This window comes from Miscanthus floridulus, chromosome 6 (genome assembly GCF_019320115.1).
Source record: "Miscanthus floridulus cultivar M001 chromosome 6, ASM1932011v1, whole genome shotgun sequence".
In the NCBI taxonomy this organism is placed as follows: Eukaryota; Viridiplantae; Streptophyta; class Magnoliopsida; order Poales; family Poaceae; genus Miscanthus; species Miscanthus floridulus.
The window spans coordinates 36,574,253-36,646,341 of NC_089585.1; the positions used below are offsets into that span (position 1 = coordinate 36,574,253).

Genomic DNA, 72,089 nt, shown 5'->3' on the forward strand with positions numbered 1-72,089 from the left:
GCTATCGATTTCAGACAAGGGCATTTGTGGTACAGTGATGGCCACATAAAACCACAAGGAGTCGCCATCTCCATCCTCCAGCCACCACTGTCTCTCCTCCCGCTCCAAATCCTAGCCCCATGGCCTTCCTCTCCACTCTCCAGCCGCCCCCTATACCACCCCTCTCTGGACCCAAGGCGCCATCAACATAGTACTTCAACTTATCAATCTCCACTCTCTAGCCGTAGCCTCTCTCATAGCTTTCCAAACCCTAGCCGGAGCTAGATCCCCATTGATTCATCGATAGCAGGTTAGCTGACGGCGAGAGGACCACCTCGATGATGGTATAGCCTAGATCTAGATCCCCTACTTCAGCACCTATCATGACTAGCTAGATCTAAACCCTAGCTAGAACTAGATCTGGTACCCCTTCATCAACACCGGTCGCACCAGTTCTATGACCACGATGATAAGACGGTTGTGCCGATGATGAAGTGTAGCTAGGGTACGTGGAGGAAGAGGTACCCAAATTCCTTTTATGATGTTTGATGTATTATAGTGGTTCAACTTGGGATATGTAGATAGCGATGGGGTTGCATATTTCCTATAGTTGAGTGTAGCTAACATGTGCTTTATTGGATTAATGACTTTCGTATAAGCTATAGTTACTAGTTAGGCGCTTATTTGCATACTCTTGCTCTCTGTTATGTTGACATTTGCTAGAAGCTTTAGTTAATAATACCTTTATAATCTAGATGAATAGCCACTAACTGCTTTTGAACGAGAGCAGGAGGCACAAGTCACAAAGAATCATAGGAAGATGGAAGAACTAGGGGTAGTTGTTGAGGGATTTGATGATACTGATGAAACATACTCAGATTTACAAGATGAGCCAATGGCCCTTGTAGTTGAGGTGCTTGTTCTACCTTGTATTGAGTTTGGGTGGGAGGGACCAGGGGGTGGGGAGCAGATAGCAATGCAATGCTTTGCTGTCTGGATAGCAATGCAATTTATACATACTTCCTACTTAAATTTGTTTCTCCAATTTCAGCGTCCATTTCGAAGAAGCCATAGAGGAGGCTCAGCCAGTAGGACAAAAGGCAGTGCTGATATTAGTCCTAGAGGAAGGCAGTCCAAGAGAGTGAAGTCAACATGACCTGGAGAGTTGACTCATGGATCTGAGAAGAACAAGCAAAACTATGCAAAAGTGAAGTACCACTAGGCTATAGGATCTCGCTCCTATGCTGTACAGCTATAATCATTTGTAAGTGATTGTTGTGTTTTATTGTTACTCTAGCCTTTGTATAAACAGAAACTCATATGCACTGTTAATAGAAGCAATAGTGGCAGGAGCCTAATGCCCCCTTTGGAACGCAGGATCGAAAAAATGTAGGAACAGGAAAAATACAGGAATATGATTGGAATGCATGTGAAAAACAGAGGAATTTGGTTAGAAGGGGTGTTTGATTTTGTACAGGAAAAACATAGGAAACCAATACAATGAGGTTTCACTGGATGTTTTTTCCTTTGTTTTTCCTATGAAAGTTGAAGGATAGAAAACTTTCCTATGGTTTTCCTTCCCCTATTTCTTCCTGTGAACCCAATGCCTCTATGGTGCTGATTCTATATGATTAATGATTCCTATATTTTTTTCTTTAGAAATCCTATGAACCAAAGGGGGCCTAAATTTGGCATCATCATTTAATTTTGAAGTTGTAATACCTATGCATTGTGTTTATGTAATCCATATTTGTAACCTCTTGTTTACTGCTTGAATTTTGTAGTATGTAATCCATATTAGTACCAGTGTGTTGTGCTTATGTAATCCATATCAATATGAAACTTGTGTTACTTGTTATGAACTAATCTCTTGGGTTTTCAATTAAAGTCCTCTTCCACTATCTGTAACATAATGTTTATTGCTTGTATTTCATAGGAAGCTATGGAAATTATGCGAGTAGAACCTGTTACTGATGGGCACGAACCAATGACAAGTGTTGATGTTATTCCCATGGTCCTTTGCCTCTCCCATGGCTAGGTCCACTCCTAGGTCAGCGGTAACACCCTTTTTTTGAAGAATGTGGTATCCCGACAAGCTCCACCAAAATAGAGACATCAGCGGAGAGAATGCTTTAGGAATAGCTTGTTGCTGAATAGGAAAGTTCCACTAACCTCATCGAACAAGTGGATGAACTGAAGAGAAAGACAGAAAAGACTAAAAGGGAGTTTGAGGAGTTCAAGATACAGTAACAGGAGGAGTACAGTAAGCTACATGAGGATATCATGCGCTTCAGCCCTTCTTCTGGTAACTCTCAGTGGTCAACTCTGTTGGATTGATGCAGTCAACATTTGTGGTTTGATATGTGTACTCGTGTGCTGGTTTGATGTTGTGAAAGTGAAACTATCAGCAGGTTGCTGCTCATGTGTAAACAATAATTTATTGTATTTAATTATTATGCAGAATAATTATGTAAACATCGTTGAATAATTATGTAGTCAATCTATATAGCAGTGATGATCTTGAATTACTTTTATGATGAATTGATTGTTGGGCACATGGTAGAACCTAGGTAGGCCACGTGATCAAATAAAAATGTGACATGTCGACGAACCAGTGCATGACACATGAAATAGCCATAGCACAACACGTGGGCTAATAAAAATCCAACATGTGGAAGGAAGTCATCAATCCATGTGGCTGAATCAAAAAAGAAATATGGACGGATAGCACAGTGACACGTGGTCGAATAAGAAATGGCCACGTGGACCAATAAATATACAACACATGGTCCAATGAAGAAATAACACGTGACCCAACTGTAACACGACACGTGTGCCAATAGAAAACTAACATGTAGAACAACAGGGGCCTGACACATGGTCTATTAAGAACCTAAAACATGCAAGAACCAGGGATGGCCATGTTGTCCAATAACAAGGTGACATGTACCCGAACCATCTCCAATGCAACCGGCTATAGCAGGTACATGTGGAAAGCATCTCTAATAGAAAGCAATCGCCAACGTGGATGCCCCCTTTCCACGTATGCCAAAGTAGTTCTATGACGGATAGTTTTTGTCATAGATCTATCCACATCAATGACAAATTTCTAGAATCATCATAGAAGATAAGGAATGACGCGACTTCTATGATGAACTATTTTCTGCCATAAACTCATCATAAAACTAAAATTATGACAAATTTGGCTCCTTCAGTGATGAAAGCTATTCGTCATAGAAGTGGATATTTCTAGTAGTGTTTGGTAAAGTGACATCTGAAATCTTGAAGGGTTTGTCTCATCTAAAGTAGTTGAGCACAACATACACCGGTTGCAACATACTCAGACTCGGTAATGGAAAGGGCCACAATTTTGCTTCTTAGAACTCCAAGACACTAGGGACCATCCAAGGAATTGATGTCCCCAAAGTGCTTTTTTGATCTACTTTGCGATTGGTGTAATCAGAATTCGAATACCCAAGTAGATCAAAATTAGAGCCCATAGGATACCACAAGTCAAGGTTACGAGTGTGTACTAAATATCTCAAGATTCTCTTAACGGACACCAAGTGGCACTCTTTCGGGTTAGCTTGAAATCTAGCACACCTACACACACTAAGCATAATATCGGGCCTAGATGCGCACAAATAAAGTAGAGAGCCAATTATGGAGCAATATACCTTGGTGTCCACGGCTTTCCCTTCATCATTGAGATCAAGATGTCCATTGGTTGGCATGGGAGTTTTAATAGGCTTGGCATTCACCATGTCAAACTTCTTGAGCATATCATGGGTGTACTTTGTTTGGTTAATAAAAGTTCCATCCTTCACTTGCTTGATTTAAAATTTGAGGAAGAACTTCAATTCATCCATCATGGACATCTCAAATCTCTTGGTCATGATCCTACTAAATTCCTCACAAAAAGTATGATTAGTACTACCAAATATTATGTCATCGACATATATTTGGCACACAAAGATATATTTACCAACTTTGTGAGTGAAAAGGATAGGATCAACTTTGCCTATTTCAAAGCCTTGTTTAAGAAAGAATTCCTTAAGGCATTCATACCATGCTCTTGGTGCTTGCTTAAGCCCATAGAGTGCCTTTTGGAGTTTGTAGACATGGTTGGGGAACTTGGGATCTTCAAAGTCCGGTGGTTGCTCAACATAGACAAGTTCTTGAATGGGACCATTGAGGAATGCACTCTTCAAGTCCATTTGATATAGATTGAAGTTATGATGAGCGGCATAGGCTAGAAGCATTCGGATTGCTTCAAGCCTTGCCACCGATGCATATATTTCTTCAAAGTCAAAGCCTCTACTTGAGTGAAGCCTTGAGCAACCAATCCTGCCTTGTTCCTTGTCACCATGCTATTTTCATCTTGCTTGTTGCGGAAGACCCACTTGGTGCCAATCATGTTCGTCTTGGGTCTTTTCACCAATGTCCAAACTTGATTCATCTCGAAGTTGTATAGCTCTTCTTGCATAGCCATCACCCAATCTTCATCTTCAAGTGTTTTTTCTACCTTGAGAGGCTCCAAAGAGGAAACAAACAAGTAATATTGACAAAAATTTGCTAAATGTGAACGACTCAATACTCCCTTTCGAACACTCCCAAGAATGTTGTCAACAAGATGATCCCATTGTATTGTTTGCCTTAGTCTTGGGTGATCAATGGCTTCTTGTTCATCTTCTGGATCTCCATCTTCTTCTTGCTCAAAGATCGGTTGTAGGTTTTGTCCATGAACTAGAGTTGAATTAGCTACTATTGATTGTGTAGGCACGGCACTGCTGCTCTGAGGCGTGGCACTACCGCGTGGTGAAGTTGCAGTAGGGATCTGCTGTTGAACTGCATTAGGTATGTCAGTGGAAATTGGTGCAGCAGCAACTTGAGAAACATCCACTTCTATAGCTTGATTTTCTTGTGGTCTAATATCACCAATAGCTAATTGCTTGATTGCTTCACATGGTGGATCCTCCTTTCCTACAACACTTGAATCAACTTGCTCTACTTGAGAGCCATTAGATTCATCAAATGTCACATCTACCGCAATTTCAAATCTCCAGCAGGTTTTGTTGAAAACATGGTAAGCATGCTCATTTGATCCATAACCAAGAAGAAAACCTTCATCAACTTTAGGTGCAAAGTTAGAGGTTTTGGGTTTCTTATTAAGTATGAAACACTAGCATCTAAACACTCTAAAGTAAGACACCTTTGGTTTGTTACCGGTTAGAAGCTCATATGAAGTTTTCTTCAATTTCTTATGTAGGTAGAGACGGTTGATGGCATGACAAGCGGTGTTGACAGCGTCACACTAAAAGATGCCTGACGTCTCGTACTCATCTAGCATTGTCCTTACCATGTCAATGAGTGTACGGTTCTTCCTCTCTACTACACCATTTTGTTGAGGGGTGTATGGAGTAGAAAACTCATGCTTGATGCCCTCTTCATCAAGGAACTCCTCAACAAGGGTGTTCTTGAATTCGGTCCCATTGTTGCTTCTCACTTTCTTCATTATGAGACTAAACTCCTTTTGTGCCCTTCTAATAAATATCTTCACCTTTTCTTGAACTTGGCACTTGTCATACAAAAAGAATACCCAAGTGAAATAGGAATAACCATCAACAATAATAAGACCATATTTGTTACCCCTGATGCTTAGGTAGGCGACCGGTCCAAAGAGATCCATGTGAATTAGCTCCAATGGTTGCTTGGTGGTGATGATGCTCTTTGGTGGCTGAGGTACACCTACTTGCTTTTTGGCTTGACAAGCGCAACAAATCATATCTTTCTCAAAGTGAACATTTGTTAGTCCAAGGATGTGTTAGTCTTTTAGAAGTTTGGCCAAGTTCCTCATCCCAATATGGGCTAGTCAGCGATGCCAAAGCCAACCCGTGCTAGATTTTGCCACTAAACAAGTCTCAAGCTTAGCTTTACTTTTGTTGAAATCAACTAAGTAGAGCTTATTCTTTAATTGACCCATAAAGACAATAGAGGAATCATCCCTTCTAAAGACTTCCACACCCTTATTAGTAAAGAGACAATTGTAGCCCATCTCACACAATTGAGAAATGGACAATAAATTATAACTCAACGAATCAACACGTAATACATTGGTAATTGAATCCTCAAGGGTTATAGCAACTTTACCGAGATTTGATTGGTAATGTGTCTTAATTGGCGGTCTAATTTGATTAGTTAGGACCGCCAACAAACTCCCCCACACTTACCCCTTTGCTCGTCCTTGAGCAAAGCTTAGATATAAAAGTAATCATCAGCATAACATCCTAAGATATATGGCTTACATAAAAGTTATTCCAATACATTCTTTACACATGTCGGATATGTGGCATTAGCTAACATGTTTCCTTGGGTTGTTGAAAAGTTCTCAAAACAAAGTCATCTTCCCAATTTCACATCTCAGTAACTCAGAGTTTTGAAAGTTTTTCTCAAGAAAAAGCATAGTTCACTTTATACTCCTCAAATGGCACTCTCAAATCACTCAATGGTGTATACTTCCTCACTGAGGCATAGCAATGTTTTGCCTTCTTTTGTTTTCTCCTACTTCTAAAGGTTTATGTGGAGCTTTAGGTAGGGATAAATAAAATAGCATACTTGTATTGCATATGTTGTAAAGTCAAATCAAGGATCCATGGAGAGAAGTGACGTACTCTTAGATCAAGATGTGCATGTGTGGGGAAAAGGTAAACTTAAAGCTATACTCCTTTTGTAGATATGATCTCTCTCTATAACTTATTATTTTGAAACATGGCTATCTTTCTTCCTTCTCTGAGCCTTCATGTGCTCATCATTTTTTTTCTTTTGTACTTGGACCTTCATGTGTCCATTTCTTCTTTACTTTTTTGCATAGCCCTTGTCTCTTCAACTAAACCACATATTTAGAGAGAGATCATTACCTTCTTACAACATGGAGTATTTGCCTAACAAAGATTTTTTTTGTGTGTACTCCTAGTGTAGGAGCAGCATTTTGTGTGGATGAAAGCATGTTTTTATGTACTCCTAATGTAGGAGCAGCATGTATATGTGGGTGTACATGATCTTGATCTTGGGAGCATGATAAATCTCTCAACAAGGGTCAACAAGACTTGACCAAATTCAACACAATAACAAGCAGCTTATGTGAAGGCTTGAAACTTGCTAGATGTTATATTTGGCTTTGGTAGGAATTGCTCACCAAATGAGGAGTATGTGATACTATGGTTTTATAACATTTTTATCAAAACAAATTCTCCAAGTACTTTGAATGGAAATGGTAGGATTTCTAAGTCAAAACTATGTCACACCTCACAACAACATAGTCAACATGATTGTCCTATTAGAATATTTTCCCACAAGCATAAGTATGTATATGGAACAAATTTTATGCAAGCTTTTATCTTAAACATGTTATGAACATGTTTCTTTTCAAAATTTTAAATGAAGTGTGGTTTGTTGAATTGCATAGGGGCATTGTTCATCAGAAGGAGATAGCAGGGGTAAATTGAGTTTAATTTTAGTGATCAAGATTTGCATTTGTTCAAACTCAAAATTGGAGGGAGTTGAGAGTTGTGTTGCACAAACCATTGTTGAAGAAGGAGCTAAGTTAGAGGTGATTTGACTAAACCAAAGGTTCATCCAACCTTCTCTAGAGCCATCTGTATCAGTCTTTCTAGCAATTTGGATCATTCGATGTTGTGCAGTGTGTTAGTGGGAGATCTCGAATGTGTGTTAGTTATGTCTGAGAGACCTCCCCCACACTTATTCTCATACCTGCTTTTTATTTAACAAAGAAAGGAAAAAAAGAAACAGACAAGGGCTCTACCAGTTGAAATACTTGGGGAGCCTTAATTTTATTAATTATCATTATTATATTTTAATTTATTATTTTTGTTACTATTTTTTTAGTGTTCACCCAAAATAATTTTTTTGAAATAACTCCAACAAGGCTAAAGGTGAAATTACAAGATATTCCTGGTCTTGATTCATCTCTATTTTGGATTACTTCCATCGTTTATGAAGATAATGACTCAAAGTTCATTAACCAATATTAAACATCATGTCTAATTTTGATTAAAGGAGACCATTTTAACCTAAGCACCATGCTTAATTAAAAAGGACCAACTGGATGTAACCATATGAATACGTCCAAACAAGAGCACATGACATAAATAACGGAAGCATGAACTTCTATAAGCAAAATCATATGGAGACAAACATGAGTAAAGAAATTGGTGAACACTTTTTTAATAATGATTTTTTTTATATAAGGTAGAGCTAACATCATCATTTCCCTTTTTTTAAAGCAAGATGATCATTGGTGGACTTAGGACTCTCACCATCCTCCCCCACACTTAGACTTTTGTGTGAAAGTCAAGTGTGTAGGATCGGGGTCTCCTTTTTTAGCGTGTTTCATCACCAAAGATCATCAAGACATGTAGTCGATGCTAGCTCCCATGTTTTCAAGCGTCGTATGTCCCTGTTCTTCTTGATCTTAACCTAAAAGGGTTAACACACAAGAATATCTAAAGGTGCATACTAACTTGATAACATGTTCTTAAAAGTTAGTTTTTCACTTTAAATTATTCTTTTATGATAATCCAGGGGTATCTCCCGACAGTGCTTTCTTTATGGTCATAAGCTTTATCTTGGGCACTTCATCTTGCAACTAACAAATGTGGTTTAGTTCCCAACTTCACCACCAAGCATTTAACATTGTCGTCCAAGCTGCAAGGTTAGTACCACAATGCATCTACGAGATTTGCAATATTTAAGATAAACGAAGGCATCAACAACCATCCTCTTAAAAAGATTGGAGACAAGGATCAAGAGGTGGTTATGATCCTTGTGGAAGCATGTGGCACTAAGCAAAATGTCCATGGCACATAAGTTTTCGTTCTCAAGAGATATATCATGTGGAAACAACGTTGAGCCTCGATCATCATCGAGAACAACTGTTTCATGGCTAAGAGGGACATGGCTTACATCCGAGCGAGGTTGGCGATGGATGTTTAGTTTCACTAGAAAGCCTAGGTGAAATGAATGAGGAAATGAACTTCACCTCCTCGGACAGGTTATGGTTGGGATAATGCTCTGCCATGGGGTTTTCTAGGTGAGTGGCAGAAGCAGTTTTCCCACATTCTTCACTAAGGCTTCCATGAGTATGTTTTTCTTGGAAAAGCTTTTCAAAGGGGTAGCCTATAAGAAGTTCAAAGTCGAGGATAGCAAAGATGTGGAAATCTAGGTGAACCTCAATTTCAGTTAATTTCAATTAGCACGTTCCTAACAATCCCACAGCACTCGAAAATGAGTCCTGAGGGACTTTTGAAAAGTTTATTTGTCGAGACTAGTGGCATGTTACCCAAGAGGTTTTTTGCTAGGAATTTTGACATGATACTAGTCCTACTGTGGGGTTGTGTAGGGCTTCTATGTTTGTTTCCCCTCAATGAACAAGGCATGGTCGTGAAAGGTGAAAGAATCTGAATTGCTTTGGAAGAACAGTTTTACTTCCAACAACCATTCCTTTGATGGCTCTATTTTAGGGGAAACTTCCTTAGAAGGACGTGTAAGCTTTTCATGCCCAAAATATTTCAAGGTATTACCGAAATCCCTAAATTCAATAGGGAACTCCGAAGGATGAATTAATCTTTCCTTTGGTGTTCGTGATTCGAATGAGGGTTCATGAGTCGAATCTAAGGATGTTACTGTGTTTGGATTCGACTAATGAGGACTCCTCAAAACTCGGCATAACTTTTGCCTAGAGGGGTTTGGTTCTTATGATGGAAGAAGAGTGTTTGTCTATGAAATGCTTAAGGAATTCTACTTGCTCTAGTCATAGTCTTGTGTGTAAAATGACCTCCGACAGTCATGTCTAAGCATAGGTCAGCATGTGTGTTGATACCCAAACAAAAGAGTCACAGCAGTATGCTATTGGGTAAAGACAAGTCTAGGCCGATGTGTAGTAACACTGAAAACCTAGCCCAGGCTGCACCTATAGACTCCTTCTCGTATTGCTCAAAGTCGAAGATTGCTAATGGTAGAGAGCCGATACAGGACATGGGGAAACATGCAAGACAAAACTTGTCTTTAAGTTCTTCCCAATCCCCATTCAGTACTTCCTACAGCATGTGTGTACCATTGCTTCACCTCCTCCATGAGAGAAAAAGGAAAACAATTTCCACCTTAAGGTTTCTTGTGTCATGCCTGAGATGCTCAGGCACTGAACACATTTCCTCGAACTCTAGCAGGTGATTGCAAGGGTTTTCATTTTCAAGCCTAGAGAAGTGTTGTGCCCGAACCATGGCTATAAAACTAGGGTGGAGTCCACTATTCAGATGAGTAGTTTGGTTTTGGTTGTGGCTCAGCGAACTCACCCTTTGAAGCAGGACCGGTATTGGATACGAGTGGTTTTCATGGTGAAAATATTTTTGTGTTTTTTCTTTAAGAAAAAAAGATACAAATACAAGGATGAACTAGGTTTGAAGAAAATACGGCAACCGTTCCCTAGCAACGGCGCTAGAAATGCTTGTTGGTATTTCTTAACGCATACAGAAATAATCCAGTAAGCACACGGAATTACCGTTGTAGCATTTCTCCTGGAAGTATTTAGGGTATCGTATTTTCCATAGGGAAAGGAGGTATTCTTCTAGCTAGTTCGTCCAAGGACAACACAAGGGTAGAGTTGGTAAAGGTTGAGATGGATTCCTATGGTTATAGGGTCTATGAATAGATAAACTCTACTCTTACTCACTTACTTTGGGCACTAGAGAACACCTGATCTACCAAGCGTTGCCTAGCCTATAGCTCTACGTCATACCCGGATGTGGGGGATTACGAGGGATGGGCAGGGCTGTCACCACCTACCACCTACCCCTCAACCGTGGAGTACTGAGACAAAAAAGGTAACCTCTATCCTAGACACCACGTCTACTGCTATTGACTACTACTATAGTGTGTATACAAGGGTTATCCGTCTCTATCAAGGCCCTTCTACTAGAGCATCCACCATAGGGACGGACGATGATCCCACAAACAAGTAAGAATAAAGGTTAACTAATCAAAAGGCTTTATACCATAGAATACACGAACACTCACTTAGTGGGGAAAACCCATTGAAGTAAAGATTCTCGTTGAGGTACAAGTTAGGGAGACACCGACAAGTCTGGCTCTTCCCCGAGCTATCCCTCACATCTCTCCCTTACAACTCTAGCTAGCTACTAGGGCCTAAGCCCTTTGGAGTGTTGCTATAACTCAAGTGGAATGCTCTTTGCCTTGTGTGTTGTGTGTTGTAGAGGGGGATACCCCTCTATTTATATAGGGCTCAAGGCGGTGCTTGGAGCTATTTTTGGCACGAAGCACAAGCTACACCACCTCTACATGGAAGCATGCCACCACCAGTAGCAAGGGGTGGCTGAGGAGTGCCGATAGAGGGTCGGGCGCCCCTAGGGGTCGGCTGCTCCTTGATCGTGCCACCTCGCCACCACCTTCGTGTGGCAGGCTCTAGTGTTGAGCCTGGATCATCCCCCGCTGGTGCTTTGCCCCGGTTGAGTTGAGTTGGTGGGTGCATCTCCCTTGTTCCTTTGCGCAAATTAGTGTTGGAAAAGCGCCTTTCAGTGAATTTCTCCATGTAGTTGTGTTTGTGACCTACAAAATAATGTTCTCCAAATATATGTGGAACTTGGTTAAAAGTAAATGCATATGTGTTTTAAGATTGTTAATTTTTCCTCTTTTTGTATCTTAATTGGACGGTCGGATTTGATTGGTAAGGACTGCCAACAAGCTACATCCTTGATCTTCATGCCATCTAACTTTGCTTGCAACTCACCAAGCTTCTTTCTTTCATTTGCTTCTTCTCTTTGCATGTCAAAGGTCAAGATCCTTCCAAGTACATCATTTGGTATGAAGTACTCAAACTTCTTTTGGTCTCTAATTAGAGTCACAACGATCTCATTTCTTGGTGAATAAGCTTCTAGCATAATTTTGACTACCTTGTGATCATCTAGCTCATCACCACCATAGCCTCTATTCTTGCCGACAATCACCATCAACCTATCAAACATCTCTTGTGGCCCTTCTCCATCCAATATCACAAACCGGTTGAGCTTGGCCATCAACACCTCAATTCTTGACTTTGTCACTTTGTTAACCCCTTCATGTGCAAGGTGTAAAGTGTCCTATATTTGCTTGGCAACATCAACACCCATCACTCTATTGTACTCATCACCATCCAAAGAATTAAATAACACACTTGTGGATTGACCATTGAGATGAATAATGCCTAATTTGGTTGGTGTTGGATTCTTGGGATCAACCGGTGGCTCAAATCCATTGTAAACAACCTCCCTAAATGTTGGGGTGAAGACCTATAAGATAGGCTCTCATCAAGTGCTTTCACTTGGCAAAGTTGGTCCCATCGAAATGAGGCAACTTGTCCACTGGGCACATTGATGAAAGACCTCCGATCATGGTTAGGCATAGACATAGAAGAATAGTTAAAGGATACGGCTGTATATTTGTTGTTGGAGTTGACTTCCATCCTTTCCTTTCTTCTCCTTCTTGCCCCCCTTGGTCACTTGGTAGGACTCATCATCATCTCCATCTTTGGAGCTACTTGATATCTCACTTGATGACGCATTGGCTACTTTTGCTTCTTCTTCCTTCTTCTTCCTAGCTTCTCTTCTTTTTCTTCTTGCTTCTCTTTTGAGCTTTCTTTCTTCTTTTCTTTGCTTCTTGTCTTCTACCATTGCTGCTCCTTCTTTCACTTTTCTTTTGCTTATCTTTTCGCTTTTCTTGCTTCCTTTCTTTTTTTTCTTTCTTCTTCATATTGAGCCTTCTCACCGTCGGTCATCTCGAGTGGTGGTAGAGTGGTGTTACTCACTGTAGATGCACTGAGCTCACTGTTGTTGGTCTCGTGCAAGCCCACGTCCTCTAGATCCATGTCCACGGGCTTCACAACACCGGATCCTCCTCCTAGCTCCATACCTCACGCGATGAAGCATATACGAGGTAATCTACTCTGATACCACTTGTAGGGTCTCTGGTTAGTCTAGAAGGGGGTGAATAGGCATGTTAAAATAAAAACTTGAACAAATGTCAATTTTGACCTGTAGCACTGTCGCTCTAACCTCACGGCACTACCACACCTGCAAACAACTTTAAATCACAGTTCAAAATCTATGAATCAAAAATCAGATCGGAGAAATTACTGAGCTTCCTGCATGTGTATAAACCACAGATCGATAGCTAAAGGTTGTAGGAGAAGCACATACAAGTAGATCAGCCACAAACCCTAGAAATCACCTCAACAACAATATGAAATGCAAGTGAAGTAAATTAAGCACACGGTCACACAATGATTTATCCCGTAGTTTAGCTCACCACTAAAGCTTGCCTAACTCCACGTTGTTTAGGTTAGTCACTAAAGTTTAGGGCTTTGCATCCCTTCCTCATTCTCAAGTCAAGAGACTCAACTCTTGAGATGAGGAGTGAGTTTACTAGCTTCAAGAGATGGTTACAAATCTCTCAGGGCTGCCACATAAGTTGACAAGCTCCAAGGGCGATGCTCTAGCCAGTTAGGAGCCAAGCTCCAAGAGTAACAAACACAATCGTCAGCCAAAATGTGAACGAAGTGCTCTTTAGAGTTGGAAAAATAGTGGATCTGCTCTCTAATTGAGTTTGGAACATTTTCTCTCAAGGAATGATGGGAGAAGTCAAAGGGAAAGCTTGAGAGCTTGAGGGCACCAATAGAGGAGAGAGAGAGTGAGCACTGAGCAGCTTTTCGTCGGTCTGAGAGGCTAGGCGAGGAAGAAGACCATTGTGAGGGAGAGGGAGAGGTATAAATACCTTCCCAGGCCCCAACAATTAGATAAGTCATGGCAGTGCCGTGGCCTATCTGCGGCAGTGCCGTTCTGCATAGCTGCGCTTTAGGTGTGGCACTGCCGCACCAAGCCAGACAACAAAGGGTGAGAGTATTGAGCTGGCTGTCTTAGCCGATCTTTGAGGATGCTTTAGTGTAAGATTAAGCACTTGTTTGTACATGTTAGCATAAGCATTGTGTCCCCCTTTATAGTACTGATTTTTTCTATACTCAAATTCGAAATATAAAAAATAAATAAACCTCCTTCGAACTTGAAGCTGTCATCTTTTGTAATTGGGGGATCCTTCATTATGTATAACATCCTCATTAGTGAATCTTCTGTTTGTCATCTCGATAAATCTCATTAGTCCTCTAATTGCGTGGTCATTTTTACCAAAACCCATAATTAGGGCTTGATTGCACTTACAGTTGGCCACTGCCAGGTCGCACCACCATCCTCGGCCGCTGGCTGGCTGGAACTGGCCATTCCTCGCTCTGCTCTGCGTCATCCGAAAGAAGAAGGGTGAAAAACGCATGTTGCAAGTGTATATTTTAAGTGTTTCAGATGTTTTATAGGTATGTTGCAAGTGTTTCATACGGATATCGCAAAGTAGATCGGGATGTTCCATATGTTGCAATGGTTGTACACATATGTTGCAAGCTTCTATTTTTAATGTTTCATCCGTTTTTTTAAACATATATTGCAAGTGTGGTTATTTGGATGTTGCATATGATTTCACACATATGTTGCAAGTGTTCTATCTGGATGTTGCGTATGTTTGTAATGGTTTCATGTGTTTTGGCAAGTGTTTTAGGCGCAAGTTCCAAGTGTTTCATCTCCCTTCAAATATATGTTTCAAACGCTGCATCTGGATGTTTCAAAAATAGATCGGGTGTTGCACATGTTGCGCCAGGATCCACCTTCCGCAACCACCAGCTGCAGCTGTTAGGGCGCCGCCGAGCGGGCACAGACAGCAGAGGGGACATGAGTAGTCCCCGCACGTGGTCTAGCGGCGTGGGCGACGTCCGGGCGGCATGGGCCCCACGTGGGCGCTTTAAACGCAGGCGCGGCGGGGTGTGCTGTCACGGACGGGCCGTGCTGACACAGGTCAGAGTGTAGACGTGTGTGGAAAATGAAGTGCAGCCGTAGACGTTCGGACGCACATGTCTTTCCGAATGTCCGGACGCTAGCGCTACCATTTCACATTCCTGTGCCGCCACACGGGGCACGGGGATGTTGCATCCAGCAAACCTTATTTTTGGTTGATCATCGTTTCGATATGGAAGCGCAAGCACGCAGGCCCTGGGCCTGACCAAGCCCGCCTACCGCTACAACTGGACCGAGTACCTGATGAACAAAGATCAGAGGATGCCCACGCGCCGCGGACCCCGTCCACCCCCAAGTCCACGTCAGTACGCCACGGCTCCACGCCACCGCCCGCGCAAACAAACGACGCCCGCGACCAAGTCCGTCCACCTCTGCTCTGCGCGGCCGCCTGTGTCGTCTCTCCCTTCCACTCCATGGCTACATCATCCTCCCCGGCTTTTCCCCACCAAAAGCCAAAAACCACGGCACCTTCTGCCACCTAGTCCACACTTCCCAGAAGGAAACCCCGCGTCCCGGCCCGCCCCCCAAGCACAGCGGCACACCGGGGGGACACGGGACACCGACACACCGCAGCGCACACGCGCGACGCGGCAGCACAGAACCATGGCGGCCCTGCCGCCCTTCTCGCCGCGGCGGCCCTTCTCGTCGCCGTGCTTCATCCTCTGCTTCCTCCTCGGCTTCGTCGCCGGCCTCGTCCCGTTCGCGCACCGCCACCTCCACCTCGACCTCCACCACCTCTCGCTCCCGATCCCGGACCCTCCTCCTGCTGCGCCGACCCAGGCCCTAGTCCGGCCGCCACCGACGACGACCCTGATCGTCGTGACGCCGACCCGCGCGCGCCCGCTGCAGGCGTACTACCTGCACCGCCTCGCGCACACCCTCCGCCTCGTCCCGCAGCCGCTGCTCTGGCTCGTCGTCGACCGCGGCGCCGCCACGCGCGAGACCGCCGCGCTGCTCCGCGGCAGCGGCCTCATGTACCGCCACCTCCCCTCCTCCCACCGCGACGCGCCCGATGATGCTCGCCGGAGGGCGCTCGAGCACCCGGCGGAGCGCGGCCTGCGGCGCCAGAGGAACGCAGCGCTCGACCACATCGAGCACCACCGCATCCACGGCCTCGTCTACTTCGCCGACGAGGACAACGTGTATTCCCTTGACCTCTTCCATCAGCTTCGCGGCATAAGGTAAAGCACATCGCACTTCTCTTAGTTTCCCCCTCGCTCTTACGTACACGCATTCGCGACCCGATTAGAAATTGGAGTCAATTGAGTTGCTGTACAGCAATTCTGTATTGGAATTTGAAACCCATTGTGATCTACTACGCTACGTAGGAGTTTCGGCACCTGGCCAGTCGCAATGCTGGGCGTGGGGAAGAGCAAGACACTTCTGGAAGGGCCAGTTTGTGACAACAGCCAGGTGATAGGGTGGCACACGAACGAGAGGGACAAGAGGCAACGAAGGTTTCACGTGAATACTTCGGGCTTTGCTTTCAATAGCAGTATGCTCTGGGATGCCGACAAGAGGGCTCATCAGGCGTGGAATTACATCCGGCTGCTGGACACGGTCAGAGATGGGTTTCAGGTAAGGCTCCTCCTGCTCATGTCCTTGTCGAAAAGTTCCATTTCTGAGAGTATACGCATACGCGTAGCTCATAAAATTGCCTGGTCAATTCTTTGGTGACAAGTGCAGTAGATTGGGATCGGCATTTTGTTTTTGCCTGCTTTGAATACGTGTTCTGGTACAATGCAAGGCCCTGATTGAATTGCTCCTATTTTTGCATTCTCTGATATTTTCAGTTTACTAACTCAGAAAGTCAGAATTGCCCGGCCTTCCTTGGTTGTGCGTGATTGTATAAGATTTACTGTGCTCAAAGTCATATCCCTCCTAAATTTGTGTGAATCATACTAAATTTGCTCTAAGTGCCATTTAATTAAAAAAACTCAAACCTGCAAGGGGTAAGACAGCCCTCGGGCATTTTGCTAAGAAGAAGCCCTTAATTTGAATAGTGTCTTGCTTCTCAATAGTTTCAGTGTTTAATCTCATTTGTACAGACTTGTTTTGACCACTTATGCGTCTCCACCTTATACCTGGCAAATTTTTAGTGTGAATCCACATGGCGCATTGTCTGCATTGCGTTATTGTATTCTGTTACAGGGAGATGGAACTGAAAGATATTTATACCTTTTCAATCAACGCAAAAAGTAATTATCCTGGGAAACTATGCAAAGCATTTTTATTACTTCAGAATGTAGTCCCTCTCTGCTGTATATTGTGGAAAAATTTACCCTGCACAAAGCAATTATGGATGTTTTTCATGCACATAAGCTACTGAGATTAATACAGTAAAAAACATTCTTCCTATGTCATCCCCGTATAATTTATTATGAAAATTAAATTTTATTTATACCTAGCATCCACATTAGTAATTACATGTGCTCTATCTGATTGAAATAAACCATGATACATACAGGCAACAACATTTATAGAACAGCTTGTAGAAGATGAAACTCATATGGAGGGCATACCAACTGGTTGTTCAAAAATTATGAATGTTAATCTTCGTCTAGAAGATAAACATCTTGTACATCCAAAGGGGTGGCAAATGACAGAAAACCTGGATGTATTAATTCCTCTCTGAGCCAGAACAGAGGCATACCGGCCTGCAGGTAAAGACTTGATCATTTTGCAATTGTTTCTCTATAATGATGTGAAAATAGCATCATTTTTATGTAATTTATGTTACATACATTAATGTTGTGAAACTTAGATATTTTTCTTATATCTTTCGGGGGGAAGGCTTGCCTCGGTTTTTCCCTTCCCCAGACCCCACTCATGTGGGAGCCTCCGGCACTGGGTCTGCCCTTTATCTTGGTCATGGTTTATCATGTCTTTTGTTTTGCCAAATATTCAGAAACCTTAGGATTGGTTGACAGATGTCATTGTTCTTCAGCATTTGTTTTTTGTTAGGGTTATTTTGATTCTTAATGTGTGGCGTGTCTGTCTGTTCCTCCAGCTTCAGCAATCAAGCACATGGAAACCGCCGAGCATGACGTATTTGGCATGTGTCAAGCTGAAGAAAGTTCAGGGCCACTGGAGGTTTAGGTTAGGTGTACATTAACCAAAGGAAATATGCACTTAACTTGTCACAGATTTGTTTGTAGCAAAGAGCTAAAACTTCCGATTAGGTACATGAACACATCATGCAAGAGGATCTTAGATTCTTAGGTTCCGAGTAGGGCCTTAGTCTTTGTGAACATTTAAGGTAAATACATCTAACTTATTGGTTTATTGAAGTGAATGTGGTGACTACTTTTTCCACTAGAGACTAGAGATAACATGGTTAAGTAGTTTGAATTATATACGATACATGCATTGCTATGTATCATGACTTATTTGCTGGGGAGATAAGCAAGTAGTTGAAGGAATCATAGCTGTACAAATATTTCGACGAAGATGTACAAACGTAAAGTCAACTTATGAGCTTGTCAAAGCCGAGCTTCGCCATTAATTTTTCCATTCTGGAGTCAATTTGCCTGTGCAAAGTGAGAAAAGGACTTTACCCCTTCTGTATTGAATGACCTGGTAATAGAACCCTACCTCCGTATATTTCCTCATGTGTCGGATGCTTCTGTTGATCAATTTGATTGAATTTTGAACCAAGCTAATGAGTAGTGACCAGGTACAATGTGAAAACCTTGTCGTGCCCAGATTTGACTGCGTGTGTAGGCTGCAGCAGGTGAAGTCAACGCCGCTCTTTTGCTGGTATATATACTCGATATACAAGGACGGAGCCTCGGTCCGTTGTTCAGTCGGTAGAGCACATGAAACTTAATTTCCCTGGGCCACTGCGATGAATGACCTCCGGCGGCCTTGTTTAGATGCACATGTATCTATCTCAATTCACATGTGTTGAAATATATTGGAGTGCAACTAAACTAAGTTATATTCCAATCTATTCCAACACATGTGGATTTCCTTACAATGGATACATATACATCCAAACAAGATCTGAGCCCATAAAACTAGGCCTCAGCCCATTTTCTTGTTTGGGTTGGCATGGTGCAACAAGAAAGGAGGACCAAAAACTATGGCCTGCCCTATCTTCCCATTTTTATCGCACTCTATCGTGCGGCCAGTCATGCTCCGCGCCGAGCGCGCGACGCAGGCCAGCCCACCCTACCGACCTCCACCCCACCTACCATCGGCCCAGCATTAGGGTTCTGACGTTAAGGATCTATTCACCAATGGCCTTAGGAGGAGCTTTTAGGGGACGGCGTCCATGACACGGCGGTGGAGGCGGGCGAGACGGCGGCAGGGGTGTCGCTCGGAGCTTGTAAGCAAGCTGCCCTGTGATTAGGGGAGGGTGGGAGGTGGGTAGCGCAAGCCGCTAGTGGTGGAATCCAGTGGCGAGGGCGAGGGCGAGGACGAGGCCGACAGGGGTGTCGCGATGGAGCTCGCCGACGGCTTCCCTATGTTTAGGGGGGGCGGTGTTGATGGGCGGGGGGAGGCGGGTGTCGCGGTGAGGTAGCAGGAGCCGTCGGCCGTGGGCGGTGGAAGCCAAGGCGGGAGTAGGGGCAAGGACGTGGCTGGCAACGAGGAAGCCGACGGGTTGATCGTTTCCCAAACGCGCAACCCGTCGCTCGTTAACGTGGTCCGCCCACAGTAGCAAAGACCAGAAAAAATGTTTGCCTCAAAAACAAAAATAGAGAGTACAGAGTTGCATTGACGATGGCACTGATGAAGAAACAAAGTCCCAAGCGAGAAATGAAAACAGCATATTATGTTTTTAACAAATGGGCTTAGAGCATCTCCAAAGGTGTTTCTTAAACATACTCTTTAAATCATCATTTGAAGAGTTATTTTTGAATTAAAATCGTTCTCTATATCTTTCCACCCTCCAGTAGCTTCCATCTCATTCTTCATCTTTGGCCAGTGAGAAATCTAGAATAGAAGAAATCCATAATAGAATATGATAATATTTAGAGATTTCATTAAAGAAGTTGTACCAAAATTTGGAAAGTAATCGTCTAGCTTAGCTTAAAAAGACAACATTCACATGGTAGCTATTATTAATTTCTATTACTAATCCAAATATGGTAATCAGGAAGGGTTTTTTTTCATGCGTCATTTGGTTTACCTTATTTCTAGAACTTCTACGATACCTTGTATTCTAAGACAAAGGAGTTTACATACACAATGCAAGTGTTAAGGCTGGTCAGAATGCACGTCGAATTCACTTACTAACATGTTCGAGAGCTGGCTTTCCGAAAGTGCGGCTTGTTGCCATGCAATCTAGCCGGATGGAAAGTTTTGTTCAAGGATGAAATTGGCCTGATTTGTATCAAGGCCAAAGCCAACACTGCAGGTTGCCTAAAACTGTGGTTAGAGAATATACATTAATGTTTCCAACTTTTCTTTCTGAGCTTTGCAAGCTCTTTTTATGCACCGCTTGTGCATCTGTAATCTTTTACCATCAATATTAATACAAAAAATAGGTGGTGGAATACCCCCACTGATTCCTCAAAAAAAAAAGTGCGGCTTGTTTACTATCCGGAAAGACCAAATTCAAAGTTGATAAGGATCGAATTTATTAGACAAGCAAAAGATTGTTCTTTTTTCCATAAACATGGAACGCGTACATCTTTAGTACTGTACATATTTATGGAAAGAGCAAGCTTTGTCTAAGAATAGTACTAATAAATTCGATCGTAAGCTGACGTGCACGTGCATGGACAGGAGACAACTTTGTTCTTTCCTTAATTAAACAATGCTTTGTCCTTTATAAACGGACCTAAGCCCTTCGTCCTCAAGTGGCGTACGCGAATGCCATTGCATCTCGAGGAAGCAACGCCACACTTGTATATCTCAGCGACGACGATCTTGCCTTTTATACAGATGCAAGCAAGAAGCAACGATGTCGATTACAGGTTCCTGTCCCTGCTTCTGCTACGAAGATGATTTGCATTACAGCTTCTTCTTGTCCTCTGCCCGCTCCAAGATGTATCCAACATGATTTGGATGTACAGTAGGTTCTTGTCCTTGTAGAATGTAGATTATATAGGTTCTGCCCGCTCCGTCCTACCAGATCGCGCGATATAATATAATTACAGATTCTTCCCCTTCTAGGGAGCTTGCCTGTCCTACAGATCCCTTCTACGATTCTAAGTACCATAATAGGTTCTTCTTTGCTCATATGGCCTCATACGGAGCAAGGGCGATGATGATTTTGATTATGACTACAATTCGCAGAAGGGTTTGATTCGGGTATCATAGGTTCTTAGCTTTTGTGGCAAACACGCTGCCGTACCCAGTTCGCAGCAACGTGTAGGAAGCAAACAGGGTCAACTCGTATAGTAAAGTTAACCACCAGAGGTGCGGCCTGGTACAGCTCGCGGCTTCATCCCGTACCTACGCTCAGGCTACTGCAGACCATCAGACCAGCAAGTCCCAAATACTAGAACAGAAAGACGAATGAAAGCCTTTCATCCCAATGTCCTCTGTCTGCAAATCTGCCTATCTAAAGCTGGGCCACTGCTGAAACATATCACACTTGCATGCAATAAGGCAGAAATCATCCACAACGACAGACAAGCACGACAGCACAACTCATACATCGAACCACCAACGCTTAGAGGTTTACAGCTCAATTCGAAGTAACGTGATTTAGACATTACTAAATACAAGCAGGACAGACAAGCACGACAGCAAACTCATAGATCGAACCACCAAACCACCAACGCTTAGAGGTTTACAGCTCAATTCGAAGTAACGTGATTTAGACATTACTAAATACAAGCAGGAGCTTACAGCCCAAAATACAAGCAGGAGCTTACAGCCCAATTAGCAGCAACGTGCAAGAGGCAAACAGGGTCAACTAGCATAAATACTAACCGACGTGGGTCAACTAGCATAAATACTGACCAACGTGTAGCTCGCATCTTCATCCCGTCTCCACGCTCAGGCGACTGCAGATCATCAGACCAGCAAGTCCAAATAGTCCCGGGTGACGAATGAAAATATTGAAGCCATTCATGCCAAATTGCCAATGCGTACAATCTCAAGCAAGATCCAAAACTGAAACAGATATCACACTTGGCATGCAAAAAAACAGAAATCATCCACTCGTACAAGTACCAACCAGTAGTAACCACCGCTGCGTCCTGGTACAACTCGCGGCTTTCATCCCATATCCAAACTGAGGCTACCGCAGGTCATCAGACCAGCAGGTCCCAACTCCCAAGTAGTCCAGAGTGCCAAATGAAACCATCCACTCCAACTTTTCAATCTCAAGCTGAACCACTGCTGAAACATATCAAACTTGCATACAACCAAGCAGAAAACAGTAACCAGGACAGACAATAAGCACGACAGCACAACTCATAGATCGAACCACAACACTTAAAAGGATGGTTTAACGACGTCGTACAAGGTTCCAAGTCTTCCTTTGGGCACCAAGCGCTGCAACAAGACAGCCAACATAACTGCAGCCATGCTTAAAAACTAACATTCAACATCCTACTTGATTAGTCTTCCAGAGGCAGGCACCAAGTGCCGCAACAAGTTCATGGGCATCATCCAAGAGCGTTTACTGCCACCAGACAACTACTACCAGGGTTCAGACCCAACCAATCCACCAAAAGTAAGGCCACGGCACATGCCAAAGGCAAATGCCGAAGCAGCAAGCTATAGATGCTCAGCAGAAGAACATAGAGCTCCGGACTTTCTCATGCAGACGGGGCAGCTCCTGGACAGGGACACTGCCTGCCGAAGTATGGCCGCCATGGCTGGAGGATGTCTCTGACATATCATCAAACTTTATGAACTGGCCGACCTGAGCAGCTGCGAGATGTGCATAGCAGATGGGAGCAACTGCAGGCAGGCAAACAATGGAATCAGTTCCCACAGATCTGATACACAAGCTACTGGAGGGGATGAGTTTGCCACACAAAAAGGAAAGTTGCCAGAGTAAACTTACCAACTGATATGGCTGTTGTGCTCCTTTGGTACCTGAAATAAAGTCCCACAAAATGGCTAGTGAGCAGGCAAGTTTTTTTCATAATAACAGGACAAAAGGTTAGCAAAAGTTTTTAAGCCTCTGCTTGGTACTTACACATAAGAAAGGGAATGCACCAGCTCCTGCAGGTCATCAGGGTTGAAGCCTATCTCATCATGCAGGATGTGATAGTGAGTTGGCCTCGTAGTCCCCTGGCAACAAAAAGGAACATGCAATTAGAACTATCAATTCACAGAAAAAATAATGTCTACATAGGCAAACTTAACGACAGCAGAACCAAGTTTCAGTGAAACAAGGTGATAGCAGCACAAGCAGACACATAAAACAACCTCGAATTTGGCCATCTACTGGAGCAATATTACAACTAAGTATACCATTGATGGTGTGAAGCCCCTTGGCAGTTTAAATCCGAACACAGTTGCTTTAGTGTGGGGTTATAAATGCAGGACAATTCTCATTTCAGGGCAAAACGACACCAATTGACTGTAGATCAAATACAAAGGCAGAAATGCTTACGATCATTCCAGCATGTGAACACATGTAGAAGTCAAAGTTCCTTGGATGGCAGACTTTGTTGTCCACAACAGTCCCTACAGATAAAGCAATTGAGATGATTAGAGAATTTAATAAGGTCACCAATAAATGAGCCTACACAATTGCAACAGCAGAATGGTAGGTGATGAAGATTACCAGGTGGAACATTATCTGGCTTTCCAGGAATGAAAAATTTAGTGTGATGGTTCTTCTGGGCAATAATCAACGTGAACTTCGGATTCCATTTCTCATCAAGAAATTTGCAAGCCTGAAGAGGTAATAGGACCATGTTAATATGGACAAGCACACAGTACAGCATAATTGGATAAAAGCAACCATTACACCACCACCGATAGAGCATGCCAATAGAGTTGCTAACAAAAAATACCTCGATGATTTGTTGCAACTCAATGTTCAGCACCTGATTAAACTGACTTTCGCTAACGCCATCCCTATAATTCGACACAAATCAGCTTGGTGCTATAACAAAACAGATGAAACAGGAGACAGGCAACCAATTTTCTGAACCAAACAATTACTTCCACAAAAAAAGTTAACTACCCAGATTTGCAACCAGATAGTTTAAAATAATAACAGACCTGAAGATGATGACTTGGTCAGGCTTTCTCTTCCCAGAACTGGTGTAGAAGTCAATCAGACACTCCCTGAAGCAACATCAAATTCCAACATAAAGGATATTCAGCAAAGTACACCATGATCGAACTTAACAATGGTAATGCAGGTAAAGATCTCTTACCGGATCAGACCATCATCTTCAGTTTCCCGTGGCTTAAACAATGAGTCCATCATTTCCATTTTTGGTGATTGGGTGCGGACAGAAGCTCTGTATTTCGAGATAAGAGGCCATTCACGAGAACTAACAACCTAAGAAAAACAAAATAAAAACTGTCACAGTAGCTACTATTTATTGTTTATCACAGAAAATTACAAAAATAATACTTACAGCAGCAATAGACGGTACATCAGAATGTCCAGGAGAACCATGCGAGACATCCATTCCCAAGATTATAGTTGGGACCTTGGATACAAGAGGAATTGCTGGGGATGTTTCAATTTGGAGTAACGAATTCATGCCACCCAGCTGTTTGAAAAGGGAAAAAATATCAAAAATATATAATTGCCATATACAAATGTGGCAATGCTCTCAAATCTCAAGGCGAAGAGGAACAGACCTTTGCATTTATCTTTAGTAGGACATTTGTAAGATACTGATCATTGACTCTAGTTGGTGCCACGCACTGTGTAACAATCCCAAATTCAGCAAGGCATTTCTTCTTCCAAGGCCCTGTAAAGGTCAATGGCATAATGATACAGCGGAAAATAAAATGCACCACAGAAGTTAACAGCGATTTAGTAGTATTAACCAACCATAAATATCAGAATTCTTCCTTTCAGCTAGAACACACAAAAGAAACTTGGGTGCTCCAGGAAGCTTGGTTTTCACTTGTTCAAACATGTCTTCAACCCTTCTTACAGCAGGTGACCGTCTCATTGAAGGGTTCTCATCAAATACATCGAAAGGTGCTTCAACCATCTGCAATACCAAACAAGTAAATAAGAACATGTAGAAATACAATACTAAACATGAACACATCTGGAAATGCGCAAGATGATGAGACAATGAACTTACAATCCCCTTCATGCCTCCACACTTGATGAGATCACGGACAAGATCCCTGACATTGCATCGTGCAGAAAAGTTGACCACTGCCCATTTCTCGACACTGCTAGCTCTAATGAGCCTCTGAAAAACAGAAATTCAATATTACATGTCACATCATGAGAATCCACATGACACATAAACAAGAATATGCTCTGACCTTATTGTTGAAGTTCCATCTACCATTGCGTGTAAAAATGTCTTCTCCATTCCCAGCTTTAAGCTGAACGAAAAGACAGTTACAAGATTTATGGCTTCAAAATTCCATAGCCACCCAGCATGTCTGAAATGATATAGGATAAACAATAATGACCAACCTTGGGGGGCTGCAGTACCCTACCATCAACTTCTGTGAAACTTCTAGCAATTGTAATCCCGCATGCCTTCAGCAAGGGCTCTGAATCATAGTTGCTTCTTTGCAGTACCTGCCCAATTTGACATGACAAAAAAAAACAACAGTTTAAGAAAACCACGCCTACCAATAACCCAACTTGCTAGGCCCAATTGTTATTGTTATATATAATAACAAAAATCAAAGAATTGCTAGGTTTAATGCAAAAAAAAAAAAAAAACACTCACATCAGACAAAACAGACATCCTTTCTTGCGGTTTCTGCCTAGATTTCTCAACAAGTGACGACCTCTGTAGTGTGCTCAAAGCTTTAGTGTATCTTTGTAAAGGCAGAAGACTGCATAACTGGTAAACATGGAAACAATCTTCACAACATTAGCGGGGAAAAGAGACTTACAGCAAAGGAACAACACTAGTATTCAAATAATAGTTACCTCAACTGGAAAATATGTTGGCCGCTTTGGTTTTCCCACATTGATACAAGGAAGATCACCAGAGTATTGCAGCACTATGGCACGGTTCTTTACGAAGTAATCAAAAACAGTGATCTCTTCAGAGTCACCATCGTTACAATTTTTACGTTTCAGTGTGAATCTACATAAGCAAGGAAATCACCAACAACAACATAGCCTTTCAGTCCCAAGCAAGGAAATCAACAAGTACTTACAAAATGTATATGAAACTAAGATGCAGAACTCAAAAGGAGCTTCGAGAACAAAATAAAGTGCAAACAATATAAAAACCGTTCAACCAACAACACATCACGCTACTTACAATTGCTCACGGCAAGGTCTGTCGCTGAGACCAACAATCTTCTGTTCTTGGTTCGCTGGACTTGTTTTTATCCGTAAGTTCTTCAATGCACGCTTGGCCTGCACAAGTAAAACAAATTGCAAAAATATACATCTAAAGTATGGTGAAATGGAACTCAACCTTCAGCCCTATACTATCTGTTGTATTTAGCATGAAGCATTACCTTAGCCCAATCAATCATGCTTGGATCACTAACTTTCTGATTGGCAAGCAGAAAATCAATGACAGGACCAGGTTTCACTATCATTGTGGTGGACACATCTGCACAACATATTAACACATGCAGACATTACCAACTGCATAGAGAGAAATGATCATTGTATTGTATAGATTAAAACAGGGCATATGGATGGTATGAACAGACCAATATTGAGTGAAAGTCCACTCTGGGTTGCACGAAAACTAGAATGAAACCCTCTACAGCCCACTACACCACCACCCAGGTCAACAAAGTTGGAAGGATTGTTGTGGAAGAATGATTGCCTTACTAATAGGCAACCCCTGCAAGCAAAAAGGGACGCAGTTAAAGACAGAGAATGGCTACACTGCAAGAACCATCAATAATATCAGCAATATTTGTAATATATGCCCTCTAAATTGCATGAAACAATTACTTACTGCTTAGCTGAGTGCTGCCTCAGAATAATGTCAATCACTCGAATTGCTTCCTGAGTGTGCTCTGATTCCTGACCTCTCAAGGCCTGTGAGATTGCACTCATGGGAATTTTTGCAGCAAAAGAGAGTTCGACCTTGTACGTCTTTGTATTGTAAGGCCTTCTGATCCTTTTCCTGTCACTTCCAGGAGGACTGTCATTGCCTGGACTGCCATTTGCAGGAGTCCTGAAAGCAAGAAAGTCAAGTTAACATTTAGGGATAATTATCATCAGAGTAGATAATGACAAAATCAATCAAAATAACTGAGGCTTACTTTCCAGTTGAAACATCATCAACAACGACAGTGAACTCATTTTTAACTTGAGGAAGAGCACCAACTGTGAACAGGCTCTTCTCACCATCATATGCAAAATCTTTATTTGCAAGTTCTGCAGCATAAGTTTGCTGCAGTTTTTCGATCACTTTTCTTCCCGACCCTTTGCGATCAACCGGTGTATCATCATCATACTTCAGATTGACCTGCAACCAGTAAAAGATAACAGCATTGATAATGAAGGTATGAGGATGAAAATAACGAAATGACACTGGGCAAGGATTAGAGACGCACGTAATAGTGATAGAAATAATCTGCAGCATTCATGAGAGAAACTTTGAAGTGATTTGTTATCAGTTTTATCTGCTGCCCCTTTCTGCCAAAGCCATTCCTCTGGACCGGACTCCTAAGTTTCAATGGCGCCTTTGTTTCATCAGCTTTAAGTGGCTCAACACCAGCAGCCATAGGAGGTGGTGGAGGCAAGTCATCAGCCTCTCCATTGTGAGACTCCATTTAGTGAGCCTTGCTGCATGAGCAGATATCCAAAGCAACCCAATCAGACATACACATAGGCACTAGCTGTATGATTCAAGCAAGCAGCAATGCAACTGAAGCGGCAGAAGGACAAGTATACAGGTAAATCACCCTTCCAACAGAGATAAAACATCTGATTTCAGAAAAGTACAACAACCAGAAGCAACAAAAACTAGGAATTCAAGTTGGCATTTACTTTGCTAAAGATTTTCCAGTGCAGCAGAATAGAAACATGAACTATAATTACAAATGAATCCCTTCAAACTGCAACCGGTTCCTCAAGATAGGACCCTAGGCTTAGTAATTGGGCCTTATTACACAGTAATGGGAATCCCTAACTTATGCCACACCCCCAACAATACACATACACATTCTCTAAAGTAATATCAATTGCCAACTATTTACATTGTGCAAACAGTATACATTTCAGTAAACCACAATGTCTACTCCCAAGTCCCATCACTGCCAAATATGCAACACAAATGTAACATCAGGATAATTTATTATTTTGCAGCCCACACTAATAGCAATACAAGATATTCCACTAATATTAATTATAAATTGGAACATTTAAATATCTGGCATCTGTTTTGTTTCCTAATACTTCATACAATGAAGAAGCAAGAGAAGAAGCCACTGTATAGTATAGAAGTAAGCATGATACAGGTAGGCAAAGCACAATTGCAGTGAGTGAACAAATTTTAAAACAAAGAAGACGAAATCGTGATCATCCCAAAACTATGGAAACAGTAATAAGCAAGGACCTCAAACACAACACACTACCATAGTCCATAGAGGATTTGTTAGTGACAGAACTCATACAGAAACACCCTATTGGTCCTTTATAGGAGCTGATCTACATGCTCACACAAAATTGTAAACCATATGGCACAATATGCTCACTAGAACAACTTATGACAATAATAAAACAACAATAAACAAAGGAGAACATAAATAAATTACAATAATAGTCATGTAATTGTATATCTATATAGACACCAAAAAATCAGACCTTTGCCATTGCAAGCAGGAAAACAAGAAAACCCCCCATGTAAAAAAAAGATGAAAACCAGAAAAGGCATAAAAGGAATTAATCAACAAAAGAAAACCCCCAAACGCTGTCACATGCGTGCCATGGGGGCACTACCATCAATCAACCTAGGAAAATACTCGACCTGATTAATGGAGAACAACAGAAACGTGCATAAAACCACACAGAAATCCACCAAAAACTTAGGGAAACAGAATCCAACAATACACATTCTCTAAAGTAATATCAACGGCCAACTATTTACATTGTGCAAACGGTATACATTTCATCCCAAGTCCCATCACCACCAAAAATGCAACACAAATGTAACATCAGGATACTTTATTATTTTGCAGCCCACACTAATAGCAATAGAAGATATTCCACTTATATCAATTAGAAATTGGAACATTTAAATATCTGGATTTTGTTTTGTTTCCTAATACTTCATACAATGAAGCAGAAAGAGAAGAAGTCACTGTATAGTATAGAATATAGATGTAAGAATGATACAGGTAGGCAAAGCCAATTGCTGTGACCGAACAAATTTAAAAACAAAAAACTGAAATCATGATCATCTCACAAACTATGGAAACATTAATAAACAACAAACTAGGGAAACAGTACTAAACAAGGACCTCGAACACAACACACTACCATAGTCCATAGAAGATTTACTAGTGACAGAACTCATACAGAAACATCCTTTATAGGAGCCGTTCTACATGCTCACACAAAATTGTAAACCATATGGCATAATATACTTAAGAGAGCAATGTATCTGGCCCAAAGCTGCAAAGCCTCTGCCCAACCCTGCACATCAACAAATAATTTACCCTGTTTACTTGGCTCATAAGCCATGGCTAAAAGTACGGTTAGCTGATTTGACGTGAGAGAGATTTGACGTGAGAGAAAAAAAACCGTAAGTTGGCTGAAAAAGTCGGCCTTATAAGCCAGGCGAATGAAAACGAATTCTATCATATCAAATGACAATAAACAAACGAGAATGTAAATAAATTACAATAACAGACATGCAATTATATATCTAATAGACCTCAAAAAAATTGCAAAAGATTTGAAAGGGAAACAAATCCAGGAAGAAAGGCAAGAAAAAAAAGAAGCCACTTTTCCTTCGGAAAGTCATGGCGAAATTTCCTGACTCCAAGAAACCACAAACAAAGCAAAGAAAATTGCAGCGCGAACCCCCTAATTAACAACAACGCCTCACTAAAATCCTTATGAATGAACCATCCAGAACAACGCACTAGTATCATTAAGAATGGACCTTCCAGAGATGCGTATTTATCAAACATCGAATGAATATTATTCAAAAACTATCCTTTCTGCAGAGAAATGAATAGTGCCACCATAAACCTCCCCCAAAAACTTTAAAACGCATAAAAATCAGATCTTTAACATGATAAGCAGGAGAACCATAAAACCATCTATAGAAAAACGGGCACGCAAAAATAAATAAAAAATCAATATTTTAAGATGACAAACAAGGAAACCTGAACAAATGCGCTCGAAAAAGAGGGAGAAAGTTAAGCCTTAAGCATGACAAGAACAAATGCGCGACGCAAAAAGGAGGAAAAAACACACCTTTGCCATTGCCAGCAGGGAAACAAGAAAACCCTCCCTGTAAAAAAATGAAAATCGGATAAGGCATAAAAAGAGTCAATCAACAGAAGAAAAACCCCAAACGCGGTCACATGCGCGCCACGGAGGCACTACCATCAATCAACCAAGGAAAAGACTCGACCTGTTCGACGGAGAACAACAGAAACATTCCTAAAACCGCACAAAAACCCACCAAAAACCTAGGGAAACAGAATCCATCCACAAAGACAACACCTTTGTAAGCGCAGACCGGAATGCAGCGATCTTGACACACACAAAAAAAACCCAAAGAAACGAATAACACACCGCCCGAGGGGCGCAAAAACCCTCACCGCAGAAACCCTCCCTAAATCCGCGGCGCACGAACAACCGCCGCGGCAAGAACAGGCTATCTAAACCCCGCCAAAACCCTAGATTTCCACGAACAGGGAGGCGGGGGAGAGGGAGAGGAGGAGGGTTTTCGGTTACCGCCGAGTGGTGGAAGCGGATGGCGACGTCTCCGAGAAGGCGAGAGAACTTCTCACCCTTCCGGCCCCTCCTCCGGCTTTCCAAACAGAACACAACTGGGAGGGCAGCGCACCCACCCCTCTTGTACCAGCAGCCGCCAGCCAGCCCTCCTGTACGACGGGAAGGGAAGGGAAGGGAAGGGAAGTGTGGTCATTCCGCACCCACCCGCCCGCGCGGTGCGCTCTCTTGCGGTTGCGGAGCCGTCCGTGGGCTCCGATCGGCCCATCTGGACCGTGCGTTGGGAGCGCCCGGAACTTGAGGCCGAGACGAGGTGACACGTGGAGGGGAGCATTGGACGCGGTAGGCACCTGACGCACTAACGCCCACCGTGCTCTCCACTTCCTCGGTGCACGCCAAAGCAGCATCGGATGCAACAATTACTCCACTGATTTGTGGGCCCAGTAAAACTGTACCCCACCAGTCATTGTCAGCGGTGAGTCCTGCCGGGTCGGGGCAACGCTGCCTCCGGCCTCCGCAGCGAATCATATCCTGACGTGACTGTGTGTGCCCGAACCCCGGAAGCCACCCCGGTGGGCGACTGGCGACCCGGGGCATCCCCCAGCCCCTCACTGAGACGTGGGTCCGTTCTCTGTTTGGCCCCAGCAATCAGAAAACACAGAAGGTGCAGCCCATGGCCGGCCCCCGAGGTGTCACCGCAGACTGCCAGCGTCCCATCCGGTCTGGTACCGGCGTTAGCGTGACGGAGGAGAGGAATTCCAGACTGGGAGGACACCTGTACATGCAGCAGGCGGATCGAAGCCGTTAGCTTACGGCGCCGTCATCGGACCGTTAGGACCTCCTCGGTGATATCCACGCATCGGCGTTCAAAGGCTGCTGCGCTCCTGGCAGCAACCACTGTACCCTCCAACTGCACCGGGTCTACGGATCTCATCCCACAGACAAGTAGGCCCGCACCGTGCTTTCATATCTCACCTTCCGCGCGGCGCACCGTGGACCCGGAGCATTCAACAGCGCCGCAAGGTGGCAGCGGCAACGCAAGCGTCGCGCAGGCTGTTAGAGCGTCCTCCCTGCGGCCGCTACCGGGTGGTGTCGCTTCCGTTTTCGCAAAAGGCTTGGGCAGCCTTCGAAAGGATGGCTGCCGCATCTCCTGAATGCGGGCAGTGCTGTAGTACGGACACTGTAGCAGGGAGACTCCCCGTGCCACCTGCCGCTGCCGGTGTTGGGCTCCTCGCCTTCCTCCAGCGCGAGAATGGAAGTGGGGCCGCCGGGTAGGGATGAAAACGGATCGGATACGGACGGATATCACCGATATTACATTTATTTTCATATTTTTGTCTGGATTTGGATTCGAATATGGATAGTGTTAACTATGTCGGATAGGATACGATTGGATATCGACATCATAAATATGCGATTTGAGTATTCGGATACGGATACGGTATCGGATGTTGGATATCCGGACTCGGATACGGATAGATCTAAACCCCTCTAAATGGATTCGGTTTCGAATACGGTCGAAAAATATCCGTACCGTTTTCATCCCTACCGCCGGGTCACGGCTGTGCAGCTACCAGCCTTGTTTCCATTTTTCGCCCCGTTCTTCGGTCAGGCTTATTTAATCAATTTTCTCTCACAACAAAACAGTACCAGTCAGCCCAATCCAACCTAGAAACCAACTAGCGAACACGTCGTTTGTGCTTTGCGGCAGTTGGGGAAACAAATTGCGACGATTTGAAAATTGAATGGGGGGATTTGGGGAAGGAAATTGCGAGGATCCGGGTTTGAGAAATGAATGGGAAAGTAATTAGTGGGAGATTTTAATATGAGATAATAAAGCACAGTAAGTACGTACTCTTCGTAGTTAAAAAGGAAATCAAATTATTCTGGAAAGAAAGGCAATCAAATTGTACCCTGCTCGTTTGGCTAATAAGCCATGGCTGAAAGTACCGTTCACTAATTTATTGTGAGAGAAAAATATTATTCAATGACTGAAAAAATATGACTTATAAACCAAACCAACAGGCCGTTGAGTTATTGAGATCGTTGCCCCGGGCAGGGCCCCTACTTTGAACGCTCCTAGTTGTGACTATGCACTCTTTTTTTCAACTTTGTATTATTGCCCGTGCTCCTCACTTTGCAACATTTTATTTTTTACCATCGGTGGTTGGGGGCAAAGGTGTGTTGGTTTGGGAAGGTTTTTATTTTTAATAAATGCACTTTTGTATGGAAACTAAATAGTTGTCCTATAACTGTTGAATTTAAAAAAACAATACGATGTTGTCTCTCGCTAGAACGACACATTGATAAAACGGCTTTATTTTCATAGAAGAAAAATATGGTTCTTTATAAAAATCATTTTATGGGTGCATGGCTTTTTCCCCCATGTTTTCTTTTGTCAACAAGGCCACTAAAATCTTATAATTTTTAAATAGTAGATGCTAAAAAACAACCACGGCCCATTTTATTTGTATCTGACATCATAACTTTTTGTAGTTTTAAAATTAAAATTCCTCCCAGAATTCTATATCTGAGTTTTCGGTTAAGTTGTTTAGCTTTAAAAAAAAGTTTTCAAGAATGATCCGAAAAGCAGTATTTTGTAGGTAGTATCTCATCGTGCGCATTTAAGTGGAATCCAAAGTTCTTTAAGATATCAGATGCTCAAATTTAGATTTTATTTGAAATTAAATTTAAACACTTTCAAACAAGCTTAAAATGTTCCTGGTATCATAAAAAAATTGAGCATGTTTTGTGTTTTAATTTAATTTCAAAATAAAACCTATTTTCTGAGCGCGTGCTTTATTAAAGAACTTTGGATTTACTTGAGCACGTTTGTAAAATTACATAACAAAATACTAATTTTCAAACCATGAATTTAAGTGATTTATGCTTATAAACATTGGAAAACATTTTGGCACTAAACAACTTAACCGATAACTAAAATATAACATCCTAGGAAGAGTTTTAAATATCAAAACTGCAAAAGTATAATGCCATATACAAGCAAAATGGGTCATGCATGATTTTACATCTATTTGAAAAAATATATAAGATTTTTAAAGCCCCTTGGGGCCTTTGTTTCAGAACGAGAAATACATTCAAATGACTAACCAGCCTTGTATTTCATTCACCGGAACAACAAATTTGAAAGCCGTTCACCCAGTCATTTGTGTAATCCTGGGGAGGAACAAGTCATGAGTTCAATCCCCGAAAATGTTCATGTAATTGTCACACCCAATTTTAAGGATATAATAGGATGCAAAATCTTATGTGCGCCCAGAGATCAGTCACACGCATAAGCCGATAAATTATGAATAGTATCATCACAAGTGTTTATTACATCATGAATACGACAGAGTCTTCACATAAATATAGCGGAAGTAAGAAAAGATCTCTCGCGGAAGCTTCATACCACAGGGACATCAACTCGTTGATCATAAGTCTAGTAATCCTCAGGGAAATCGTCATTACCATAGCCATCTGTTATCCATCTGGAATTTTTATCCAAGTAATAAAAATAAACAAGCGTAAGTACATGCCGTACTCAACAAGTGTAACATGAGGTTCATGAGGCTCAAAAAGCTTGACACAGATTTAATAACATTTAGCTTTTACTTGTCATAATTTTAACATAAGAGTAGCAACAAATTGTTTCAATCCCCATTGCAAAACACATAATCAATATAAACATGAATAATGAATAGCATAAACAGATAATTCTTAGTGTTCATGTATTCCATAAATGTTTCAAGGCCGCTCGTGACCGTGAGCATGGCTGATATACCAGTTTTACACTTTGCAGAGGTTGTACACTTTCACTATGAGTCGTGATACCCATATGCCCAGGTTAATTACTCCCAAAACACTTTCAAGGTGAGCAGCAGAGGTCACTATCAAGTCTTTTAAAGGTTCGTCTAACAAGTTATTGCCATTAGATTCACTCGGCAAACAGATGTAGAGCCCCCTGTCCTGATGGCACATTGACATGCAGCCTATACGCATGGTGAAAGGTCCTTGTGTGGTTTTGATAATTGAGTGACAACCTAGATAGACTAATTGTGTTTATATGAGATACATAGGTAATTAGTCCATAGGTACATATGTGTGAGCAACATATGTCATGAAGGTAAAAATGGCTTGAAGATGTTGCAAAGCTCACACATGTGATGATGAAGGAGCTTATTGCACATGAGACATGACATTGAGTCATGTGATCAAGGTAGAGAAGATCAAGACAAGACTTGGCTTAATGAACCGGTTGCAAGCGTGAAGGGCAAGTCGAAGGCTTTGGAGCGATGGACCGCGTGGCGGTGAAGCTTGAGCAAGACTTGGCGTCGATGGACGAAGGCAACGGTGAAAAGCAAGTGAAGTCAAGATCAACGAACCAATATGATCACGTGATGATATGAAGTGGATCATATCATTGTTGATCATGTTGGTGCATGCAAGACAAAGGTATAACCTAGGGCATTTCATTTCACCGGTCATAGGTATGTTGAGAAGTTAATGACTGGGTTTAGGATAGATGGTCATACTATTAAGAGGGACAAACTTATTTATATATCGGTCATCTAAGTGTCACTCGAGTGATCTAACTTTGCATCGTTGCTAGGATTGAGTGGCATGGCAAGTTGAGTGGCTAATCCTTTGGAAAAGGTTTGTGAAAATGCTAACACACATACGCATTGTGGTGTACACTTGGTGGTGTTGGCATATTTACAAAGAAGATGAAGTTGAAGCTGATGTGGATCAACTCGGCGAAGGAACGGAGGCAAGGGTTCAAACTCCACCGGTGGAGTTGAAAGCTCTAGTTTGGTTTTGGTGAATTGATGAAACCCTAAGTGCTAACCTAGTTCATCAAGTGATCATGAGATAGGTAGCACACTTCAAGTAGAGAAGCAAATGAAGATCATAACATGACAATGGTGATAGCATGGAGATGATCAAGGGCTTAAACTTGAAGAGAAGAAAGAGAAAAACAAAAAGCTCAAGGCAAAGGTATAAACCATAGGAGCTATTTTGTTTTGGTGATCAAGACACTTAGAGAGTGTGATCACATTTAGGTTTGATAGCCGTACTATTAAGAGGGGTGAAACTCGTATCGGAATGCGGTTATCAAAGTGCCACTAGATGCTCTAACTTATTGCATATGCATTTAGGATCTAGTGGAGTGCTAACACCCTTAATAACATTTGTGAAAATATGCTAACACATGTGCACAAGGTGTTTGCAGGGTTGAGATGGGTTTAGGTCCCTCTCTCCCTCCCACCGAGCTTGCGAGGCGGGATTCGGCGCTTTTGGAAAAATGAAATGTCTATTTTCTATTGCGTCGGATGCAAAATTCTTGGTGGTTGGCACATTTGAGCAAGGGTGAAGAAGTTAGAGTTGAAATTGAGTTGGTCGAAATGATGCTGGCATCGGTCTACTGACCGGATGCTGGGTCACTCAGCGACCGGACGCTGAAAGGCTGCGTCCGGTCGAGCTGTCAGACTGCACAGTAGGCTAGGGTTGAGCACCGGACGCTGGCTGCGTCCGGTCAAGGTGGGCCGGACGCGTCCGGTCAGAAAAACATGCCTCGGGGAGCTTACTGGAAACGACCGGACGCTGGGGCTTCAGCGTCCGATCAGTTTTGACCGGGGTGTCCGGACAGCGTCATAACCGTTGGAATCTGACGAACAATGTTTGAAGGCGATGACACGTGGCATCTATCGGGCGACCGGACGCTGAGGGCCAGCGTCCGGTCAGTATGATCGGAGCGTCCAGTCAGAGCACGTTTTGCCCAGTGAAGGGGTATAACGGCTCTATTTGATTGGGGCTCTATTTATAGCCCCATGGCCGGCTGTGGCTCACATCTTTGGCCATTTTCATTGACATAGCAACCTTGTGAGCTAAGCCAAAGCCCTCCCACTTATCTACATCATTGATTCATCATCATAGTGAGATTGGGAGTGATCCAAGTGCATTGCTTGAGTGATTGCATCTAGAGGCACTTAGTGATCGTGTTTCGCTGCGGGTTTCGCTTGTTACTCTTGGTGGTTGCCGCCACCTAGACAACTTGGAGCAGCGAGAATCATCGAGCGGAGTTGGTGATTGTCTCCGGCTCCGATCGTGGTGATTGTGAGAGGTTCTTGACCTTTCCCCGGCGGAGCGCCAAAAGGTACTCTAGTGGATTGCTCGTGGTTTGTGTGATCCTCATCTTGTGTTGGTTGTGCGGCACCCTATTGAGGGTTTGGCATGTGAAGCCAATTAGCGCGTGAACCTCCAAGTGAGTGAATCGCCACAACGAGGACTAGCTTGTCGGCAAGCAAGTGAACCTCGGTAAAAATCATTGTGTTCATCATTGATTCCGAGGTGATTGGTCATCATTGTTATTCATCTTCATGATTGATTGGTTTATTCATCTACACGGCGGTATAACCCTCTTGATCACTCTCTTTACTTTACCGCAAACTAGTTGACAAGCTCTTTAGTGTAGCTAGTTGTGAGAGCTTGCATGCTTGGTTGGTGTGGCTCTTTCGTTAGCCTTTGAGAGCACACTAACATAGGGTAGTGTCATTGCTCTTGTGTGAATTGACACTACCTAAACTAGAATTGTGGTAGGTGGCTTGCATTTTGAGTAGGCTAGCGCAACACTTGCTTCGCCTCATAATTGTCTAACCATTTGGTTAAGTGTTGTTGTAGAAATTTTTATTAGGCTATTCACCCCCCCCCTCTAGCCATTAGGACCTTTCAGGAGTGTCCGCCCGTAGAGTGCGGACAGTCCGACGGTGCCACCGGTGCCCTATATAGAAAAGATAGGGTCTCACAAAGTGCACCGGATGCTGGTCATGCAATGACTGGACGCTGGGGTCCTGCGTTTGATCAGTGGCATCAGAGTGCATGCAGGCATCGGTCTTCGACCAGACGCTGGCATTGAAAGTGACCGGACGCTGGCAGGGTGCGTCTGGTTAGGTTGACGTACGGTGACATAGGAGACATAGAAGAAGGACCGGACGCGTCCGGTCGTGACTGGTACCTTATTAGAAACGACCGAACACTAGGGTTGCTGCGTCTGGTCAGTTTGAGTAGCTACGTCCGGTCATCACTTGACTGTTGAGATCAAGTGATTGAGGTTGAATGGAGGCAACACGTGGCGAGCATCCATTGACTGGACGTTGAGGTCCTACATCAGGTCGATACGACCAGAGCGTCCAGTCATCTCGAGTTTTGCCAATTGAAGGGGTAACGGCTAGTTTAGCCCATATGGCTATAAATAGAAGGTGGCCTCGGCCATGGCTAGGGCTGAGCACCTCGGGGGACTTTGTGTCCATGCTTGAGATTACTTGGGAGCCCTTCATCTCATATATGCTTGATAGTGATCATCTGATTGTGTAAGAGAGCGATTCTAGTGTGATTGCATCGTGAGGTTGCATCGAGTGGCACTAGGTGATTGAGTTGTAAGCCGATGGTGCTTGTTACTCTTAGAGGTTGCCACCTCCTAGATGGCTTCGTGGTGGTCTCCGTCGAAGCCCGTAAGAAGCTTGTGCGGTGCTCCGGAGAAGAGCTTTGTGAGGGGCATTGTACTCGCCCCGCGGGAGCCACGAAGAGCAACTCTAGTTGAGCGTGTTATTGAGCTACCCTCACTTTCAGGGTATGTTCTTGTGGTGCTCGACATGGGTGCTTGGCGGGTGATGCCAATTAGTCGCCGAACCACCAAGTGAGCGGTCGACACAACGGGGACTAGCGTGTTGATAAGCACATGAACTTCGGGAGAAAAATCACCGTGTCAATCTTGTTCTTCCCGTTGGTTTGCAATCCCCTTTCGCAAGCTTGTATTTATATTTCATATACATTGTGCTTGTGTAGTTGCTCTTGTAATTAGTTAGCTTGTGTAGCATAGAAGTAGCTCCCTTGCGTGGCTAATTTGATTTTTGTAACCTTGTTAGTCACATTACTTAGTCTATGTAGCTAAGTAATTGCGCTCTCTAATTTGGCATTGGTTGCCTTGTTATTGAGCATTGCTAGTGAGCTTAGGTGGCTTTGTGCTTTTGCTTACTAGCTTATGTAGGAGCTCCCTTGTTGCTTGAAGTACTAGTGGCATAGGTTTGTGTGACCTTGCTTCTAGAATTGGTTAGGTGAGCTCTAGCTATCTCAACACCTTTGTTGCTTAATTAGTATCTTTGGAAGGTGCTAGAGAACATAAATAGAGGGGTGTAGTCTTAGCTAGATCGATAGTTTTAATTCCACACTTGTTTCGGTTAGCCGACGCGATTATTTTTAGAAAGGACTATTCATACCCCCCCTCTAGTCTGCCATCTCGACCCTACACATGGGGATAGAGGCCACACTATACCCGATTTGGCAAGTGTAGGGGGTACGACCCCGAATACCCATGGCAGACCACATGGGCTACGCCCCTAGGGGTAGCCCAGCCCACAAGACAAAGCCTTGCGGGGCACGATTCTGCTCGGTGCCTCCTGTAAGACACTAGAAAGATATCCTAAAGATACTACAAGATCTGTTAGAATATGTATGATCCCAAGATTCCTGTAATATGTTATTACTTTTCGGTTATCTCTCAGATCTAACCGACTTATAACCCTACCCTTGGGCTATATAAGGTGGGTAGGGACCCCCGCCAAACTCACGTAATATCATACGATAGTTAATACAAACCAACAGACCACAGTAGTAAGGTATTATATCATACTGACGGCCTGAACCTGTCTAACTGGTGTGTCTCTGTTGCCTTCTTGTTCTTGATCACACGCTTCTCTACCGATCAATCTACCTTCGTGGGATACCCCTCGGAGGACTACCGGTGATATTCTATCGATAGATGGATGCATATTACGCCAAAATCAGGAAGCTTGAAGGAAAATTTTATGATATCAAGTACCACCACATGGTATGAGATCAAAATTAGCTCACCGACCACCTATCCAAGTTAGGCTCCTCTCGTGTCATGATTCCACCGGGGGTCTTCATTCAAGATCTTTTGGCGCCATCCATTAAGGAAGAGAAGGAAGTTCAGAAAATTTCCCCCGCTGAGCAGCTGGTACTTACGGTACCTTTGTCGGTCGCTGATTAGAGGGAACAGTTCATCAAGTACCTCACCAGCGCCGAAGTACCCACCGACAAGATTGAAACCTAACACCTAATCCATAGAAGCAAGCATTATGTGCTAGTGGACAGCAATTTGATTAGGAAAAGTGCCAAGAAAGGGATACTACAGAAATGCATCACCCAAGAAGATGGAGTGAAACTACTTCTTGAAATTCACTCTGGTTCCTGCGGCAATCGCGCGGCCTCGAGAAACCTGGTCGGCAAAGCTTTCTGAGCTAGTTTTTACTGGCCCACGGCCATCTCCGATGCAGAAGACCTCGTCTGATGTTTGTGAAAGATGCCAAATTTTCGCCAAGCAAATACATGTGCTGGTACAAAAACTGCAGACTATCCCAGTTTCCTGGCCTTTCGCATGCTGGGGACTGGACATGATCAGGACTTTCAAGCTAGCGCCACATGGTTTCCGGTATGTGTAAGTCGCCATTGACAAGTTCTCTAAGTGGATCGAGTACAAACCGCTTATTTCGGCTACTGCTAAGAAGGCAGTCAAGCTCTTTGAAGATATCATCCACAGATTCGGTCTCTCGAATAATATTATCACCAACCTTGGAACTACATTTACTGGCCATCATTTTTTAGACTTCTATGAAGACCGATGCATCTCCATCAAATACGTCTCTGTTGCCCATCCTAGAGCCAATGGTCAGGTTGAACGTGCAAACAACATGATTCTTGATGCCATAAAAAAGAGGCTATATCAGAAAGAAGAAAAGCATTCGAGCAGATGGCTCAAAGGGCTACCAGTTGTGGTCTAGGGACTATGCACTCAAGCTAGTCGTAGCATTGGTGTGTCTCCATATTACTTGGTCTATGGCTCAGAAGCCATACTACCAGTGGATATTGCCTTCCGAGCACCTAGGGTGGAAAATTATGATGAAGAGCAAGCCATAGCTGTTCGGACAGAGGACGTCGATAGGGCCAAGCAGGAACACCTAATCACCTATGTCCGCACAGCCAAATACCTAGAAGGCTTACGGAGGTACTACAATCGCAACATCAAAGGTCATTCATTTGTTGTCGACGACCTCGTTCTCTGTAGAAAGCAAAAAAACCAAAGGGATGCACAAGCTCTTCTCCCCCTAGGAAGGGCCTTACGTTGTTAAGGAGGTTACCCAACCAGGGTCTTATTAGCTATGTGGCACATCGAGCACCTTATACGTTTCTATCCTTGAAATGCTCCAGATATGTATTCTTCACTCCATAATGAATAAAGTTTTGGTCGCCATAATTTGTCTCCATTATTTCTCCATTATGATTTAATCTCCACTTACAGTCGTCGAGCTCTAAGCTACTCTTTAACGAACTCCAATACGAGATTGCCATAACTGCTCCATCATGTTTCTCCATATCTCCAACATGTTATCGCCATAAACACTCTGCCGTGTTTCTCTATATCTTCAAAATGTTTCACCGACCACCAAGCAGCACATGTTCTGTTCTATGCTCCATAGAGAAGACCTAGTCTCAGATCTCTCCCTACACATGCTATGGGCTCTATGCTCTGTGTTATGGGTGGTCGGTTATGGTTCCTTGGTCACACCAGTTCCTCCTATACGTGCACGGGCTCCGCGATCGATGTTATGGACTATGGGCTAGCTAAGGCTAAGAGCTTAGTGAAGAACTAACTGCTCGGACGCCACTTATACTACGTTTATTTTCAAGTTATTTTGCCAACCACCAAGCAGCACATGTGTTTGTTCTGTTCTCTATGGAGAAGACCTAGTCTTTGATCTCTCCCTTCATGTGCTACGGGCTTTGCGCTCTACGTTATGGGTGGTCGGCTGCAGTTCCTTGGTCACGCCTGTTCCTCCTACACGTGCACAGGCTCCGCGCTCGATGTTATGGACTATGGGCTACCTAAGGCCAAAAATTTTAGTAATGAACTAATTGCTCGGACGCTACTTATACTGTGTATAATTGCGTTAGGGTTAATACTATAATGATTTCTTCACCGCAACACTACAAACTGTATAAACTTGCACATGTCAACATTTATACATACACATAAATGTCTGTCTGTGCCCTTGCGTGTTTTTAACTACTCTATTCAGTTATTATAGCATACTCTCCGAGCAGATCACCGAGCTTCATCATCGCCGTCCGTCTCGCCGAACAAGTCAATGTCACTAGCTAGCTTCTTCGCCGCATCCTCCACCTCATCCTCCAGCTGCTAGTGCTTCGCCTTACCCATCCCTCCAGTGAATCTAGCCCCTATCGTCTAAAGGTCAATGGCTGGATAGTGGGATTGGACCACTGCAAGGGCGTGAGTAACGACAGTAACAATGGCATCGCGGTTGAAGCTCTTGAAGTTCTCCCACACCACCTTACACCTCTCGATGATGGTGTTCGAACGCGACAACCTACCGTCAGGCTGAGGAGCCACCTCTAGGTCGACGTAGTCGAGCACCGATTTGACTCCGGCGACTACGGCATCGAACTTGTCCCTTTCGGTCCTGGCCTCATCTACCAGCACATCAAACTATGCCTTGACCCTCTGATGGTAGTCTGTAAGCATTACAAGGTTCCATCAAGCAAGGAAACTACTTCAACAGTAACTCTGACCAGGAAGTACTCAGCTTTTAGCTCCTTGGCCTGTTTGTCTGCTTGCCCTAGCTCCTTTGCCTTCTCCTCTCAAAGTTGCTCGATGGCTTGGCGCAGCTGGGCGAGCTCCGCATCTTGCTCTACAAGCACAACAATCATCACCAAAAATATGGTTGTTCAACAATACAAAGCACATTCGTCAATACGCCATACCTGCTTTCTGCTCGGATACGTTCCTGAGCTGCTCAGACTTCCACTCTAGCTGCTCGGAGATAGTGGCCAGCTGCTTAGACTTGCCACACAGCTGCTCAGACATGGTCGCCAGCTAAAAGCTCTAGTTTGGTTTTGGTTAATTGATGAAACCTTAAGTGCTAACCTAATTTATCAAGATGATTATGAGATAGGTAGCACTACTCCAAGTGATGAAGCAATGGCGGAGATCATGATAATGGTGATGGCATAGTGATGGTCAAATGCTTAAACTTGGAAAAGAAGAAAGAGAAAAACAAAAGGCTCAAGGCAAAGGTATAAAATGTAGGAGCCATTTTGTTTTAGTGATCAAGACACTTAGTGAGTGTGATTACATTTAGGATAGATAGCCGTACTATTAAGAGGAGTGAAACTCGTATCAAAATGTGGTTATCAAAGTGCCACTAGATGCTCTAACTCATTGCATATGCATTTAGAATCTAGTGGATCACTAACACCCTTGAAAATGTTTGTGAAAATATGCTAACACATGTGCACAAGGTGATACACTTGGTGGTTAGCACATTTGAGCAAGGGTGAACAAGATAGAGGAGAAGCCAGCGTCGGTGAAGTGACCGAACACTGGATCTGAATGCACCAGACGCTGACTACCTGTGTCTGGTCATGCTGACCTGGCGGTACAGTAGCTAGGGTATACCATCGGACGCTTACTGTAGTCAAGGACCTGTGTCCGGTCAAGGAAAAATGGTTTTGGACCCTTACTGTACTTGACCGGATGCTGAAGCTCCAGCGTCCGGTCAGTAATACTGGAGCATCTGGTCGGCACTTAGTCATTGTGATCTAACAGTTCAGTTTTAACTCAGAATGACACGTGGCATAAATCAGTGGATCGGACGCTGAGTCCAGGGTCCGGTCAGTCTGACTGGAGCGTCTGGTCAGAGCGTGTTTTGCCCAGTGAAGGGGTATAACGGCTCTATTTGATGGGGGCTTCTATTTAAAGCCCCTTGGCCGGCTAAAGCTCTAACTCTTGCACATTTTCATTGACATAGCAACCTTATGAGCTTAGCCAAAGTCCTCCCACTCATCTTCATCATTGATTCATCATCTTTGTGAAATTGGGAGAGAATCTAAGTGTATTGCTTGAGTGATTGCATCTAGAGGCACCTGGTATTCGTGTTGTGCTGTGGATTTCACTTGTTACTCTTGGTGGTTACCACCACCTAGACGGCTTGGTGTAGCAGTGGAGGATCGGCACGAGTTGGTGATTGTTCGTGGGCATCTCTGGTGATTGTGAGGGGAGTTGTACCTTCCCCGTCAGAGCGTCGAAAGGTAACTCTAGTAAATTGCTCGTGTCATTGAGTTACCTCACTTGTGGGTTGGTTCTTGCGGTGTCCTATCATGTGGATGAGGTTTGTGAAACACCTCTTAGCCGCCAAACCATCAAGTGTTGGTCGACACAACGGGGACATAGCGTGTTGGCAAGCACGTGAACCTTGGGAGAAAATCGATTGTCTCTTGTCTTTGGCATTCTCCCGGTGATTGGCTATATATTCATCTTGTGATTGGTTCATCCCCTACACATCGGTATAATCATCCTACTCACTTATTTACATTCTTACAAACTAGTTGATACAAGCTCTTTAGTGTAATTAGAATTGAGAGCTTGCTTTATTAATTACATTCATCTAGTTGAGCTCTTTAGAGTAGCAAGGTTGAGAGCTCTTAGTGAGTAATTACATAGCAAGTTTGTGTGCCTAAGTAATCATTGCAACTAGAATTATTAGATAGGTGGCTTGCAACCCTTGTAGAGCTAGAGCAAGTATGCCTTACGCTATTTGTCATACTAATCAAATTACTCTAGTTGATTTGTAGATTTTTAAATAGGCTATTCACCCCCCCTCTAGCCATATTAGGACCTTTCAAGTGGTATCAGAGCCATGGTCACCGTTTGATTGAAGGCTTTACAACCTCAGTGTCAAATTATGGCTCAAGTTATGTTCAACCATGTAGGGGGCAAACCACCATTGTTTGATGGCACATGCTATGATTATTGGAAGAGAAAGATGAGGATATATCTTGGTTCAATCAATGATCAAGTATGGGAAGTGACCGAGAATGATTATGCTATCATTGATCCCGACAATCCCACCACCCAAGACAAGACTAACAAGCAATGCAACATAATGGCTCTCAACACCGTATACAATGCCATTGATTCCAAGGTGTTTGAGCAAATCAAGGATTGTGAAAGAGCTAATGAGGTGTGGACAAGATTGGAGGAAACTTATGAGGGCACACCAGAGGTGAAGAGTGCCAAGTTGTATATTCTCAAGGACAAGTTGACAAGCTTCAAGATGAAAGATGATGAGAGCATTCCGGAGATGTTCCATCGATTACAAGTAATTGTCAATGACTTGAAGGCTTTGGGAGAAAAGATCAGGAATGATGATGTCTCTCACTGGTTCTTGATGTGCCTACCTCCAAGGTTTGAAATGTTGAGATTGCTCATCATTAGAGGAGGATTGAAGTAGACCGCCCCTAACTAAGTACTAGGTGATGTCATGACACAAATGACATACCGTATGGAAAGGGAGAGGGATGACAAGGAAGACAAGAAGGAAGAAGAAGACAAGAAGAAGAAAAGCATAGCATTCAAGGCTAGCTCCTCATCATACAAGAACAAGGGCAAGTCCAAGAAAGAATCAAGTGATGATGAGGATCTTAGTGATATTGATGATGAAGCTATGGCTCTCTTTGTTCGCAAGATGGGCAAGTTCATGAAGAAGAAGGGCTATGGTGCAAGAAAGAGAAGAGATCACACTAAGAGCAAAGAGTATGTGAGAAGATGCTACAATTGCAAAAGCCCTAATCATATAGTAGTAAATTATTCATACAATAGTGACAATGATAAGGATGAGAAGAAGAAGCACAACAAGGATAAGAAAAAAAGAAGGAGAAGAAGGAAAAGAAGATGACCTTCCAAAAGAAGAAGAAAGGTAAAGGCTATGTGGTCACATGGGATAGTGATGGCTCTTTGGATGATGATAGCTCTAGTGATGATGACAAGAAACATCTCAAGAGAGCATTAGCAAGCATCGCCATCAATAAGAAGCTATCCATCTTCGACACTCTATCAACATGCCTCATGGCAAAGCCTACTAAGGTAAAATATGATGAGAATGATGATGAATGTGAAAGTGATTCTTGTAGGGATGATGATGACGATGATGAGGAGTACACCAAGGAGGAGCTCTTGGACATATGTGAGCAAGTGCATGCTTGCAATGAAATGAAGATAAAGGAGTGCAAAGAATTGCGCAAGAAACTAAAATCTCTTGAGCAATCCTTTGATGAGCTCAATGCCACTCATGAGAGGCTAATGGAAGCCCATGAGAAGCTTGGCAAAACTCACTCTAAGCTTGAAAAGGCTCACTCCTCTCTTATTGAGCAAGTCAAAGTGGAGGAAGCCAAGAAGGAGCAAGTGATCATAACATGTGATATGGGACTAACATGTAATCTTATTGATGAATCTTTTCATGAACCCATTATTGTTGCTCCTACTAACACTTCTTGTAGCATTACTACTTCCACTTCACCCTTGAGTGATGGTCTCACTTGTGATGCCTCACTTATGGTGGAAAATGAAACCCTCAAGAAGGAGGTGAATGAGCTCACTCGTGCCTTAGGTAATGCCTATGGTGGAGAAGCCCACTTGCTAAAGTACTTGGGTAGCCAAAGATTTTCTCTCAACAAAGAGGGATTAGGCTATACCCCCAAGAAAGGCAAGGTAGCCTTTGTCACTCCCAAAGCTAGCTTTGTGAAGTACAATGGTCGGTTTTGCAATAGATGCAAGCAAGTTGGGCATATAGAGCAAAATTGCAAGACTAACAAGAACAAGCTACCTAATGTATCCTCAATCAAATTTGATTCTTGTTACATGCTTTATAAGGGTGCCAATGGTGTGAAGGCTAAGTTCATTGGTACACCAATTATGGGCCCAAAGAAGAAGGCCATTTGGGTACCAAAGTCCTTGGTGACTAACCTATAAGGACCCAAGAAAGTTTGGGTACCTAAAAAGAATTGATCTTCTTTTATAGGTGAATTATAAAGCCAGAGGAAGGCATTGGGGGCTTGATAGTGGGTGCACACAACACATGACCGATGATTCAAGAATATTCAATTCAATCAATGAAAGCAAGAGCAATGGGATTGATAGTATCACATTTGGTGATAATGGCAAAGACAAGGTCAAAGGGCTTGGTAAGATTGCAATATCCAATGATTTGAGCATTTCTAATGTGCTACTAGTAGAGAGCTTGAACTTCAACCTATTATCGGTAGCTCAATTATGTGATCTTCGTTTTAAGTGCATATTTGGTGTGGATGATGTAGAGATCATAAGTGTAGATGGCTCAAACTTGATATTCAAAGAATTTAGATATGAGAATCTATACTTAGTTGATTTCAATGCTAGGGAAGCTCAATTGTCAACATGTTTGATCACTAAGTCTAGCATAGGTTGGTTATGGCATAGAAGGCTTGGTCATGTTAGAATGAAATAATTGAATAAGTTGATTAAGCATGACTTAGTTAGAGGCTTGAAAGATGTCACTTTTGAGAAAGATAAGCTATGTAGTGCATGTTAAGCCAGAAAGCAAGTTGGTAACACACATCCTAAGAAGAGTATGATGAGCACATCTAAGGCATTTGAGTTAATGTACATGGACTTGTTTGGACCAACCACATACACTAGCATTGGAGGAAATAAATATGGATTTATGATTGTGGATGATTTCACTAGATACACATGGGTGTTCTTTCTTGTTGACAAGAGTGATGTGTTTGCAACATTCAAATCATTTGTCAAGGACATTCACAATGAGTTTGAAACAACCATCAAGAAAGTAAGAAGTGACAATGGTAGTGAATTCAAGAACACTAGAATTGATGAGTTATGTGATAAATTTGGAATTAGACATCAATTCTCGGTCAAGTATACTCCTCAATCAAATGGGCTAGTTGAAAGAAAGAATAGAACCTTGATTGATATAGCAAGATCAATGTTGAGTGAGTACAATGTGAGTCATTCATTTTGGGCTAAAGCAATCAACACGGCTTGCTACTATAGCAACCGAATCTATTGTCACCCCATGATGAAAAAGACACCTTATGAGCTATTGAATGGAAGAAAGCCCAACATAGCATACTTTTGGGTTTTTTATTGTAGATGCTATATATTGAAGAAAGGCACTATATTAAGCAAGTTTGAAAAGAAATGTGATGAAGGTTTCTTGCTTGGTTACTCCACTACTAGCAAAGCTTATAGAGTTTGGAATTTGGCTAGTGGTACTCTTGAGGAGGTTCATGATGTGGAGTTTGATGAAACAAATGGTTCCCAAGAGGAAGATGAAAATCTAGATGATGTAAGAGGCACTCAATTGGTCAATGCAATGAAAAACATGGACATTGGTGAGTTAAGGCCTAGAGAGGTGATTGATATTGAAGATGACAAGAATCAAGTGCTCTCTAACTCAAATGTGTAAGCTAGTGGTTCTCATGATTAAATCCAAGCAAGCACTAGTGATGGCAATGTACAAGATCAACAAATGGCTAGTTCATCATCTCAACCAAGTGATCAATCAAATGCTAGTAATCAAGTGCAAGTGCTTCAACCAACTAATATTACAAGAGATCATCCATTGGACACTATCATTGGTGATATTTCAAGAGGTGTGCAAACTAGATCAAAATTTGCTTCATTTTGTGAGTATTTCTCATTTTTATCATCCATTAAACCTAAGAAGATAGATGAAGCTTTGAGGAATGTTGATTGGGTCAATGCTATGCATGAAGAGCTAAACAACTTCATAAGAAATCAAGTATGAGAGTTAATTGAGAGGCCTAAGGATCATAATATGATTGGAACCAAGTGGGTCTTTCGGAACAAGCAAGATCAAGATGAGATAATAATATGGAACAAAGCAAGATTAGTGGCTCAAGGTTATACTCAAATTGAAGGTCTTGACTTTAGAGAAACATATGCCCCGGTTGCAAGATTAGAAGCAATTAGGATCTTGTTAGCCTATGCTTGTGCCCACAACATCAAGTTGTACCAAATGGATGTGAAAAGTGCATTTCTAAATGGGTACATCAATAAGCTTGTGTATGTTGAGCAACCTCCCAGTTTTGAAGATGAAAAGAAACACAACCATGTTTACAAGTTGAGAAAGGCTTTATATGGATTGAAGCAAGCACCTAGAGTATGGTGTGAGAGATTGAGGGATTTCCTATTCTCTAAGGGATTCAAGATGGGAAAGGTTGACACCACTCTCTTCACCAAGAAGCTTAAAAATGACTTGTTTGTGATGCAAATCTATGTTGATGATATTATCTTTGGATCAACAAATCAAGAATTTTGTGAGGAGTTTGGCAAAATGATGGCTAATGAGTTTGAAATGTCTATGATTGGAGAGCTTAACTACTTCCTTGGTCTTCAAATCAAGCAAATAAAGTATGACACATTTGTGAGTCAAGGCAAGTATATCAAGGACATGCTCAAGAAGTTTGGAATGGGTAATGCTAAAGCTATTAGTACACCAATGGGGACAAGTGGAAGCTTGGATAGTGATGCTAGTGGCAACATGGTGGATCAAAAGATGTATCGGTCTATGATTGAAAGTCTACTCTATGTGACCGCATCAAGGTCGGATGTGATGTTTAGTGTATACATGTGTGCTAGATTTCAAGCCTCACTAAGAGAAAGTTATTTGAAGGCAACTAAGAGAATATTGAGGTACTTGAAGCATACACAACATGTTGGATTATGGTATCCCAAAGGAGCAAGATTTGAGTTGATTGGATATTCGGATTCCGATTATGCGGGATGCAAAGTTGAGAGAAAGAGCACATCGGGCACATGTCAACTATTGGGAAGATCACTTGTATCTTGGTCATCAAAGAAGCAAAATAGTGTAGCACTTTCAACCGCCGAAGCGGAGTACATCTTGGTCGGTAGTTGTTGTGCTCAATTACTTTCGATGAAGGCTACCTTGAGTGACTTTGGAATCAAGTTCAAGCAAGTGCCATTGCTATGTGACAATGAAAGTGCCGTAAAGCTCATAAACAACCCGGTTCAACACTCAAGAACAAAGCATATTGATGTCCGCCATCATTTCATAAGAGATCACCAACAAAAAGGGGACATTTGCATAGAGAGTGTGGGCACCGAAGATCAACTTGCCGACATATTTACCAAGCCACTTGATGAGAAGAGGTTTTGCAAGTTAAGGAATGAATTGAACATACTTGACTTCTCCAATATGTGTTGATGCACCCCCACTATATGACATGCTTCTCCTTCGAGCAAAGCAAGGTAAAGTTGATTGACATGTCATCCATCCATTGCTAAGAACTTGTTTAGTGCATCTAGTCATTCCTATCATATTCTAGGTTCATTCATGAAAATCAAATGAATTTGATGCTTGTATGGTACCACTATTGCTTGTATGTTTGAAATGATCTAGTGGTAGCATATGACATGTTTGTGGGCTTGTAAACCTAGTGTTTAATTTAGAAAATGAGCTATAAGTGTTTCACTCAACATGGTACAAGATAACCCTTATTTGGAGGTATGAAGAAGCTTATCCTTGGATCAAACCGAGTTAAATATCTTTTGCAAGTAATCTAGATTGGACCAAATTGGAAAAATGATCCTCATTTCACATAGTTTCACCCCAACATATCTATAATTTGAGGTCACCTCTATCTATAATTTAAGCCTGTGTGGTTAATGATGACAAAGGGGGAGAAATAGTGTACAAAGATAGTGAGAAGACAACAAAGAAACAAAGGGGGAGAGATAATATATGACAAAGGAAGGGGGGTCAATTAAAATTTTGAGCATACAAATAGGGGGAGCAAGCTCATAAACTTGTATGGTGCATTTGAATGAGCATTACATATGTTTGCTTGTATGGCATAAGTTTTAATTTCAAATATCTATGCTTGTGTGGTGTATGCTAGTTGTAGGTTTGAATGTTGAAATGAAAAACTAGCATGCATAGGGTAAGTAACTAGACTTATGTTCATTCTATGGAAACTAGACCCTTGCATGTAATGTTGATCTCACGAGGTATTCGAGCTCTTATATATGTCTAGTTACTAATGGTGTTAAGGATGGTATATTGGTGCACTCCGATTGGTATCACGCTTCAAAGGTCCATCTCTTATACCTTAGCATCATTTGGTAGAAATTATCTCCTATATTTCCTATCTAAGCATATGTGCAAGCTACAATCCAAACTCTTAGCACATATGTAGGGGGAGCAATTGCTATCATATGGAGTTCATGAAACTTGTCCATATCCTTTACACATGGTAAATATGCTTGGGCAAGCAACATGGATTCAAATGAACTTTAATTCATATCTTTATATAAGGGTTGTCATCAATTACCAAAAAGGGGGAGATTGAAAGCTCTAGTTTGGTTTTGGTTAATTGATGAAACCCTAAGTGCTAACCTAGTTTATCAAGATGATTATGAGATAGGTAGCACTACTCCAAGTGATGAAGCAATGGCGGAGATCATGACAATGGTGATGGCATGGTGATGGTCAAATGCTTAAACTTGGAAAAGAAGAAAGAGAAAAACAAAAGGCTCAAGGCAAAGGTATAAAATATAGGAGCCATTTTGTTTTAGTAATCAAGACACTTAGTGAGTGTGATCACATTTAGGATAGATAGCCGTACTATTAAGAGGAGTGAAACTCGTATCGAAATACGGTTATCAAAGTGCCACTAGATGCTCTAACTCATTGCATATGCATTTAGAATCTAGTGGATCACTAACACCCTTGAAAATGTTTGTGAAAATATGCTAACACATGTGCACAAGGTGATACACTTGGTGGTTAGCATATTTGAGCAAGGGTGAAGAAGACAGAGGAGAAGCCAGCGTCGGTCAAGTGACCTGATGCTGGATCTAAATGCACCGGACGCTGACTGCCTACGTCTGGTCATGCTGACCTAGCGGTATAGTAGCTAGGGTATACCACCGGACACTGGGCTGTGTCCGGTCGAGGTGGACCAGACGTGTCTAGTTGAGGAAAAACGGTTTTGGACCCTTACTGTACTTGATCGGACGCTGAAGCTCCAGCGTCCGGTCAGTAATACCAGAGCATCTGGTCGGCACTTAGTCGTTGTGATCTGACGGTTCAGTTTTAACTCAGAATGACACGTGGCATAAATCAGTGGATCAGACGCTGAGTCTAGGGTCCGGTAAGTCTGACCGGAGCGTCCGGTCAGAGCGTGTTTTGCCTAGTGAAGAGGTATAACGACTCTATTTGATGAGGGCTTCTATTTAAAGCCCCTTGGCTGGCTGAAGCTCCAACTCTTGCACATTTTCATTGAAATAGCAACCTTGTGAGCTTAGCCAAAGTCCTCCCACTCATCTCCATCATTGATTCATCATCTTTATGAGATTGGGAGAGAATCCAAGTGCATTGCTTGAGTGATTGCATCTAGAGGCACTTGATATTCGTGTTGCGCTGTGGATTTTGCTTGTTACTCTTGGTGGTTGCCGCCACCTAGACGGCTCGGTGCAGCGGTGGAGGATCAGCACGAGTTGGTGATTGTTCGTGGCCATCTCTGGTGATTATGAGGGGAGTTGTACCTTCCTCGGCGGTGCGCCGAAAGGTAACTCTAGTAAATTGCTCGTGTCATTGAGTTACCTCACTTGTGGGTCGGTTCTTGTGGTGTCCTATCATGTGGAAGAGGTTTGTGAAATACCTCTTAGCCGCCGAACCACCAAGTGTTGGTCGACACAATGGGAACATAGCGTGTTGGCAAGCACGTGAACCTTGGGAGAAAATCGATTGTCTCTTGTCTTTGGCATTCTCCCGGTGATTGGCTATATATTCATCTTGTGATTAGTTCATCCCCTACACGTCGGTATAATTATCCTACTCACTTATTTACATTCTTGCAAACTAGTTGATATAAGCTCTTTAGTGTAATTAGAATTGAGAGCTTGCTTTATTAATTACATTCATCTAGTTGAGCTCTTTAGAGTAGCAAGGTTGAGAGCTCTTAGTGAGTAATTACATAGCAAGTTTGTGTGCCTAAGTAATCATTGCAACTAGAATTGTTGGATAGGTGGCTTGCAACCCTTGTAGAGCTAGAGCAAGTTTGCCTTACGCTATTTGTCATACTAATCAAATTGCTCTAGTTGATTTGTAGATTTTTAAATAGGCTATTCACCCCCCCTCTAGCCATATTAGGACCTTTCACCAGCTGCTCAGATAGGATGCCCTTCTGGTACTCTAGGTCCTGTGAGTTGGACTCAACAAGGTCTCGCTCGCACTAGGCCCTCTAGATGTTCTTCTCCATAAGTTTCATCGCCTCTTTTTGTTTTTCATTCTCCTCGATGAGGGGCTCCTTCCTCTTTATCAGCTGGCGCCGCTGCTCGATAGTCCAAGTTATCCCCTATAAGAATGCTAAGATTATGACAAAGAACAACCTCCAACATTGAAGATGAATATTACAGATGCAGTACTGACCTTGATCTACTTCATCAATCCGCCAAGGGCGGACTCCAGCCTCCTGAGCTCCCTAGTCATGTCCTCCTCCTCAACAACCACTACCTCGTCGCCATGTTTGCGGTGGATTTGGATAGCTTGGGGTCAAGATTCCTCATGTTCGATCTCTTCCACCTCGTCCTCCTTCGCTAGAGCTAGAGGCACCACCGAGGGGCTCCGTGGCTGGACAGCGTGTCCGACCACACCCTTCGGTGCTTCAGGGAGCATCATCTGCCCCTCGAGCATTGTAGGTTTCATCACTCCAACCTCCAGTGTGGCATCGATGACTCCAGCTTCCACTCTTGAAGACCCAGCGGCTTCCACCGTTGCCCCAAGCACCATCGCCGACCCATCCGCCATCCACACCAACCTCTCGCCTCCACCAAGTCCATCAGTAGCGGCGGTTAACTCCTCCACCGGCTGCCGAGTGCCTAGGGACTCTGGGACAGGAGCCGTCAACATTGCCTCCACCCTAGGACCAGCCTCTGGCTGCTCGTCAGCCTTGACGGGCGGGGTCGGATCCTTTGCACGCCTCGCGCTGCGTTAGATTAGCTTGTTAGTCGTCAAAAAAGGATAAGGATATGACAACCAAATAACTCCAAAATAAGGGTACTTATGTAGCGACTTTTTGGTATATTTTTCTGAACCGGCGCTGCCTACCTGAGCCCCTAGCCATGGCCTTAGGGTCAATTCCTATGTCTTGGGGTGGAGGTCTCACGGTCTCCGTCGTCAGCCTCTCCTCCACCTGCTGCTCTAGGACTCCCCTCACTTGCTGCTCAGGGACTCTCCACCCATCACTCTAGAACTCCCCTTACCTGTTGCTTGGGGACTCCCTTCGCCTACCACTCTGGAACTCCCCTTTCCTGCTGCTCGAGGTCTCCTTCTACCCCCCGCTCTACAACTCCCTTTACCTGCTGCTCAGGGACTCCCTTTTGCTTGCTGCTCGGGGACTCTTGTCGCCTGCTATTGGGGGACTCCCTCCTTTCCCTTTGATTGTTCCTCTGCCCGCGTGCTACATGGAGGTGCCTTCGTGCTCAGTGGTGGAGCCACTAGAACTTCGTCGTCATCCGACCACTCAGACATCATGGTACTCTGCATCCGAGTGGTCTGGTCACCGCCAAGCGAGATACCACCTAGCTTGAGGGGAGCGGCACCCGCCGTCTTTCTCTTCTTCTAGGCCGGCTCGTCTGCCACTGCCCTCTTTCCTCATACTTTCTCCAACACCAGGGATGGACTCTCCGACAAGATGTTGATGGCTCCCTCCTTAGGCTACGTCGATGGCCAGGCATCTACTGCCTACGGCCAATTGCCCCTCGACACGCTCAAGAAGTATACTGCTATTTCCTGCAAATGGATCTTCGCATAAGTGAATTAGTCCACTGCTCAACAATGACAAAAGATAAAAAGCATCAGGAACACACAATTGAGATATTTATCTGAGGAGGTAGATTTTGGCAGTGAAAGGGTCTCATCTGCCCTGGCAAGTTGAACAAGGCAACTAGAGCGAATAGCTCTGTGGCCTGCTCCTGCACAACGTCACTCAACAACATCTCCGTCCTCTCCCGAGTACCGTCGATCTCCCCTTTGAAATCAAAGGCTGCGTGCAGGGCTGGACATGGCGCACTATGAAGCTTGCCGCCACTAGTCCACCGTTGGTCTTCACGCCCTTTATTAAGCCAAGGAGCTCCTTCACTTTCTTAATGTTAGCGCTGCTTGGTTTTTCTGACCAGCTCTTTTGGCTCTCTGGGATGTGGTCGATGTCATAGCGGATTGCAATGTGGCTCTACTTCATGTAGAACCACCTGGCGTTCCACCCCTTTAGTGAAGTATTTAGTGGTACAGTGATGTACTCGCTCACCATCCCATCCTAGAGTTGTAGATATACGTCGCTAACCACCTTAGAACCGCCGCCGCCTTTCTTCTTCAACCAGAACAGGTGTCTGAAGAGGTTGAAGTGTGAAAGAATCCCAAGATACGCTTCGCAGAAGTGGATAAAGATCAAGATGTGCAAGATGGTGTTTGGGTGGAGATTGCACAGACTAAGTGCCCATAACTCCAACAGATCCCTCAAAAAAGGATGAATAGGAAATCCCAACCCTCGATAGAAATAATCCTCAAACACCACTACTTCATTAGTATGATGCATTAGGAAGGGCTCACCGTTGGCTGGCTGCCACCCGTCGGTGACGCGGTTAGGAAGAACGCCCACCTCTACCAATTTGTTGAGCTCTACCTCTCCCGTGCGCAACGGCACCCACTCTTCGTTACGGCTGGCTCTAATGCTCGCCTCCTTTGGGTTCATAGTTCCCCTCATAGACACCATCTCTTGGATCCAGAAGGAGACTGGCGGCGGAAGCGCATGTGGATGTGGATCTATAAATGCGAGGACTGAGAAGGAAGATGAAATGGCAAAGTGGCAAAGGTGGGAGCGTAGGGTGCGGCAACATAGTTATAAAGCACTCCCCCACCCTTTGACATTCAAGGGTTTTTGAGAAACTGCTCCCATGATTTGTGCCTCTCCAAATTCTTCACAACAGCAAGGTGGACCGTTACCTATGCTTTCGCGCAACCGCGACCCGTATCTCCGCAATTTGTTATGGCTCGCCGAATATTCGCCGACTTCTCCGCCAACCGTTATGGCTTAGTAATTACTACTGTACAGCCATTACTCCGATATTTTCTTTACGATTTGTTTTCTCCAAGATTTCCTCTTATGGCTCGGGGACTGCGTCAGCATTACATCTCGGTTCCTCACCGCATTGGGGATTTTTCTTGAGTTGACTGCTGTTTTTGACCCTGGTACCACGTGACCACGTCACCTACTATCAGGCTTGGGGACTAAGTGGGCACACTTCACCTTGCAGTGAATGTGTTTTTTCTCACCTCGAGGCTATGCCCGAGGACTAGCTGCCTGCTTGGCTAGTCTTTTACTATTCTTCTACTTTGGACCTTGGCACCACATGACTGCGTCATCTACTATCAGGCTTGGGGACTAAGTGGGCACACTTCACCTTGCGATGAGTGTGTTTGCTTTAATCTGGAAGACTCCATGCCTCTTGAAGCTGAAGAAGACTCTCCCTTTCTCATGGTCGGACTCTAAGTGGGCACACTTGGTCCACTGTGAAGAAATTTTCAATTCTAAACTTGAGCTCCTTACACCCTTATGGCAAGTCATACTTAGGTTACACTGCTCGGCGACGATTCACGCTACTCGGCGATGGATCACGCTGCTCGACAACTGCTCAAAACTACTCGGCAACTCATCATGATGGTTGGACCATGAGTTTGACTGATCAACTTTATTCACACCTGCTTGGACAAGCGCAAGACGACGTCACACAATGGGTACAAGGCGCTCGGGGACTAGCTGTGGGGGGTATGACCCTAGATACCCATGGTAGACCACATGGGCTACGCCCCTAGGGGTGGCCCAGCCCACAAGATGAAGCCTTACGGGGCACATCTCTGCTTGGCGCCTCCCGCAAGACACCAAGAAGATATCCTAAAGATACTATAAGATCTGTTAGGATATATATGATTCCATGATTCATGTAATCTATTATTACTTTTTGGTTATCTCTCAGATCTAACTGACTTGTAACCCTGCCCCCGGACTATATAAGGTGGGCAAGGACTCCCTCCAAACTCACACAATATCATACGATAGCCAATACAATCCAACAGACCATAGGAGTAGGGTATTACGTCATACTAACGGCCTAAACCTGTCTAACTCGTGTGTCTCTGTTGCCTTATTGTTCTTGATTACACGCCTCTCTACCGATCAATCTACCTTCATGGGATACCCCTTAGAGGACTACCGATGATATTCTATCGATAGCAAGTCATTCTTACACCAATAAAAGTAACCACTAACAAGCTAGAAAAGGTCCTCATATTGAGCTAAAGCCAGAGCCATATAGCCCTCACAGCTGTACTGTAAGTCCCGAATGATTAGAGTAATACTATAAGCATCCAGAAGCAATCATGCATATCAAACAAAAGCTATAGATTAAAGCAGTACACCAATAGCATAAAATCAAGTTGAAAAGTTTGAAAAACGAATCTACGTCCCTCTACAAACACACAAACGCGAAGATCACAAAAATCAGAGCTAAAATGAAGAAAATATAAATTAAACTAGATTTCCTATAGTAAAATAATAGATTAAATCTAACCTCGAATTTTAAAAGTTGAAAACCTACTTAACAGTAGTATGAACATATAGATTATGAAATTATGAACCTAACACAAGTTAAACGGATCAAATCAGAGTTAAAATAGAGATTTTATGGCTAAAATGAATCTAGTGGCAAAACTGTAAATAGCTGAAAACGTATTTTAAATCTAACCGAACCATGCACGCTTTCAAAAAGAAGAAAATGAAATCCGAAAAGACGTTTTGGACCATAGTTTAAGACTTAGATAATTATAAGGGGATTTTTGCAAAAATGCTAGCGAAGGGGTATTGGCCATCCACGGACATTGAATCTGATATGTGCGATGGTGATTAGATCGGGCGGATGAGAGAGAGCCTGGCTGGCCGGAACAGGGCCGGCGGCGAGGTATCTACGGTGGCGCCATGGATGGGCTCACCGGAGAAGATGGTTAAGAGCCTAGGGTGCTCGGTTTTCCGAACGGAGAAGCCTACGAGAGAGAGGAGAGGGTAGGGAACTCACCAAAACTGAAAAGAACAAATAGGAAGCAACGGAGGGCGGCGCGGCGCTTAGTGAAATGGTGACGGCTCTCCAAGCTCATGGTGGTGCTAGGGTTGTCTGCCTCGGGCTTGAGTAGGGGCGGCACTTGCTCTGCGGTTTGGATAGGGAGGCACGGGCACGGGGCATCTAGTATTTAAGAGGCGCAGGAGCTTGGGCGGCCCGACACACTCGGCGACGTAACAAAGCCAGACATGACGACCGGTAGAGTCTGGCTTAGACTCGATCCAAAGGAAGAAGATGGCTACTAGGTGGGCCAACATGGTTAGCGAGAGGGAGGTGAGGAGAACACGCGATGTGGGTGTCTGGCTAGGCCGAGGCGCGCGCTACTGGGCCGTGAGGTGCGGGCGTGGGAGGGAGTGAGGTAGGTCGGCGTTGGGAACAGGCCAAGGGAGATGAGCCAGCGTGGGGAAGCAAGGCCACACAGGAAGACTGGCCAGCGACTGGGCCAACAGGTCAGAATAGAGGGAAGGGAGGAAAAATCCTTTTCTTTTACTTTTTCTAATTTCCATGCCAAATTTTGAATGCAAGTTCAAATCATTTTGAAATATAATTTCAAACCACATAATACAAGAAAACAATATGTGCAGCATCGTGAATGCACATTCATGATTGTGACCTTATATTTGATTTTATTTTTAATAAAATTATTATTTTCCTAAATTCAAATGCCCACAAAAATACATAATAAATCAATTTCTCCTATTTCAAAATTATTGCAAATTTTAGGGTGTTACAATTCTACCCCCCTTAAAATGAATCTCGTCCCCTGAGATTCAGACGATGCTTACTAAAAAAGCTACGGTATGTTTTCCTTAAATCCTCTTCTCTTTCCCAAGTAGCCTCATCTTCTGTATACCAATTTCACTGAACCTTACACATCTTTATAACTCGACCCCTTGTAACTCTTTCTGCTATTTCCAAAAGTCCTTACCAGAAACTCCTCATAAGTGAGATCTTCCTTAACTGTAAGCTCTTCTAACTGGTATCTGCTCCTTAAGGTACCAGCAAATACTTCTTTAACTAAGACACATGAAACACATCATGTACACCTGACAAACTCTTAGGCAACTCCAACTGATAAGCGACTTCACCACTGTCTCTCTAAAATCTTGAAAGGCCCAATATACCCTGGTGCTAACTTCCCTTTCACTGTTAAACATTCTCACACTTCTCATAGGTGACACCATTCAAGTAAACATAATCCCCTACTTCGAAAATCAATTCTCTTCTCCTAGTGTCGGCATAACTCTTCTATCGAGACTGAGCCACTCTCAAGTTATCCCTGATCATCCTTACTTGCTCTTCTACGTCTCTCAAAACATCTGGTCCTGAACACTTGAGTTTCTCCCAGTTTGATTCCAAAACAACGGGGGTTCTACACTTTCATCCATACAAAGCTTAGAAAGGTGCCATATTGAGACTCTTCTAATAACTGTTGTTATATGAGAACTCTGCATAAGGTAAACTCTTGTCCCAACTTGTATTGTACTGCAATGCATAAGCCCTCAACATATCCTCTAATATCTGATTAATCCTCTCAGTTTGCCCATCTGTCTGAGGATGATATGTTGTGCTAAAATTCAATTTTGTTCCCAATGAACTATGTACTTGCTGTAAAAAATGAGATGTAAATTGAGTACCTCGATCAGACACAATTTTCTTAGGAACTCTATGTAGACACACTATTCTCTCCATATATAATGCAGCCAATTAGGGACCAGTATAGGTAGTCTTGACCGATAAGAAGTGAACAACTTTAGTTAACCAATCCACTATCACCCATATTGAATCATAGCCCCTCTGAGTGCGTGGTAACCCAACAATAAAATCCATACCAACTTCTTCTCACTTCCACTCAAGTATCTTCATTGGTTGTAGCAATCCTATAGGTCTTTGATATTCAGCTTTGACTCTCTGACATGTATCACATAAAGCAACATATTCTACAACATCTCTTTTAAGTCCATACCACCAATACTTCTCCTTCAGATCCAAATACATCTTATTACTCCTAGGATGAATAGAATAAGCAGACTCATGTGCCTCACTAAGAATTGCATCTTGTATAGCCTTATTCTCAAGCACACATAGTCTTTTTCTAAACCACAAAGTTCCATTATCATCCATACGGAAACCTGGTGCCTTGCTAATCACTATGTTCTCTGCTATCTCTTTCAACTTCGCATCCTATAACTATCCTTTAAGTATTTCTTGCTCCAATTTAGGCTCCAACACCAACTCCACCAAATTAGTGACAAAGCCCACATTTAGTCGCTACAATTTAGCACACAACTCACTTGACATTGGTGCCACTTGCACCTCATTGGCATAACTCTTCCTGCTAAGAGCATCAACAACAGCATTCGCCTTTCTAGGATGATAGTGTACCTCTAGATCATAATCTTTAATCAACTCTAACCATCGACGCTGTCTTATATTTAGATCTATCTAAGTGAAAATATATTCCAGACTCTTGTGATCAATGCCTCTACTGTCGAGATGCATAGGCCACTACTTATGCCCGATAAGATAGTGCCTCCATATCTTCCAAAATATAAGGAAGAGTTGAGAAAGCATAGGCCACTACTCTTCCTTCTTGCACTATCTTTCCAGGATGCTACTCTTCCAAAATAACTCATGCTTTCTCAACTGTCGGGATGCATAGGCCACTGCTCTTCCTTCTTGCATAAGAACACATCCAAGACCTTGACGAGATGCATCACAATAGATCGAAAAGCTCTTGTTCAAATCTAGTAAAACCAACACTGGGGCGGTAGTCAACCTCTTCTTCAACTCTTCAAAGTTAGCCTGGCACTCCTCGGACCACACAAACTTGGCATTTTTCTCCAACAAAGCTGTCATAGGATTGACAAGTTTAGAGAAACCTTCTATGAACCTTCTATAGTATCTAGCTAATCCCAAGAAATTATGAATCTATCCCACATCGGTTGATGGTTTCTAATTCAATACATCTTTCACCTTGCTTGTATCTACTACGATTCCACCATTAGAGACAACATGGCCTAGGAAAGAAACTTCCTTCAACCAGAATTCACACTTACTTCGCTTAGCATATAACTTGTGTTCCCTAAGCTTTTGCAAGACCAACCGTAGATGTTCAACATGCTCTTCTTCCATTTTAGAGAATACCAATATATCATCGATAAATACCACCACAAACTTATCCAAAAACTCCATGAACACCTTATTCATCAAGTACATAAAGTATGCAGGTGCATTGGTCAAACCAAAGGACATAACGGTGTACTCATACAAATCATACCTCGTAGTAAAAGCTATCTTGGGTATGTTAGTTGCGCAAATCTTCAACTAATGATAACCAGAATGAAGAACAATCTTAGAGAAAACACAAGCACCTCTCAACTGATCAAACAAATCATCAATTCTAGGCAATGGATACTTGTTCTTGATAGTAACCTCATTGAGTGACCGATAATCAATACACATCCTCTGAGTACCATCCTTCTTATCAACAAATATAACTGGTGCTCCCCAAGGTAACAAACTAGGATGGATAAAACCTTTCTCCTATAACTCATTTATTTGTTTCTTAAGTTCTTCTAGTTCGTTAATCCCCATTCTATATGGACGCTTAGCTATAGGTGCAGTTCTAGATAATAATTCAATAATAAACTCAATGTCACAGTCAAGTGGCATACCTGGTAAATCATTGGGAAACACATCCAGAAATTCCATCCACCATTGGGTCCTCCTTGTTGACGTTATCATCAAGTTGGTTCATTATAGCTATTGGCGGTGCTCGTACTACCACATCGACACTGATTCTATCCCATTCGGTGCGGTCACAACAACTACCTTCTCTTGACACTGAATGACTGCTTGTTGTTGCTTCATCCAGTCCATACCCAGAATCACATCAATACCAGATGTTCTCAACACAACGGGGCTCACTTTAAACTCTACCCCCTTAAGGATAGACTAGTCGGAAGACAATGATAAGAAGCTTGCATACTACCCCCTAGTGAGCTTACTAATATAGGATCTTTCATGGCACATAAGGGTATGCTATGGTTTCTAACAAATGCTTGTGATATGAATGAATGAGAAGCTCTAGAATAAAAAAGAACAGTGGCAGGGGTTGAGTTAACATCGAACGTATTGAGCATGACTTCTGGTTCTACAAGCGCCGTCTTAGTAGACACATGGTTCACCTTTTCTGTGTTGGACGCTGGCTTCTGATAACTATTCTGCCTTTGGGGGATTTGCTGGTTGGGCTTCTCCGAGCAGTTATAAGACATGTGACCTTCTTTACCACAACAGAAACACTTGTTGGGAGTGCTAGGAGCACTAGTCTTCATGGGAGTGTTGTTAGGCGCTCCCTGTTGTGGTGTCTGCTGACCACTCTACTATTGGGGACGTTGATTGCCATTCTGCTGCTGGTTCAGGTTGCGCTAAGGGTACTGACCATGATTCCACTGATTAGGTGGTCTCTGGTACATCTGTTAGAAGCCTTGCTGAGGATTGATACGCGGATGAGTATTGCTCCCAGAGGCCTGTCCCTAAAGCCTCCTCTTCTTGGCCTCCATTTCTTTACGCTTATTGTTAATAACAATGGCGTGATTCATCAATGTCTAAAAGTTGGGGTATGCATTGGACATAAGCTAGAGCTGTAGACCATCATACAGACCCTTGAGAAAGTGGCGTTGCTTATCAGCATTATCAGCCACCTCATTCAGAGCATAACATGATAGTTGAGCAAACTTGTCACGATACTTAGCAACGAACATAGATCCCTGCTTTAGAGCTATGAATTCCTCCTGCTTGAGCTCTATTGATCCTTTAGGTATGTGGTAGGACCTAAAATTCTCTCTAAACTCTTGCCAGGTGATAGGAGGAGCATTAGCGGGACATTCATACTCAAATGACTCCCACCAGTCTTGAGCTTCTCCCTAGAGCTGCCCTGAAGCGTACAACACCTTCTGCTGATCATCGCACTGCGCTATGTTGAGCTATTTTTCCACTGTATGAAGCCAATCATCTGCTTCCACTAGATCAGTGGCATGAGAAAACACCAGGGGGATGGCCCTTCAAGAATTCACCACGCTTATCACGTGGTGCTCCACTAACTGGATGGTTCTACTGATTCTGCACCAACGCTTGTATGAGCTATGTCTGCACTGCCAGAAGTTGCTCAATTGTCGGTGGCGGTAGTGGTGGTGGATGTGGGGGAACACCTCCATGACCTTGGCCTCTTCCTCTTCTAGACATCTGCCATCCAACACAATATTCAAATTTTAGAGGATTTCCATGTTAGAATACATTCTGAAAATTTTCTGGACGAGTTCCAACATCAGTAGCTCAGTGAAACAGTCATATCTCGAGTTCCAGATATCCAAAAGACACGTACTTTACATGGTTGGAAATCTAAAGAAATTATCTACAACTTTTATTAGACCAGTATTCCTAGATTCTGTCGTTAGGTTACTCAAAAATAGGATACAACCAAAACTAGTTTCTAGATTCAAGACTGCATAGAAACTTTATCTTGAAACAGCGATATCTCACAAACCAGATCAGATATGCGGGTGATTCTAGAGGCATTGGAAAGATACTTAAGTCTAGTTATTCCCATAAAAATTTCATAATTTTTGGTCAAGTAGATTTTAATTGGCACTTAAGATAAAGGTAGACTGCTCCAAAAAATAGATTCCGAGAGTACAAGATATACCAAACCTAACTATTTATTTATTGACTCAAACTTTAATATCCTTAACTATGAAACTTGCGGATATGCCCACAAAGTTCCAGCACTCATTATAAAAATCTAACTCACACATAAACTATAAGAACAAATCAACTAGGCACATCAATGTTCACACCGCACTAATAGACTCGACTAGACTCAACTTGACTCAGTTCTACTATCGTTTTATTACATAAAAGGGACTCCAACATCTATGGGCGAGGCTTATGGGGAAGCTCCTCATACATCTTTGGCAGGTTGAGGCACACCATTTGCTCATCTATCACCTGTTGGTGTCTCTTAATGGTTTCCTGTTGTGCCTTTAACTGGTCCTCCAGTCGACTGAATCTTTGCTACGGACTCATAGCCAAAGTGTACCATCACTTGGGTAATTGGATCCATGCCCTATGGGTCCATCATTGCCCTATCCCAATTCTGAGTGTTGGTGAGGGAGGAATCGATATTGGTCATCCTTCATATCCTCGAATCGACAACCACTGGAGACCTATGCAAGCTGCAGCGGCTGCATCTTCTATGCTATCCTCCATGGTGGAACAGTGAGCATGATGCGCATAGTTTGAATCTAGCTAATATGCGCCCTTCTGTTTGTCCTTGATGGAGATGCACACCCTGGTCTTCCAATAGGTGTCTTCTAGAGGGATGCGTATGTTCATTGTAGACAGTACTCCACAGCTGCATACTAGTCACCATAGTAGGTCTAAAGAATGCCCATGAGTCGGTGGTGCGAAACATGAAGGATTCACACCCGGCTTATACCAGACCTTTGTCGTCCATCTTAGGGGAGGGATCAGCTCATCCTCTTCAATGACGTCTTTATCATCATCATCATCGGATAGTTGGACTGACCTCGACTTCTTCGGGTTCCTCCTAGATTGGACTCAGGCGTAGGTATAGGTGTTGGCGAAGTCAAATTCTTGTTCCTAGGGTTCCTCCTCCTCATGCTCCATGGACAAACCACGAGGCAGGGTAGTAACCTCTGGTGCTGATGTGGGCAGTCTTACTGGCATGAGGCATCTACAAAATTAAATTTAGTTAGTTAGATTAGAAGTAATAATTTTCATAATAGAGCAAGGCAATAGAAGCATACAACTTTAGCAAATAACAAGGGATGAGATAGAAAGCATGAAATGAGTGAAGCAAAAGAAGCTAAAATGACCATTGCTAACTAGGCTTGCATCCTACAGTCAACACGGCTCCGATACCAATCTGTCACACCCAACTTTAAGGATAAAATAGGATGCAAAAATCTTATATGCATCCAGAAATCAGTCACACATATAAGCCGACAAATTATGAATAGTATCATCACAAGTATTTATTACATCACAAATAAGACAGAGTCTTCACACAAATATAGCAGAAGTAAGAAAAGATCTCTCACGGAAGCTTCATATCACAGGGACATCAACTTGTTGACCACAAGTCTAGTAATCCTCAGGGAAATCATCATTACCATAGCCATATGTTACCCATCTAGAATTTTTATCTAAGTAATGAAAATAAACAAGCGTAAGTACATGTCGTACTCAACAAGTGTAACATAAGATTTATGAGGCTCAAAAAGCTTGACACAGGTTTAACAACATTCAACTTTTAGTTATCACAATTTTAACATAAGAGTAGCAACAAGTTGTTTCAATCCCCAATGCAAAACACATGATCAATGTAAACATAAATAATGAATTGCATAAACAGATAATTGTTAGTGTTCATCTATTCCATATATGTTCCAAGGCCGCTCGTGACCGTGAGCACGATTGATATACCAGTTTTACACTCTACAGAGGTTGTACACTTTCACTGTAAGTCATGATACCCATATGCCCAGGTTAATTACTCCCAAAACACTTTCAAGGTGAGTAGGCAGGGGTCACTATAAAGCCTTTCAAAGGTTCGTCTAACAAGTTAGGGCTATTAGATTCACTCGGTAAACAAATATAGAGCCCCTCTTCCTGATGGCACATTGACACTCCAGCCCCCTAATTCCAAGTTGCTAAAAAGTCATATTTTAATATTTATTGCATATACCATTAGTCAAGTTATAAGATCATGGTTTAATTGAGCACTAGCAAAGCTACCCAATGCATGTCCTGTAGGTGACAAGGTAAAAGTTCAACTCTAGGGAATTTCTATCATGGTGACATATGCAACATGAACTTAATGTATTAAAGTGAATAGGAAACAAGGATGATCATATGCTATACTTGCCTTGAGCACAGTACTCCTACTGATCATGCACGTCAAAGTAGTACCCTTGATCTCCCATGAATTGCTCACCATCTATACTCGATAATCACAGCAACATACAAGCATCCAGAAGCAATCATGCATAGCAAACAAAAGCTATAGATTAGAATAGTACACCAATAATATAAAATCAAGATGAAAAGTTTGGAAAACGAATCTACGTCTTGCTACGAACGCACAGACATAAAGATCACAAAAATCGGAGCTAAAACGATGAAGTTATAAATTAAACAAGATTTCCTATAGTAAAATAATAGATTAAATCTAACCTCAAATTTTAAAAGTTAAAAAACTACTTAACAGTAGTATGAACATGTAGATTATGATATTACAAACCTAACGCAAGTTAAACGGATCAAATCGGAGTTAAAATAGAGATTTTATGGCTAAAACAAATTTAGTGGCAAAACTGTAAATAGCTGAAAACGTATTTTAGATCTAACCGAACCAAGTATGCTTTCAAAAAGAAGAAAACAAAATCTGAAAAGATGCTTTGGACCGTAGGTTAAGACTCAGATAATTATAAGGGGTTTTTGCAAAAACGCCAGCGAAGGGGTATCGGCCATCCACGGACGTTGAATCTGAGATGGGCGATGGAGATTAGATCAGGCGGATGAGAGGGAGCCTGGCTGGCCGGAACAGGGCCGGCGGTGAGGTATCCGCGACGGCGCCATAGATGGGCTCACCGGAGAAGATGGTTAAGAGTCTATGGTGCTCGGTTTTCCGAACGAAGAAGCCCATGAGAGAGAGAGAGGAGAGGGTGGGAAACTCACCGGAACCGAAAAGAATGAACAGGAAGCAACGGAGGGCGCGCGCGGCGCTCGGCGAAACGGCGACGGCTCTCCAAGCTCGCGGCGGTGCTAGGGTTGGCTGCCTCGGGCTCGAGCAGGGGCGGTGCTTGCTCTGGGGTTTGGATAGGGAGGCATGGGCATGGGGCATCCGGTATTTAAGAGGCGCGGGAGCTTGGGCGGCACGGCACACAAGGTGGCGTAACGAAGCCGAACACGACGGCCGATAGAGTCTGGCTCGGACTCGATCCGAAGGAAGAAGACAGGCTGCCAGGTGGGCCAACGCGGTCAACGAGAGGGAGGGGAGGAGAACACGCGGCGCGAGCGTCTGGCTAGGCCGGGGCGCGCGCTGCTGGGCCGTGCGGTGCGGGCGCTGGATGGAGTGAGGCGGGCCGACGCTGGGAACGGGCCGAGGGAGATGGGCCAGCCCGAGGAAGCAAGGCCGTGCGGGAAGACTGGCCAACGACTGGGCCAACAGGCCAGAATAGAGGGAAGGGTGGAAAAATCCTTTTCTTTTTCTTTTTCTAATTTCCACCCAAATTTTGAATGCAAATTTAAATCATTTTGAAATATAATTTCAAGCCACACAATACAAGAAAACAATATGCAACAGCATGAATGCACATACAGGATTGTGACCTTATATTTGATTTTATTTTAATAAAATTATTATTTTCCTAAATTCAAATATCCACAAAAATACATAATAAATCAATTTCTCCTATTTCAAAATTATTGTAAATTTTAGGGTGTTACAAACTCGTTCCACCAGGAGTCAGCGTCAATTTTGTAACCGAACAAAGATATCTTTTTGTAAAATTCTATATAGAAAAATAGTAAATAAAAAATAAAAACAACTAGATATCTCAAACAACTATCGGTTTGTTCTAAACAAAGACATTGGTCGCATGTTGAAAAACAAAAAAAGATGACAATCATGTAATCGAAAAACAACAGAGTACAAACATATGCAAATACCCCCTTCCAAGTTTATGTGTGACACTTGGAAAAAATATGAACATATTTTGTAGTCGCAAACAAATTTTAAGGGATCTCAAAATTGATGGTGCCAGATTCCACACGACGTGAAGGTAGATAGGAGTACACGAGAGCAATTGCCGCAGATCTTTTTTTAAAGAAAGGTTATCTTATGAATTTATGCTAGGCACTGTATTTTCAAATTATTGGTAACGTCACAATATGCTAGTAAAAGTGAAGCTTGAGATGTGAGTGCTCCTCTACGTCATGATATCCTTGAAAGCTCATCTTGCGATATGAGGGTAGAGCAATTCCACGGACTTGGCAAATGAACTCGTTATTTGGTTTTTCTGGCAAAAAGGAAAAAAACACCTCTAACAACTTATTAAATATAACTTTATCCAATAAGAAATTGTTAAATCTCCACTTCAACTCGTAATTTTCCCCACTCGATAGAAACTCCTTATCCACTTCTGGTTTGGCGTCCATCCCAATCATTTTTCTTTATTTTGGCACAAGTTATGGCGTTTTTGACTCTTACTATTGTCATCCCGACTCCTACTACCGTTGTCCCTCGAAAGGTACATGCCTTCTGCCAACCTGAGGAATAAGGATCATGGAGAATCCAAGTTCTTAGACCGACATGGTGAATGGCGAAGATGATGATCTAGCTTTCGATGAATTTGTGTAGCCAACTTGAGATGCTCCCTTCTCCTGTTGTTGCAAGCACTCCTGATGCCCGTTGACTTGGGGGGCGACGCCTGTTGGCTAGGCAGAGACGGGCAGCGAGTCGGCGGTGCCTACTAGCGCACGAGACGAAGTGATAGGGGTGCCATGCGGATGACCTAGAATTGCTGCACAAAACAACATGTGGATCTTTTTTTAGGAAGCCACATGACAACCTAAAAATATGTGGCGAGAGAAAAAAATATAAAAAATGTGGTTTACCATGTCACATATACATGTGATTTTATGAAGAATGGTCAATTGGTCAATAATTTTGAGAGAAAAAATTAAACAGTCCATGTATCCTTACTTAAGGGGATTTGAAGCTTTGAACCAATAATAACTTATTAAACACGAGATTCATTGCTGACTAGGTCACCCTGTGCCACGTTGGGAAAACAAAATGAATCAGGGTAAGTTTGGTTCTCTTGGCAGCTTCCCTCGTCTAGCCTTGCCAATACAAGTGGGCGAAATCCATTCTTCCACGCTAGCAAGGAAAATCACAGCTTGCACAAATACAAGGCAGGCAGAGAAAGGATCCAAAGACATCATATGTTCCAATTTCTTGCTTGCTGGTGAGGTGAGACGAGCACTAGTTCTAGATCCTAACACGCACGTATGTCAGCCCTAGTGAAAAGCTAGATGACCACGATGCGTATGGTGAAAGTCGTATGCAAAACCACGTGATGAAAATGGTTACTCCGCCATGCAAGTGTATGGCCCCGTTTGGCATGGCTCCACTTCACCAGTGAAGCTCTTTTTTTGGGCTTCGACTCCATGAACAACTCTATCGATGGAGCTGAAGCCGTTTTGATAAATCGTTTGGCAAAACAGCTCTACATATAGAGTTTCTTAAAATATGCTCTCACAAAACGTCACGTAGGATGTGGTGAAGCCGGGATAAGCCACTATTTTTTGGCTCATTCCCACCCCAAAGCTATGTGAGAGCACGTTTTTAGGGGTTTTATCTGTGGAGTCGTTTCATTTTACCCTTGTCGGTGTTTTGGACCGGCGAGCCCTCAACCGACTAGTGAAAGTGTACTGCGTGCCCCTAATCCCGGATGGTGATGCAAAGAGACACAAGGTTTATACTGGTTCAGGCAATAGGTGCCCTACGTCCAGTCTGAGAGAGCGATCTTGTATTCCTTGCATCGAGGTGCTTGTAGTAGGGGCTTACAAGCTGAGCGAGAGAGGGAGCTAATCCCAGGTCTCTGCGTGGAGTGGCGTGGGTTGCTTGAGATGTTGATCTCTTGTAGTGAGGAAGCGTGTGCGCTACAGAGCGTTGTGCGTTGCTTGCACCTGTGAGTGTGCGTCCGTCCGTCTATGTTTTGCTTGCCCGTCTCCCCCTAGAAGCAGCCCCGGTCACTCCCATTTATAGTCGAAGGGAGGCGCGGGGGTGGTACATAGATTTGCTACGCGGCGTTTTGTGAGCGGAGGCGGTATGCTGAGCCCTGTAGCTCGTCACTATGGCGGCATGGTCGGTGGAGCGGCCCTGTCCTCGGTGCACTGGAGCGACGCGCCGGTCACGCCTAATCCTGTGCGACGTGGGTGCTCCTGTGGTCTGACGCAGGGCATGGCGCGTACTGCGGACGACGTGCTGGTTGCAGAGTGCTGACAACATGGAGAGCCGAGGCCTAGTTGATGCAGAGGCTGGACCGTCGTGGGGGGCTCGGCGGGCGCGAGTCCCGAGGCTACAAGAGCCCGGGAGTAGATAGCCGAGGCTCAGAGGGAGCAGTTGGTCTTGTACGTCGATTCCAAGGCTACAGGGACCCGAACTTGACTCTCCATGCCGCGCTGTCCTCAGAGCAGGTGGGGTTAGGCAGCACAGTGCAGCACGGGTGTCAGTCGTGGGCACAGCGCCGAGCATAACGACCGCTAACCCCCGCCCCGTCCTGTCCCGGGCGGCATGGGGTCGATGTGACTCCCATCTCGTCGGCCACTCCGCTGTATCGAGTCGTCGTTTGGCTGACGTCGTGGGAGTGGTTGGACGCGTTGGTTGGATGTGACGTCCTCGTCCGAGGCCTCATGGCGCGGGACCTCGGGCAAGGCGGAGAATCGGTACCTCGTCCGAGGCCTTACGGGCGGGGCCTCGAGCGAGGCGAAGAATCGGTACCTCGTCCGAGGCCTTACGGGCGGGGCCTCGGGCGAGGCGGAGAATCGGTACCTCGTCCGAGGCCTTACGGGTGGGGCCTCGGGCGAGGCGGAGAATCGGTACCTCGTCCGAGGCTTTACGGGCGGGGCCTTGGGCGAGGTGGAGAATCGGTACCTCGTCTGAGGCCTTACGGGCGGGGCCTCGGGCAAGGCGTAGAATCGGTACCTCATCCGAGGCCTTACGGGCGGGGCCTCGGGCGAGTCGGAGAATCGATACCTCGTCCGAGGCCTCATGGTTTCGTTCTGGGCCGAGCCCGCTTCGGGTGAGCCCTGATATTGTCCAAGGTGGGCCGGGTGGTCCAGCCGAGCCTCGGATAAGGTGGGGTTTTGCCGATGGTTGTCTCTTGGCTTCGATATTTACAAGGTCTAAGCGAATTTTCGGTTCTTGCTTAGGGGACCTCTTTTTATGGTACCCGACAACCCTGTTTGATAGAAAACGGTTCCAAACAGCTTTGGAAGCCGCTGGAGAAGTCCTTCCAAACGGGGCCTATATATCAAACGGTTTTATGTACTTCTTTATCTAAGGTATAAATTTATTAGGGCATCCGCATTTGATTAGCCAGACCTACAAAAAATATGTTTTCTCAATGTTTTTATGATAAATCTAGTAGCATTAATCTTAAGTTGTTTTTAAGATATTGCCATATTGATCATAAAAGCAAATCTTAAAAAGTTTTTTTATCAATATCATTCATTAATGAACTCATAAATTCAAGATAGTGTTCCAAGTGAAAAACTATGTACTAGGAGCATGCTCTTCTTATATGCGCACTTAATTTTCTTGTGTTAGAGCATCTCTAGCAACTCACCAACAATCCATCCCTAATAGAGTGATATTGGTGTGCCTTTGAAATAATGAGAGAGATAATACGATAGATTACCAATAATCTTCCAGTACATGGAAGCCACATGTCACTTCATAATTTATTTATTGTCTCTCTTTTTTTCTCAGGCTCCCCGACCGCGTTGTCCTCGATGCTGGTCCCAACTCCCATTGCGCCGGTCCCAATCCATCGCATCGCTTCGGTCTCCGACCCTCGCCCGCCGTTCACCCTTCCCCATCCTTGGCCCCAATCCATCCGCGCCGTCCACGTCCTATCATCTGTTGAGTCCTCGGCAGGGCGCGATCGACTCCAGCGCGGCATCGCGACAAGGTTGCAGCCAGGTAGAGAGATGGAGTAGCGACATGCGGGCATGGCAGAGTGATGGAGCAATGGCGCTCGGGCTCCTCGACGCTGGTGGCTTGGACAACGACGGAGAAGAGCGACATATGAAGGAGAAACAGGTAGTTGGATGTGGGCCCCAGCTTATTAGGGTAAATGCAACTCCCCCTTTATTTGAGGGGAGACGAGGGAGATATTGGTGACCCAAAGAAGAGCGAGCTGTTAGAGAGTTGTTG

The 72,089-nt window shown here is 43.4% G+C and overlaps 2 protein-coding genes across 2 annotated transcripts; one reads left to right on the top strand and one right to left on the bottom strand.

Moving 5' to 3' along the window:
• Positions 1–15,257: 15,257 nt before the first annotated feature.
• Positions 15,258–18,759, top strand: LOC136458079 (probable glucuronosyltransferase Os10g0205300). The gene is made up of 4 exons (XM_066458084.1): positions 15,258–16,120; positions 16,268–16,517; positions 17,407–17,602; positions 17,950–18,759. Exons 1-3 carry the CDS (start codon positions 15,543–15,545, stop codon positions 17,572–17,574), a joined length of 996 nt encoding a protein of 331 aa, XP_066314181.1. The 5' UTR covers positions 15,258–15,542; the 3' UTR covers positions 17,575–17,602; positions 17,950–18,759.
• Positions 18,760–22,316: 3,557 nt separating this feature from the next.
• LOC136455933 (protein argonaute 4A-like) lies at positions 22,317–31,067 on the bottom strand. The gene is made up of 23 exons (XM_066455660.1): positions 30,910–31,067; positions 27,552–27,783; positions 27,258–27,463; positions 26,948–27,169; positions 26,694–26,830; positions 26,493–26,590; positions 26,291–26,388; positions 25,951–26,110; positions 25,745–25,861; positions 25,483–25,590; positions 25,326–25,388; positions 25,136–25,249; positions 24,874–25,039; positions 24,678–24,790; positions 24,449–24,586; positions 24,242–24,369; positions 24,084–24,149; positions 23,873–23,936; positions 23,641–23,752; positions 23,467–23,540; positions 23,047–23,141; positions 22,912–22,943; positions 22,317–22,805 (listed from the first exon to the last, which is right to left on the bottom strand). Exons 2-23 carry the CDS (start codon positions 27,768–27,770, stop codon positions 22,630–22,632), a joined length of 2,706 nt encoding a protein of 901 aa, XP_066311757.1. The 5' UTR covers positions 27,771–27,783; positions 30,910–31,067; the 3' UTR covers positions 22,317–22,629.
• Between the last annotated feature and the right edge of the window lie 41,022 nt (positions 31,068–72,089).

Bases quoted from the DNA above. Each gene is read 5' to 3' on its own strand.
- LOC136458079 (XM_066458084.1), top strand. From the start codon at position 15,543: ATGGCGGCCCTGCCGCCCTTCTCGCCGCGGCGGCCCTTCTCGTCGCCG. The intron at 16,121-16,267 runs GTAAAGCACATC...TACGCTACGTAG, and splicing joins CATCAGCTTCGCGGCATAAG to GAGTTTCGGCACCTGGCCAG. The intron at 16,518-17,406 runs GTAAGGCTCCTC...TGATACATACAG, and splicing joins CGGTCAGAGATGGGTTTCAG to GCAACAACATTTATAGAACA.
- LOC136455933 (XM_066455660.1), bottom strand. From the start codon at position 27,770: ATGGAGTCTCACAATGGAGAGGCTGATGACTTGCCTCCACCACCTCCT. The intron at 26,591-26,693 runs GTCTGTTCATAC...TATGTTGTGCAG, and splicing joins TGGACTTTCACTCAATATTG to ATGTGTCCACCACAATGATA. The intron at 23,142-23,466 runs GTAAGCATTTCT...TTTTGTTGCCAG, and splicing joins GTTCACATGCTGGAATGATC to GGGACTACGAGGCCAACTCA.